At 44.4% G+C, this 71,476-nt stretch overlaps 3 protein-coding genes across 7 annotated transcripts in view; 1 reads left to right on the forward strand and 2 right to left on the reverse strand.

Moving 5' to 3' along the window:
- The first annotated feature begins 7,234 nt into the window (after nt 1–7,234).
- LOC306824262 (protein NLRC3-like) lies at nt 7,235–19,626 on the forward strand. The gene is made up of 12 exons (XM_079344340.1): nt 7,235–7,287; nt 10,249–10,388; nt 10,573–10,662; nt 10,760–10,846; nt 11,427–11,534; nt 12,350–12,404; nt 13,284–13,500; nt 13,686–15,483; nt 15,572–15,745; nt 16,279–16,440; nt 16,562–16,608; nt 16,848–19,626. Exons 2-12 carry the CDS (start codon nt 10,300–10,302, stop codon nt 17,378–17,380), a joined length of 3,360 nt encoding a protein of 1,119 aa, XP_079200466.1. The 5' UTR covers nt 7,235–7,287; nt 10,249–10,299; the 3' UTR covers nt 17,381–19,626.
- A 262-nt stretch (nt 19,627–19,888) lies between these two features.
- Nucleotides 19,889–50,158, reverse strand: LOC306824505 (uncharacterized protein). Of its 2 annotated transcripts, none has more exons than XM_079344684.1 (11): nt 50,057–50,158; nt 27,471–27,768; nt 25,877–26,242; nt 25,218–25,571; nt 25,109–25,126; nt 24,250–24,313; nt 24,118–24,161; nt 23,021–23,171; nt 22,817–22,930; nt 21,214–21,281; nt 19,889–20,652 (listed from the first exon to the last, which is right to left on the reverse strand). In XM_079344684.1, exons 2-11 carry the CDS (start codon nt 27,741–27,743, stop codon nt 20,629–20,631), a joined length of 1,476 nt encoding a protein of 491 aa, XP_079200810.1. In that variant the 5' UTR covers nt 27,744–27,768; nt 50,057–50,158; the 3' UTR covers nt 19,889–20,628. The 2 variants fall into 2 exon arrangements, with proteins under 2 accessions (XP_079200810.1, XP_079200809.1); XM_079344683.1 differs by lacking the exon at nt 50,057–50,158 and adding an exon at nt 28,740–29,148 and having other exon boundaries at nt 27,471–27,836.
- Nucleotides 50,159–69,920: 19,762 nt separating this feature from the next.
- sim1a (SIM bHLH transcription factor 1a) overlaps nt 69,921–71,476 on the reverse strand; it is a 14,366-nt gene continuing 12,810 nt past the window's right edge. For all 4 annotated transcript variants that reach the window (XM_079342986.1, XM_079342985.1, XM_079342987.1 and 1 more), the window contains 2 exons: nt 71,329–71,476; nt 69,921–70,750 (listed from right to left, as the gene is read on the reverse strand). The exon at nt 71,329–71,476 is cut by the window's right edge and continues 264 nt beyond it. In XM_079342986.1, the coding sequence (XP_079199112.1) occupies nt 70,038–70,750; nt 71,329–71,476 (861 nt within the window). In that variant the 3' untranslated portion in view covers nt 69,921–70,037. The remainder of the gene's footprint in view (nt 70,751–71,328) is intronic.

Here is a 71,476-nt window from a genome sequence, read left to right on the forward strand (position 1 = left end):
AGATCTTTCCTGCTGCACACCCAGAGAAGACCTTTACCATCCAACATGCTTTCACTGCAAGCCAGTTGGCACTTTCCGACCACACTTATCCCGTACAAACCCTCCAGCGAAAATACAAGCATCTAAGAGACATTCCGCTACCATCCATGGAAAAGGCATCACCTCTACTGCTCATTGGCTCAGATCACATCCACCTCATTACTCCTACAGCTCCAATCCAGTTAGGCCCTTCTGGATCCCCTGCAGCTGTCAAAACTCTGTTAGGATGGACACTCCAAGGTCCCATCAGAGAAGTTCAGTTGCGCAATTCCTCAGCGTCTACCCAATGCTTGTTCTTGTCCATCGGATCCCCTGCAGAAGAGTTGCGCTACCATGTTGAAAAACTTTGGAAACTTGACACCCTTCCTGTACACAGTGAGAAAGTTGTCATCAGGTCAAGGCAAGACAAACAAGCCATGGAGCTTCTTGAAACAGCCACAAGAAGAATTCTAGTTAATGGTGTTCAACACTATGCCACTCCTCTTCTCAGGTTAGCAAACTCACCTCTTCTGAATATACCTCAAACAGCAGTAATGTCAAGACTCCGTAACACAGAATCTCGACTATTCAAGGATCCAAACAAAGCAAGCTCATACTGTGAGCAAATTTCAAAGCTAGAGGAAACTGGATATGTGGTGAAGCTGACCCCTGACGAAGTCTACAACACCAAAGAAGCTTGCTTGGACACTGACTCTTTCCTGATGGCTCTTCGAAGATTCACCTCCCGAAGAGGAACGCCAAACGAGATCTTGTGATCAAGGAACCAACTTCAGAGGAGGAAACAAGGAATTACAGGAAACCTTCAACAACCTCTGTCCCACTCTCCAATCAGCACTAGCTAAAGGGAAAATTGACTTCCGTTTCAATCCACCTCATGCCCCCCACTTTGGTGGAGTTTGGGAACGTGAAATACGTTCAGTCAAGAATGCTCTAAAGACGACCATTGGTGCACAGATGGTCACTGAAGAGGTTCTGAGAACAGTCCTAATTGAAATAGAAGGAATCCTTAATTCTAAACCACTTGGCTATGTATCTTCAGATATCGCAGATGTTGATCCAGTCACCCCCAACCTTCTTGTTATGGGACGACATGATGCATCACTCCCTCTGGTATCCTATCCAGATTCTGAACTCCTCAGTCGACGGCGTTGGCGCCATACACAGATACTGTCCGATCATTTCTGGAAACATTTCACTAAATCCTACCTACCATCACTACAACCACGGCAGAAATGGAAAAGGGACAAACCAGAGTTGAAGTTGAACTCTGTCGTTATGATCCTTGATCCCCAACTACCAAGAGCTCTTTGGCCAGTAGGAGAAGTGACCCGGCTTATCCCAAGTAAAGATGAACTCATTAGGGCAGCTGAAGTTCTAGTAAAAGGAAAGACCTATATCAGACCAGTTGCAAAACTAATCCCACTTCCTGCCCTTCCTGAGGACGTTGTTTAGTGATCTTTTTTTTAAATTTATATTTCTCTCTAGAAATATGGGGCGATTGTAGCAAAGATCACTAGTTCCCCACAGGTTTCCTCCTTATTATTATACTGCACCTCACTTCAGAACACTTCCTGGTTTCTCCCTCCTCCCTGATTGCATGTGGATGCACTCTGTCACTAATTAATTCAATTGCATTCACCTGTTCACGGCTTATTTAAGATGGCACTCCCCATCACTCACGTTTGGATCTTCACATGGGGTGGCAGTTCAGAGCTGGTAAGGTGTTCTTTTTCCTCATTACTGTTTTTAGTTATCTAGTCTACTTTAATTTTGCTTAAGTACTTTATTTCCTTTTAAAAGAAATTCTAAGTTGAACAGTCCTGTTTTAATTATTCTAATATTGTTTTATTTTGTCTTTCAGAGCTGCACCAACATTTCATGTGTGTTTTTTCTCCTGTGGTCATTATAATTTAACAAAATAAACCCTTTTGAACCTGCTACGGTCTCCAACTCGTGCATTCTGGCAGATGCCCATGGTGACAGCCCCTCTCCCCCTGAACCCCCTTCAAAACACTGACCTTTGTTACCTTACCGTTGTCTGATGTCACTTTGGGATCCCTAACCACTTCCTGTTTCTGTGCTTCATATCCTAACCTTCACTCTCCAAGAAGGGCCTTTTTTATTTTGAGATAAAAGTAGGGTTGAATTCACAAATTTCAACATAAAAGCCTGATTATTTTCTTTTAAATATGAAATAATGGGAGTGCTAATAGCCTAGCGGTTATGACACACGCCCCATGTACGGAGACTACGGTCCTCATTGCAGCTGCTATGGGTTAGAATCTGAATGGTCACTCTTCATATCTTATATTATGCTTGAATTTCCCTCGGAATCAATAAAGTATCTATCTATCCATCCATCGACCTATTTTAAGGCACATTGTAAAATACAGAGATCATTTTTAGAAATGCTTTTGTTAACTTACACTGGGAATCCATGATGTGCCATGATGTCACTCTTTATGGACACAGAGTTTAGTGAAGGAGAGTCTTTTCTGCCCAGTGCTGAAGAAACAACAGATTTAGAAAAAAGAGATGGCTTCATTATTAAATGAAGCCATGAGAAGCTTCAGTTTAAATGCATTTATAGTGTCATCTTTCTCTCTCTCTATACTTCTGTTAATTTATAGTCCTGTTTGTAACTTTAGTCAACTTTGTAACTCACTTACATTTAGCCTTTTTATTATATTTTTCTTTTTTAATAGCACGTTTAGCTGCCCCCTCTTTAATTCACATAAATAAAATGTTCCTCTTATGGCATCTTTTTTTCCACAATTACTAATTAATCACGTTTTTTAATCCTATTGATACAACTCTTTATCACCCTGTCACATCTCATGGTAATGCTAGATGTAATTACTGGATCACTGTACAACACACATTAAGGATTTCCTGCGTATTTCAGTCCAGGGCTGTTTTGTCTCAGTCCGTCTCAGGCCAACCTAGACTCCAACCAGGAAGCACTTAGTTCATATGACCCCTAATTATATATCATAATGTCGCAGTAACGCATTAGAGGGAGCGTTTTTATACCAAAGAAAACGACCAGAAGCTTCTTTAGTAATAAAGTCATAAAGGTCGAATAACGTTAATAACTTGATCGGCCTCTCTCTCTCTCTCTGTCTCTCTCTCTCCGTCTCTCTCTCTCTCTCTCTCTCTCTCTCTCTCTCTCTCTCTCTCTCTCTCTCTCTCTCTCTCATGCAAACTGAACTAACTTCAGTAATAAAACATTTCACTACTGAACTACAAAATCAGATATTCCAGTTTGATCAATAGACCGGCAGTTTAATATAGTAGAAACTATGACGTATGAAAACACCGTTTCCTCAGGCCTACCTGTGAGTGGCTGCCTTTATATTTTTATATCTATTTTACATCTGGTCTGCGCAGATGTCTCGACAGTTAGGTTAATATTTACTCATGTCTAAATAACACACTGAGAAATTAATGAGAAAGTAATTTAGAAAACAGACTTTGAGAGTAGATATTTGTGACATTACCTTTTTGGCCCCTGGCACGTCGACTGCAGCCTGCAAAGAGAGAGAGAGAGAAGTGAAAGTAGAAAGTGCTTCAAACAGGAATGACTGTTCTTCCCTCCGTTTTTTCAAATGGCGGGTGATTCCCAAAGGACGTGGAGTGAGGAGGTTACATTACAGCCTGCCTTTCAAAATAAGAGCTGCCGACACAGGCTATACACTGCTTTAACAGGTAACTCAAATAACATAATAAAATAGCTTACATTATTATTATTATTATTATTATTGCTTTGGTGCTGAAGAAACAACGAGAGAGAATGAATGTCTGAATCAGGGCAATATGAAAGAATGAATGAAACCTTTAATGGAGCTCAGCGCAAGTTCAGACAGGAAGACTGGTGTTATTCTTTCATTCATTCTTAAACCACACCCCCTACTACTACCTGTTTCTCTCTCAGGCAAGCAGGTGATCATGGGCGTGTATCATCCTGGAATTAACCAACCAGACTCTGCCACGAACTGTCTCTACCAATCAATGGCTTGCTGTCAGTAGTTTAAAAAACTCTCTCTCTTCCAGTCATCCTGTAGCTGCAGGCATACGCCGCAACCCTCCTCCACCCCAGTCACCTCCTTCCAGCTCAGCAGGCTGAGGCCAGGCCCCGGCTGAAACCCACTCCTCTTCTCAGCCTCCATCCTTTTCACCACCACCAGTGTCTAGACTCCACAGGGGGGCCTCCTATCCCGCGTCGGCCTCACCACCCCTCGGAGCTCATGAAGTCGTCATGACGGAGTCTCGCCCCCAAAAGACTTTGCACATTTCATTGTAATAAATAATTGTTCATTCTTAATTAAGTCTCTCCTGATTGAACTGCCCATTATGGGAACTTGAACCAAAAGGATGAAACCAAAGGAGACAGGACAGCACATCAAATAAAATCATAAAGAAGATATTAAAACACAACACTAGATTTCAAGTTTCTATAAAGTGTCAACTTCATCCTGTATGATCAGAGTTTATTAAGCAGCTGAATGCTGCGTGGTACAAAGACCATGACGCCTGCTTCACCTGCTTCACCTGCTTCACCTGCACCATGAAGTCAAGAGTTCATTCTCTGACCAAAGTTGGTGCAGAGGCTCTGCTGTGGTGTTGTTGGCTCTATTCAGGGTGCACTGCTCCACCAGATACGAAATACGGCATCTTTTTTTTTTTCTAATCCAGGGCTGTTCAGTCCGTCCCTCCAACCAGGAAGCACTTAGCTCATATGACCTCTAATTATATATCATAATGTCGCAGTAACGCATTAGAGGGAGCGTTTTTATACCAAAGCAAACGACCAGAAGCTTCTTTAGTAATAAAGTCATAAAGGTCGAATAACATTAATAACTTGATCGGCCTCTCTCTCTCTCTGTCTCTCTCTCTCTCTCTCTCTCTCTTTCTCTCTGTCTCTCTCTCTCTCTCTCTCTCTCTCTCTCTGTCTCTCTCTCTCTCTCTCTCTCTGTCTCTCTCTCTCTCTGTCTCTCTCTCTCTCTCTCTCTCTCTCTCTCTGTCTTTCTCTCTGTCTCTCTCTCTCTCTCTCTGTCTTTCTCTCTGTCTCTCTCTCTTTCTCCCTGTCTCTCTCTCTCTCTCTCTCCATGCAAACTGAACCAACTTCAGTAATAAAACATTTCACTACTGAACTACAAAATGAGATATTCCAGTTTGATCAATAGACCGGCAGTTTAATATAGTAGAAACTATGACGTATGAAAACACTGTTTCCTCAGGCCTACCTGTGTGTGGCTGCCTTTATATTTTTATATCTATTTTACATCTGGTCTGCGCAGATGTCTCGACAGTTAGGTTAATATTTACTCATGTCTAAATAACACACTGACAAATTAATGAGAAACTAATTTAGAAAACAGACTTTGAGAGTAGATATTTGTCACATTACCTTTTTGGCCCCTGGCACGTCGACTGCAGCCTGCAAAGAGAGAGAGAGAGAAGTGAAAGTAGAAAGTGCTTCAAACAGGAATGACTGTTCTTCCCTCCGTTTTTTCAAATGGCGGGTGATTCCCAAAGGACGTGGAGTGAGGAGGTTACATTACAGCCTGCCTTTCAAAATAAGAGCTGCCGACACAGGCTATACACTGCTTTAACAGGTAACTCAAATAACATAATAAAATAGCTTACATTATTATTATTATTATTATTATTGCTTTGGATTTTAAACACATAATATGTAAAATCAGCCGATGATGGAGTCATTTTGCAGAACATAAAATTTTTAAGGCGAACGTGTGATACATTAATTATGGCAGTTATCCATATTAATGATTTAACAAAAAGTCTATATCTATATATTTGTATTTTAAAGAGGAACACAAAATACAAATGTCAGTGTAAATCTTTTGTTGACTCAAACACACTCGATAACTCAAGTTATTCTTCAGTCCTTTTAAAATGTTACATTTAGTCCATATGAAAAAAGAGAAGAAAAAAGAAAGGAGTTCGGTTTGATAAATGGTAAATGTAAAAATATATGTTGGGGATGTCAAGTATAGTGAAGATCCTACACCTCTTCGGACATATCGTGGTCATATTCATATTGATTTGGCTATTGTTATTGTTGTTTTTTGGGCCAACAAACTTTAAACCAGAAGCTGAACATTAGCAAATGTTGCAGTAGTAAACCTGTAAGGGGACCAGGGGCCCATCTGACAGCACTCACTCTTGCTGTCCTGCTATGTGTGGCTTAAATTCTTTAACCAACGCTTTCACTGAAAGTCACCAAAGAAAAATGAAAAGGGATTTTCTGTCTGGTACTGAAAAAAGAAAGAAAGAGGAAAACAAGTAAATCCTGAGGAAGTGGCAGGCAAAATGATGATGCACGCTGGCTGGAGGGGCCCCAATGAATTGTTTCCTATAGGGCCCCAACAGACTCTAGATTCACCACTGGGCTCAAGTTGTCTGAGCTCGACATCCCGTGAAGGGAAAACCCTGACCTGCATTAAACACAGCAGAGCTTTAGGCTCCTTTTATTTATTTTACAAACATATTCTACAACACACATTCAAATAGTCACATTAATTATGTATAAAACAGCCAGTTATGTTTAACATGTCATCATATTTTCATCAATAAAAATGAATTAGTTTAATTCACATCATTTTAAAAAGAAACAGCTGAACAATCAAACACATACGGCCTTTTAAAACAAGTTAGAAAACGTAAATGTCTGTCACAACGTAACATACTTTTTTTTTTTAAACAGAAAGGTTAGACCGTTTAAAATGTTGACAGGTTATTTTTAAATCTCTGCTTCTCCTTCACCTGATGTTTCTGGAGGTGCATACCGCCACCTACTGTACAAGAGTGTGTATCACCATGTCTCTTACCTTCCTTGAGATTTTAAATTCTACCTGCATCTGTTTCTTCTTCTTAAGGTAAGAATCCAAGGTCCAAATCTAGTCTAGGCATTATTTTTTTTAACTTCTCCTTTTGTTCCTGCACTTCTCATTTCATCAACCTTCCTTTGGATTCAGTTAAACCAGCGTCTTTTCCTTTCTTCCTCCTTCTGCTTCTTTTGCATAAAAAACAAAACAAACATAATCTCACCTCATAATCTCATATCAGATTTACCTGCTGCTTCAGGGACTTTCCAGGGTTTGGGAGGTGAAAGAGGCGTTAGACATAGTTCGCATGGACCGCCCTTCTTTCACTTCTGCTTCTGTGTGTAGGACGAATGACTCATCAGCACCGCAGAAGAAGAGTCTTTAAAGTAAGGCACAGGTAAGAAACGGGATCAGATATATCTCTGTTTGTTGTTCAGTCGAGAAGTGCTCTCTTACCCACTTTTATCAACCTCTTCTCTTATAAAAACTGTTCATTTGAAAGCGGAAGTGCAGCGTTAGTGGTCATTTAATCGTTGCTAAATAGGCTACTTCCTTGATGGACGGTAACAGATGATTCAACATATTCCTACAAATAAAACGGCAGATTAAAGTGACAATACAAACCTTCCTGAACAGAGTCAAATGTTATAACAACAGTCTTTGTAATTATAGGCTGCTCCTTTTTAAAGTGTGATGTGGCGAGATCAACAGTTAATGAAGAGCAGAATTCACCTTCTGTAGCATTAATGTTATTTATGATGAGCAGCTGTGACAGATCACATATTCAAAACAGTGTGGAGTTCTGTTGGTCAATGTCTAACTCTTCTCAGAGAGATAAATGTCAACGTCAAAGTCATAAAGTCAACATCTGTATTGATAGTCTGTTCCTGTCAGCAGCAGCAGCAGCAGGAGGAGCTAAATGTGAGAATAAAAGGTAAAAGTACCTGAGAAAGAAAAGAGTCAAATGCTGAACAACAACAACCCGTGCAAACTCAGCCAAACACAATACAACATGAAGGTTTCCAAAACAAAGGAAAAATAAGGGCTTATCTTTGTTTTTAAGTAAAGGAGAAGTTAGACAAGCACAACTTGTCGAACAGGAAATAAAAATGTAAACAATTTTTTTTCAAGAGACGAGAGGATTAACAAAAGAGGTTTTATATTCAGAAGTTCACAGCATAAACGGACACACTCGCAGGTATGTTACATGACGTTTATATGATTAACTATCAGACGGCAGGCTGTAATGTAACAGAACTTTATTGGTCTTTAGTTAAGTGGAGGAATATTCAGATCTTTATATTTAATCTGAGCATACCAGAGTTTTTCTGGTGTGGAGCTGATATGTGTGGAGCAGTGTCACTGTAACAAACAGGAAACTGTCCTGAGTCTTTTTAGAGAAACTTGTTTTTTTAGCTGATCTAAGCAATAGGAAAGGAAAGAGCAGCAAGAATTGCAAGAGTAAGTACTTCTTTCAATTTCCATATTACTGTGCTGCAGAACTTAAAGAAGCAACTCTGAAACCTTGTGTTTATAATGGGTACTGCAGTCTTGATAAATATTAAAATATTAAAGCGCTGTCTCCCCCCCTTCAGTGTTTAGCCAGCTCTGCATGTGGTGGACACTGTAGCTTCAGTGTTTAGCCAGCTCTGCATGTGGTGGACACTGTAGCTTCAGTGTTTAGCCAGCTCTGCATGTGGTGGACACTGTAGCTTCAGTGTTTAGCCAGCTCTGCATGTGGTGGACACTGTAGCTTCAGTGTTTAGCCAGCTCTGCATGTGGTGGACACTGTAGCTTCAGTGTTTAGCCAGCTCTGCATGTGGTGGACACTGTAGCTTCAGTGTTTAGCCAGCTCTGCATGGGTCTGTAAAGCTTTCTGCGTTCTAACCTCTCTCCATGTTTCATCTCCAACATTGATCCTAGTTTGAGCAGCTTTCTGCTGCTGGAGCTTATTAGAAACATGCAGAGGCTTTTTAGCTCGGGTACAATCACTTCTATCTGAAGCAGTTCCACTGCCCGCTTCCATCGCTGCAACACCTGTTCACCTGATAACTGCTCTCATATCTGGCAAACCCAGGGGCGTCCAAAGCCCCGCCTACCTTCTCTGGTCCAATCAAATCCAGAGCATTCAGGAGCAGAATCTAAAGTTAGAAGGAGGACATACTGGCTGCTGCATTGTTGTCAGAGAAGCTTCAACACAGCAGGTTTCCTTCATGATCACAGAGGAGGAGAGCGTCATCATCTCACTCTCTACACAGCTCACTGATTGAACCTTTAAAACCTTTATCCAGCTCAAAATACATGGCTTTTAATCAACCAATCAATCCGTTGTTCATCTCGCAAACGGAGAAGCTTTATGTTACTAACTACTGGTAAAGAAGTTAAGGTCAGCTCTAACTTTGTCACGTTATCTTTCACTGCTCATTTTGTCCAACTCAGAGTCCAATCGTTAAAGAGTTCAAAGAAGCGGTAAAATCTCCACTCGCAATGGCTCAATGTTTGAAGTAGTTTGCAGCTACTTTTGTTTTTTACATGACATTTATGAGATTGAGAATTTCTTCATTATTAACTCTACATAACTCAAAGGAAACGATGATTTTGTTTAAAGGCCGGTTTCTGTATAGGCATATTTGTATCTATTTCTTTTCATGTTTTTATCATGGCTCAAACCGTGGTGATATTTTTCAGGCATTTTTTATTCATAAGATCACATTTCTAATTTAACCTCGTAACAGAGGACAGCTAAAGATCTAATTTTATCCTCATGTTCACCTTTCATGTCGTCAGTCTGTGAAACCTATAAAAAATCTTTGTATGATGTGCATCTCAAATATCTATGGCGTCAGTATAAACTCAGATTTCAGCCTCTGCATGCGACGGTTCATTTCAGCTGCTGTCTCTTTAAGGCCCCCCAATCCCACATGCCCACATTCCTCTGATTGGCCACCTCTCTGGAAGCCTTCAGAACGCTGCAGGGCTGCCAGGGGAGGGCTCCTGTCTGTGCTGATAGAAGACAGTCAGAGGTTTCACCAGCTAATGTAGAGGCTTAAAGACGTCTCGTGGCGTGATTTGCAGAACAAGCTGTTGAGCAGACTCATCCTGGGAACACTCCAACCTACGTTTACCTCATGATCTGAAACTTTGCCCTCATTTAGTTTGGACATCCAGCATTGTAAATATATGTGAGTTTGATGGGGATCAGAAGAATAGGTCAACTTTAACCTTAAAGGCAAAATGCCCCACCTTAAACCTTATATAGGCATTAAAAGTACAGGAGGATCAGATTTTTTGTCAGCAAACTTTTTAAAAATGTACAGGACAAGATCAGCAGAAATAAATAGCCCGGTTTTGTCCACAGGTCATCACAAGCTAATGTTCCTCGCTGAAGCTTTAAAGTAAACATTCGACCATGAGTAAATCTGAACAGGAAGGTGAGAGGGTCCCGTCCTCCAACACCACTCAGCGTGAGGAAGATGACATCCCGATTTCACATGAGAGGTAAGATAAAGAAGTCCAGAAGTCGATGAATTAACTTTCTTTCGGGCCAAGTAACCATTAGAAGGTGTGCAGGTTTTGCCCCTTTTAAAGAGCTTCATTACTCAGCCTGCCCTAGAAGTCACTGCTTGCCTCTCTCCCCTTCTCTCTCTCTCACTTTCTTTTGTAAATGCAACACTTCTTTCAGGACTTGGCAAGAAACCGAAGATTCTCCTTTTCCAAGTGGTGTGTCCTTAAGGAGCGACATGTCCATTGGGGAGCCCATTTATTTCAAGGGGTACAATTCAATTGCAGAGTCCACAGAAGTTTTCAAGCACTTTTTTTTTAATTTTTTTTTTTATTGTCTTTATATCTCTTAATGCTCCACATTAAAGGTCCACACGGAAAGGAAGTTCTTCTGTACTCACCAATTTGTCAATAAAGAGCAACATGTCCATTGGGGAGCCCATTTATTTTAAAAGGTAAGATAATTTTAGAGTAAGTCTCTTAAACTGGATGGATTTTATTTCTTTAGTTTAATTTATAAAAAAAATTATTTTAGGACTGAGCAGGAAAGAAACGATTCTCCTGTTCCAAGTGGTGTGTCCATAAAGAGCGACATGTCGATGGGAGAGCCTGTTTGTTTCAAGAGGTATGATCAGTCTCTCAAAGTGTTGGCACAAATGGATTTTTATTTCTTGATTTTTTTATGTACTGTGTAGTTTTTAGTGTATTGTTTGGACCTTAATTTGCTTGTCCTAATGTAACAGGGTCATATGCTATTCTTGTATTTTACAGCTGCAACACTTGAATTTCCCCACTGGGGATTGATAAAGGATTGTCTAATCTTATTTTATATTTTATAATAATGCGTTTTATTTTAGGGCGGAACAGGAAAGAAAAGATTCTCCTGTTCCAAGTGGTGTGTCCATAAAGAGCGACATGTCGATGGGAGAGCCTGTTTGTTTCAAGAGGTATGATGTAATTTTAGAGTAAGTCTAAAAGTTTTTGCACAAATGGATTTTATTTCTTGTGCTTTGTTAATAATATATTTTATTTTAGGACTGAGCAGGAAAGAAAAGATTCTCCTGTTCCAAGTGGTGTGTCCATAAAGAGCGACATGTCGATGGGAGAGCCTGTTTGTTTCAAGAGGTATGATGTAATTTTAGAGTAAGTCTAAACGTTTTTGCACAAATGGATTTTATTTCTTGTGCTTTGTTAATAATATATTTTATTTTAGGACTGAGCAGGAAAGAAAAGATTCTCCTGTTCCAAGTGGTGTGTCCATAAAGAGCGACATGTCGATTGGAGAGCCCATTTTTTTTAATCGTTCAAAGTGAGTCAACAGACATTTTTGACACAAATTCTCTTTTAACGTAAGAATGTGCAACTTTTTGATCCAGTAGATGTCATCCTTGAGCTCCAGCATTAAACCAAAACAAACCATCCTGAAGCCTCCGCTGTCCTGCAGAGACACGCCTCCACCCCCTCCCCTCGCGTTCACACAACAGTTATTAATGGGACAAACCATAATTAGGCAAAATTAAGGCAATTTCCCTGCCTATGGCGTGTTAGTAGGCTAGTGATTGCAAGATAATGTTAGCGCGCTTTCGTTAGCATGTAGCTTTATATTGTATAAATTGACAAAGAATGAGCGTGATCTAAAAACTCTTCATCCAAATAATGAGTGAGCATGATCTTCTTCTCTCTAGTCCTTTACTAAAACAGCGGGAGGGGAGGAGCCGGCCGTCCATATAAACCTGCTCTAAACACGGCTATGTTCTAATGATGCATTTAAAGAGGATATACTTAATGTATGATTTAATTAGTAAAATGTAGCAAATTCTTCCTTTTAAGGTTATAAATATTATATAACACCAATCAAACACATATTTCCTTGGTTGTTTTAATCTTGAAGCCCAATGTTTTAGTTATAAAAGCACTTCTTTGTTTATCTTTTGTAATGATTCAAATTTTTTTCACAGAGTTCACAAAGAGGCTTTCAGCGAAAGTAAAACAGACTTGGGCTCCATATTCAAGGTGTGTACTGTAATGTAGTTACCATTTAACATTTGGAAAACAGAAAAAATATACTGTAGTTTGCCTAAAAGACATGTAAAGGTCTTCTACAACATTTAGTCAAAGGTTGTTTTTTTTAATTTAGTGGAGTTTTGAGTTGATCACACAGCCCCCCTTAAGCTTAAATGTTTAAATAATAAAAACTTTAATATGTCTCTTATGTCATTGATAAACAGAATTAATAATAATGGGCCCAACACTGATCCCTGTGGGACACCACACCATAATGCCCAAGCAATTAGAGCCAAACTCTTTATTTTCACAAAGTGCTTCCAAAATAGCTTTTGACCCTCTTAAGACAACCCACTATCTTTCTAGTTTATTGACTAACATTTTATAGTTAATTGCATCAAATGCTTTTTTTAGGTCAATAAATACACCAACTGCGTGTTTCTTATCTTCGAGGGAATTAGTTTTTACTTTCACGAGTTCTGCTAGAGTAAGTGATGTTGACCTTTTTTTAAGAATCCATACTGATTGTCAGAAAGTAAGTTGTATTTCTCTATGAAATGTTCCAGTATGCTAATTAAAAGTCATTTTATGGTTTTGGAAAATTGTGGGAAAAGCAAAACAGGTCTGTAATTTGAGAATTGATGTGTGTCTCCAGTTTTATTTAACGGTATGACCTTTGCTACTTTCATTAGATTTGGAAATTGTTAAGTTCTCTGCAGAGCACCTCTTGAAACAGACTCGAGCACAGTGCCAGAGTACAGTTTGTGTTCACACTGATCAAATGATTTGGACTTTGGGGTAAAGCGTTCTCGGATCCGGGCCCGGGTTCAAAATATAGAACCTCTCTTATTCTAAATGGAAAGTCATATAAATATTATTTAATTTCAGGTTCTGGAGGAAAACATTGCTGCTTTTGTGAAGGTTGAGCTTAAGAAGTTTGAAAAGGCTCTGAGCGCAGATTACCCAGAATTCTCAGGGGATCAAAATAGAGAAGGAGAGATGACTGATGAGCTGAGCTGGAGCAGCAGAGAGGCACTTCTGAAGATCACACAGGAGTTGTTGAGGACAATGAAGCTGGAGGACTTGGCCACTTCTCTGCAGAACAGTAAGAGGCCTTTAATTACTGCTGAAAATAAACAAGAGTAAAACATGTCAACAAAGCGGATCATATGGTTTCATTAATTAATTCCACAAATGTTCGTTAAACAGTCTAGTGTTAACCTTTGAAACTTGAAGGATAAAACCATAAATGTTCGCACATTCACAATTGTGCTGTCTTTTACCTTGTAGGAATTCTTGCTCCAGTTTGCCGTAGTAACCTTAAATCCAGCCTGAAACAAAAGTTTCAAAACGTGTTTGATGGTATTTATGAGGAAGGCTATCCAACTCCTCTGAATGAGATGTACACAGAGCTCCACATCACTGCAGGAGGGACGTCAGAGGTCAATTATGAACATGAAATCAGACAGGTTGAAAAAACATCCAGGAAAGGATACAGACCGGAGACAGCTATTCAGTGCAAAGACATCTTTAAGGCTTCACCTGGACCAGATAAACGGATCAGAACCGTGCTGACTAAAGGTGTAGCTGGCATTGGCAAAACAGTCTTAACACAGAAATATACTCTGGACTGGGCTGAAGGCAAAGCAAACCAAGAGATGCAGTTCACCTTTCCATTCACGTTTAGAGAGCTGAATGTGCTGAAGGAGAAGAAGTTCAGTTTTTTGGAACTTGTTGAACACTTCTTCTCTGAAGTCAAAGAATCAGGAATCTGCAAGTTTCAAGAGTTCCAGGTTTTGTTCATCTTTGACGGTCTGGATGAGTGCCGACTTCCTCTGGACTTCACCAACAACCAGATCCTGACTGATGTCAAAGCGTCCGCCTCGGTTGACGTGCTGCTGACAAGCCTCATCAGGGGGGCAATGCTTCCGTCTGCACACATCTGGATAACAACACGACCTGCAGCAGCCAATCAGATCCCCCCTAAGTTTATTGACACAGTAACAGTGGTCAGAGGATTCACAGACCAACAAAAGGACGAGTATTTCCAAAAGAGATTCAGAGATGAGGAGCAGGCCAGCAGAATCATCGCTCACATCAAGACATCCCGAAGTCTCCACATCATGTGCCACATCCCGGTCTTCTGCTGGATCACTGCTACAGTTCTGGAGGACGTGTTGAAAACTAGAGAGGGGCCAACTCTCCCAAAGACTTTCACTGAGTTGTTCAGCCACTTCCTGGTGGTGCAGTCCAAAATGAATAGAATCAAGTATGATGGAGGGGCTGAGGAAGATGCCAACTGGAGTCCTGAGAGTAAGGACATGATCATGTCTCTGGGAAAACTTGCTTTTAAGCAGCTGCAGGAAGGCAACCTGATCTTCTATGAATCAGACCTGACAGAGTGTGGCATGGACGTCAGAGAAGCTTCGGTGTACTCGGGAGTGTTCACACAGATCTTTAAAGAGGAGCGCAGACTGTACAAGAATAAAGTGTTCTGCTTTGTGCATCTGAGTGTTCAAGAGTTCCTGGCTGCTCTTCATGTCCACCTGACATTCTTCAACTCTGGAGTCAATCTGTTGTCAGAAGAAAAACCAAGATCTCTGTGGTCCAAATTGGTGGGTGTCAGTCCTGAAGCCTTTTACAAGAGTGCTGTGGACAAGGCCATACAGAGTCCAAAAGGACACCTGGATTTGTTCCTCCGCTTCCTTCTAGGTCTCTCTGTGCAAACGAATCAGTCTATCCTTAAAGGCCTGGTGACGGAGAGAGGGGACAGTTTACAACTCAATCTGCAAACAGCCCAGTACATCAAGAAGAGGATGAATGAAAATGTTTCCCAGGAGAGAAGCATTAATCTGCTTCACTGTCTGAATGAAGTGAAGGACTCTTCTCTGGTGGAGGAGATCCAACAGTCTTTGAGTTCAGGAAGTCTGTCCGCAGATAAACTGTCTCCTGCTGAGTGGTCAGCTCTTGTCTTCATTTTACTGTCATCAGAAGACAATCTGGACGTGTTTGACCTGAAGAAATATTCTGCATCAGAGGACGCTCTTCTGAGGCTGCTGCCAGTTGTGAACGCCTCCACTAAAGCTCTGTAGGTCAAACAACACATGTTGAATCAACTGGAAAGTACTACTTTAAATAGTCTCACAGTCTCCATTTTGCTTCTGATTCTTCTTTAGGCTGAGTGGATGCAGTCTGTCAGAGAGAAGCTGTGAAGCTTTGTCTTCAGTGCTCAGCTCCCCTTCCACTAATCTGAGAGAACTGGACATGAGTAACAACGACTTGCACGATTCAGGGGTGAAGTTGCTCTGCGGTGGACTCGAGAGTCCACACTGTACACTGGAGGTTCTCAGGTCAGTAGTGTTCAACTGATGACTATAAACGTGTATAAACGATATTGTTTCATCTCTCTCACATTGTCATGCTTCTACATGTATGCTGATGACACAGTGCTATATTGTTTTACTGATACTTAACATAGTGCGGTCAAGTCTTTGAACAATCTACTTTATATATCTCTTCTGACCTGAGGAACAACCTGGTATCCCCCCAGGTGGACAAAGACAAGTTAAGGTTTATTCTACTTACTTTTAGGGCTTTCACACTTGCAGAAAACTCCTGGAAAAACTCTTGATATTTGCCAGAGGAGCTGCATGTGTGAACCCAAACAGACCCTTTGTTTCATCAGACTTTAACCAGAGTTTGTCCTGCCAGACTTCAAGTATTTCATGAGTATTTCACGGCTCATGACCGAACATGCCTGTTGAGCTCTTCGTAGAACTGACTTTGACAAAAAGATACTTCCAACAGCAGTTCTAACAATAAAAGAAACGCACTCTAGTGTGTGGGGGGGAAATAAACCTTGTAAATGTGCCTGTGTTCCTAGACTGTCCGGCTGCCTGATCACACAGAAAGGCTGTGGTTTCCTGGCCAAAGCTCTGGGGTACGGTCACTGCCATCTGAAAGAGCTGGACCTGAGCTACAACGATCCAGGAAAGTCAGGAGTGAAGCAGCTTTCTTCCGGCCTGCTGAAACCGCAGACTCTAAGGTATAGTCAGATAAGTGTGTCTGTAGTTTGCTTAAGCTAGTCATGAAGTTGCATCCAAACCATTCAGGAGTAACATCCTTTGTTGTTTAAAAGAGCTGACGTGTTTTTCTTTTTGCATCAGGGTGGACCATGGAGGCCCACAGTCAATGAAACCTGGTCTAAGAAAGTGTAAGTTTTGTTGTTTAAAATGAAGGCTGTAGAGTAAAACGTAAAAATGTTCAATTGACAAAATATCAAGAGAAGGGTTGGCTAGTTGTGTACCAAGGACAGACAATCTCTCAGCTGTCTCTTTGAATGATTCCACATTCAGCCACCTATTATGCAAAAAATACTTTGATTTTGTCTTATCTGGAATTGTTACATTTTCACATAACTGCTCCTGACTTTAATTTTCCCATCTTCTTTAGACTCTTGTGAGCTCACACTGGACATGAACACAGCAAACAGAAAGATCGTAGTATCAGAAAACAACAGGAAGCTGTCAGTGGTCAAAGAGAAGCAGCTGTATCCTGAAGATCCACAGAGATTTTCATACTGGAAGCAGCTGCTTTGTACAAACCGTCTGACTGGTCGTTGTTACTGGGAGGTCGAGTGGACGGGAAACGTCTATATCGCAGTGACGTACGAAGGCATTAAAAGGAAGGGGGAGGGAGACGACAGCTGTTTGGGAAGGAATGATCAGTCCTGGAGTCTGAGCTGCTCTGATGAAGGTTACTCCGTGCTGCTCAGAAACATAAGAAGAACAATTCCCGTCCCTGTCTCAAACAGAGTGGGGGTGTACCTGGACTGGCCTGCTGGCACTCTGTCCTTCTACAAAATCTCCTCTGATGAAATGACCCATCTCCACACCATTGACACCACCTTCAGGGAGCCGGTCTGTCCTGCCTTCAGACTCAAGATGGACCCATTTAACGCATCAGTGTTTTTGTGTCAAATATAGACATTGGGCCCAGTCTTACACCAGCCAATGGAAGGTGTATGTTTCTGCTTTTTTAAAGACGCAGGACTTGGGTAAAAGATGGTCCTGTGTGGATATTTCAGGACGCACTTTGGCCATTCTGCTTGTTATGATCCTACTCTTCCACATTTGCTCCTGTTATATATCTGAGTTGTTGATGGGACAGGGCAATGGAAAACAGCAACATTGACATTGTGGGGTTACTGGTGACCCCAAAAGGTGAGGATGTGGTTTTACCTTTCCACGCTAAGCGTCCACATTGAGTAAACAGTAAATAGTTCTTGACACCATATCTGGTGTGTGTCTTAAAATGAGATTTTATTGTTGAATCATTATTTTGAAGCAGCATGTAAGTGATTGGAACATTGAGGTTCCTGGTTGTAAATGGGGCAATGATGACACAGTTTTTCCTGCTTTGTAAGTATTTGTTTTGCAGTTATATGGACTGAACAGTGTACAGAGAAGGAAAGTTGGGAATGAGAAGCAGGAATAAGGGCCACAGGTCGAACTGAAAACTGGGTCGTATGATTGGAGGACTTTAGTTTCCGTACACAAGGACCCGATCTTATGACCAGACCATATCGCCCTTTTCCTGCTTTCTAAAAGAGACTTTTTTTTTCAGACATTCAGTAGCATAAACAAATGCAGGATCAGAGTAGGGATCCCTAAAATTAAAGATAACTCAATGATTTTAAAACTTCTTAATCAAAGATATTAATCAAACTTTAAAAGTTTAAGATTCTGAACACTTTAAAAAATAAAGGAAAAAATACAAATAAATATGCAAAAAATACAAATAAATATGTGAAAAAAAATAAAGCTATAAAAAATATGTAAAAAAACGAGCTATGTTCTTCAGGTAGTGGTGATAAACCTTCAACACACTGTAACATGTTTTCCCATGAAAACCTTGCATTATTCACAAAAACAGGCTGGGAAATGTAGTTTCACTTTGCAGAATGTTAGTTGGCGTTAACTTGAATGTTGTCAGCCATGTTTTTCAAGTAAGCCACTCAGGAGCGTAGAGCGTAGTAAATATTAATGGACAGAGCTGGAGTGACATCAGCCAGTGGTTCCTGCATGTGAGCTATGCATCAAGTATGAATAACACGCATCGTTTTCAAACGCTCAAAACGGAGCCATTTTAAAATATTCACCCCCATGTGCCCATGAGGAAAATAACTAATCAGACCTATATTCGTGTTTTTTTGTATCAGGCTGTAAAGATGTTTATTTATGCTGTAAAAACTGCTTTTTTGGCTGGGGTGTGTTTGTGACTTCCTGTGTTCCTGGAGCTCCAACCTCTAGTGGACACTCGAGGAACTGCACGATTTTAAACTTTGATATCGGCTTTATTTTTTGCGTGCTCATGAGGAATCCTGGAGGACCCTCAGCACCTGCTTCATGCAGAGTTCAGACCTTTACCAACAGTGAGGAGGTTCACTTCTGATAATGAGCAGTTGGGTAGCTGAATGCATTGTTGCCATAACACTAATACCTTTAACTGTTGGACTTTGTGACTCATATCTCACTCACCAGTAAACGTAATGACACGAATGGGGGTTCTGTTTGAAACCTTTATATATGTTTCTTTGTGTAGTTTTTATGATGTGTATTGCCCACATGGACTTCTCAGGGAAGGGAAAGATTTCCCAGTCCAATCCAGAAACTTGTTCAGAGTGCATTTGCTGTTTTAGCCCTTTAAACAGTCAAATAGAGATTTAGGAAGAACTTTAAAACAACAAGCTTTAGAGAAAATAAATCCTCATGTCACTTTCTAAAATGTGCATTCATAATGCTAAAAGACAAGTTTGCAGTAGTCCTCGTCACACCCATGGTAGTCTAGTCTGTGGCTTATAGAGCCCTGAGCGTGAATAAAGTCTGCTGTTTACAAAACATCGCTTATATGGGGAACGGTAGACGACAAGGTCAGGACAAAATACACCTCAGATCAGGAAGGTTCTTGTTAAACTCCCTTTAAACGTGTACTTTACTGAGCCTTATACTCTAATTAAATAGCCCCAAAACATCTTAGATATACCCATCATGGTCCAGGGATGTGCACTGTAATTATGCGCCATAAATCTTTAAAAAACATGGTCAATCTTCTTTTCTTGATCTCTGAGAGGCTTTATGTCCACTCTGATGTGGAAAAAGTGTATGTACTCTGTTTTATAATAGACAATTGATGGAATAAAAGGCATTAAATGTACTCTTTCAAAACCTTATTTGATGTACTTTTCTGTTTCTTGTGGATTTCTGGACAACAGAACAAGTCATTCACAGTTTGGCCGTTTTTTGATCCAGTAGGTGTCATCCTTGAGCTCTAGCAGGAAACCAAAACAAACTGCTGTTTGGCCACGCCTCCTCCATACTGAAGCCTCCACACCACCAACCATACTTTACTTGCATTGGCATGGAGGAGTTTAGTTTAAGCGGTGGACAAAATTGTCCTTCAGTCGAGCAGCAATTGCCCGTGTCCCGTGTTGTGTTACCATGCTAATGTTAGCGCTCTTTAGTTAGCTGGTAGCTTCATGTAAACTGACACAGAATGATCTAAAAACTCTTCATCCAAATAATCAGTGAGTATTTTCTTCTTCTTGACTAAAGTAGCTTTTATACACAAGGGGAGGAGCCGTCCATGTAAACACAGCTCTGACAACAACACAGCCAGCAGGACTCCAGCTTCTCCCTCACTGTACACAGTCAGGACTCTGAGACATTTTTACACAGGAAATACTGGATTTTAATCACTTTATGTGTTTCATGTGGCACATTCCTATAATACCTCCTATGTAGACAACATATATGTAACACAATGAACAATTTGGCTTTGTAAGTAAACTACATTTGTCTTTTAGCAAAGAAAGTTCATTAATATGTTTAGAGAAGAGCATTTTTTAAGATTTGTTTTGGGCTTCTTGTGCCTTTGTTACATAGATAGGACAGTGGATAGAGACAGAAATCAGGAAGAGATAGTGGGGATTGATATGCAGGAAAGGAGCCACAGGCCGGACACGAACCCAGGCCACCCACGTTTAGGACTATAGCCTCCATACATGGGGACGTGCACACTAACCACTGCACCACCAGTGCCCCAAGAAGAGTAGTTTTAATGTAAGTATCAATTTGACAAAGAGAGTAGTTCCTACATGTTCTTTGTATTTTTGGTGGTCATTCGTTGAAAAACATTCCTCCTCAGCTCCATCAGCGCAGCACCTTTCCAGTCCTCAGAAGATGGCTGATTTGATGAACTAGAAGGGGAATAGAAGCATTTTACACAAATCATTTAAAACAAATGCCATAATACTTAAAAAATATTATAGGTGTCCCTAGTTTGTCTATAAACCGCCCAATGATGAGAAAAGACTTCTGCCTGCTCCACTTTTCAGAAAATGTGTGCTCAAACAGGCCGTTTGGATATTTTTCTTTCATGACATCACAAAGGGCAGTAGCCCCTCCCCCAGGTGGGTGACACTCCCACAGCTAGGTGTTTGTTCTGCCCTCTGAGTCTGCCTTCTCACTGTAAACAATAGGACATGGAGCCAGAAAGAAACAAAACACGTTTTGAGGAGCTCTGACACTTATTTACACTGAAGAAGAGGAGGAGAATATAGGTGGACAATAACTATGCTCCTGTTATTTTTCTTTTTTATATTCTCTCAATTATTTGCCATGTTTTTTTCTGAATGTCTTGGTACCTGTTTCTGTTGTTGCTGTATCCCTTAAATGTCAGTCCTCTAAAACAACATCATATCTTCCTGCTAACCCATGACCATTGCTTTAATGATATTATTAAAAACATTTCAAGTCACCTGTCTGAAGGAGAAGCTGGCCACCTTGCAGTCACACGGCAGATTGAGAAGTTGTGCCTGGAAGCGATCTGAGACAGAAGGCAAATAATTAGAACTCAAACAAAGGGAAATACAAAACCCACATATCCTGAAATTAACTCTTCATCATGGCAAAACCAAAGACTGTGATTGTAAACGGACAAAGCCTGAGTGATGTCAGCCATCTGTTCCTGCAGGGGCCTCTGGAGGCTCATGGGCAGCAGCCGCCATGATGGAAATGCTGTCTCAGCCTAACTTCCAGTCAACCCTATCCCTACCCTACAGGCTGAGAGCCGGAGATGAGGTGGGTTTTAAGCCTGCTGACAAACTGTTACATCGCTGTGCCAGCGATGACAATCACTAATCTGACCTATTTAATTTATTTGTATCATGCTGTAAACATGTTAAGTTGTGTTGTAAGAACAGCTTTATAGCCTGTTGTGTGTATGTGACTTCCTGTGTTCCTGGAGCCAACCTGAGGCAGACACTTGACAAACTGCAGGATGTGGCACTTCTACATTGGCTTAACTGTTGTGTATTGTGTATATTAAGATAAGATATTTTTATTGTCATTGTACAAGTGCAATGAAATATTGTTAAAGCAAGCCTATAGATGCCAAATAAAACATATACAAATATACAAAATACTATAACCAAATTTACAAATAATAATGATAATAATGATAATAATAATAATAATAATAATAATAATACAATGGATAAATAAAGCAGTATAACTAGGAAGTATGCAGTATAATATGCAATAACTTAAAATAATATACAATAAGACTGGAGGTTGTTGCTACAATCGAAATGTCGTACTTGCAGGGAAACAGTATAATAAATTGTATGGATGCTTTAGGCTTTGGTACAGAAGTTATCAGGTGAACAGGTGTTGCAGCGATGGAAGCGGGCAGTGGAACTGCTTCAGATAGAAGTGATTGTACCCGAGCTAAAAAGCCTCTGCATGTTTCTAATAAGCTCCAGCAGCAGAAAGCTGCTCAAACTAGGATCAATGTTGGAGATGCTTTTGAAACATGGAGAGAGGTTAGAACGCAGAAAGCTTTACAGACCCATGCAGAGCTGGCTAAACACTGAAGCTACAGTGTCCACCACATGCAGAGCTGGCTAAACACTGAAGCTACAGTGTCCACCACATGCAGAGTTGGCTAAAAACTGAAGTTACAGTGTCCACCACATGCAGAGCTGGCTAATCACTGAAGCTACAGTGTGCACCACATGCAGAGCTGGCTAAACACTGAAGCTACAGTGTCCACCACATGCAGAGTTGGCTAAAAACTGAAGTTACAGTGTCCACCACATGCAGAGCTGGCTAAACACTGCAGCTACAGTGTCCACCACATGCAGAGCTGGCTAAACACTGAAGCTACAGTGTCCACCACATGCAGAGCTGGCTAATCACTGAAGCTACAGTGTCCACCACATGCAGAGCTGGCTAAACACTGAAGCTACAGTATGCACCACACGCAGAGCTGGCTAAACACTGAAGCTACAGTATCCACCACATGCTGACCTGTGTGAGCATGTGTTGAACATATAAAAATACACATTTTGTTTGGATTACCTGAGAGGATCTGAAGTTTTGTGATGACCGCCACAAAGTCGTCGTATTCGATCCCGTTTCCGGTTCGATGGTCGCGCCACAGAGTCCTGAAGGGTCTTTCATCTATGTTAAAATCTGCATAAAGAAGATAAAGGATTTCCACTGGCTCAGTTCATGTTCATGTTATTATGTTGTTCCTGTCATATAAAAGCTGTAGTGTGTTACCGCGGGCAGACAGAGCTTTCTGCAGCTGGGTTTGAGTCACAGATGGAGGATTCCTACTCTCGTAGCTCTCCACGTACTCCCTCCTGACCGCAGCTACGTAGTGCTCCATTTTGAAAACCTCCACTGCATCCAGGTCTTCAGTTTTATCTGCCTGAAAGTCCTGGTTAAAGAGCTTTGTTTATAATGGCTGCAATTGTGTCTAACAAAGTAAATGAAGGTTGCTGCTGATGTAGGTAAGACACAAATAAAGCCTGTAAGGACATTTAGTTCCTGTGATCCTCTTTTCTGACCTTACAGTTTTATTTATCCCCTCATTACCTGCTCCCTCCAAAAGAAGATAAATGTCTTGATGAAGCGATAGGACTAGTATTGCCCATCCATCCATTGATTTTCTTCTGCTTGCGGTATCTGAGGTTGTGTCGGTGAAGGTTTTGTTAGGTGAACCAAATCAACCCAGACTCCCAACAACCCAGTTTTGTTTTCCTCCTGGGGGAGTCCAAGGTGTTCCCTGGCCAGATGGGATATATAATCTCTCCAGCATAGTCTGCAATCAGTTGGGCGTGCCTGGAAAACCCCTAAAGAGAGGCATCCAGAACAGATCTTAATCAGATGATTCACCTCTGTTGACACGAGGGTGCAGCCTGAATCCTGAGCTGCTCACCCTATCTCTAAGGATGTACCAAGAAATCATTCGGAAGTGAGGGTTGGACGAAAAAAAAATGGCAAACAGTAAATTAACTTATCCCATTCATGAACAATCACACGCCAACAATGAAATAACTTGGGTTTTGGTGTCTTGCCCAATGACGCTTCAGACATGTACAGCTGCAGAAGATGGGGATTGAAACCTTGACTTCTCCGGTTCAGAAACAACTAACTGCCGCCTCAATGATAGCGGCTCCAACTAGCTGCCCCAGTTAATCGAGAGCTTTGCCTTCAGACTCCCTCTTCAACACAACGGTTTGGTACAACGCTCCCATTACTCCCACCTCATGCTCCATCTTACCCAAAGCCACGAACAAGACCGTGAGATACTTCATCTCCTTCACTTGGTTAAAGAGGCAGAGGTCGAGCAGATGTGTTCAAGTGAAGGATACATCCATGAGGGTCACCAGGAGGTGAGCCGTCCTGAGAGACAGGGCTAAATTAGGGGAAGCAGAAATGATCAGTCGTGTTCAAACTTTCTCAGAGATTACAAACAATTTAGAATTAAAGAGGAATTAACCAACATCGTCCTCGAACAGAATATCCACCAGAAATCAGTTTAGTAACGACATCCTCAGCAGTCAGCGTCTGTTGGAAACAAGGACACGAGAATTTATTGCTTCACACAACATGCAATAAGCTGGTAAATCCAATTATGAAGCAAAAATGATAACTCCAATACATTTAACCAAAAAATATGTGTTTTTTTCTTCTGAAAAACAGTGTTGTGTGCTTCAAGCAGAACACAGTCCTAAAACTTTTCAACCACTCCAACCATCAATCTCATAAACTTGAAAACCTTGGCTTCATTATTTTTTTAAAAGCACAAAAAGTTTTTTTCGGACACTTGTCGATACACAGTGCCGGAGCGTGTCCAGGCTTTTATTTTTACTGTGGGGCAACTGGAGCACTGACTCGTGCAGCGTCAGCATAAAGTTTGTGGGTACGCTCATGAGAATAAAATCTTGCTTTTTTTATCCCTTTCTATCTCCACTATGTATATGAACCTGTGAGTAACACAATTTGGAAATATGTATAAAGTCTGATTTTAAACTACTGAAGTAAAATTACAAGTTAGATGTTGTGGAACAGTTTTTGAAAAAAGCAAAGTATGTTTTACACGTGAAAGTACAAACCGTGCAAACAGAACAGTTAGTTTTCTTAAAATCAGACCCCACATCATTTTTATATTGTAAAAAAAACCTCTTCATGCAGAGCCCCTCATCACAGCTTCCCAGCCTCAAACATGGCCGCTTGTGTTTGTTGAGACAGGCAACCACAACAGATCAATATCTATAAATATTATATCTTTAGATGTGTTTCTCAATAAAAACAAAACTTTGAACTCCACATTTTTTTTAAATACTTGGCAGAGTGACATACGTCGGGCCTGCTGTCCTCCTGTAAAGACAAGAAGACAAAGTCAGAAAATTGTTTCTTTTGATTTTCATCTCTCGTAATTATCTGGCCATTAGAAACATCAAGTTCTTACTGATATGCACATCTCCTCTGGGAACGCCTTACACTGCAGCTCCTCTGGCCAGGAAACGCCAAAGCTGCGCATCAAACCTTCGCAGCTTTGTTTCGCTCTCTCACAGAAGGACCTGCAGGGCTTCTGCACTTCCCCCGCCTCACACTTGGGGGCGTACACCGTACACACAAAGAGGCGGATGTCCACTGAGCACCATTTTTGCACAAAGGAGTTGAAGAAGGACATCTTCATCACCGCGTCTCTTTGGCTGGCGTGTCCCAGGAGGTTCGGCGTGATGGTCAGGTTGTAGGACAGACCCTGACACATCGGGATGGTGATGGGCTCACAGATCCCCCCGTTGCTGCCCACTCCATACTGAAACAAGCCACAGGTGCACACTGTCACTCAAAGTGTTCATTTTCTTTCGCCTGGTTGAGTGTCCTGTAATAAATGTGTGTGTTGCCTTTTAATGTGAACTCAGTAATTTAAAACACAAGCTAAAAAAAAAAGTGGTCATAATAAGTTAAAAAAGCAATGCTTCCTTCATGTCTGATCACATGAGGACCAGAGAATCAATGAACAAAGACACTGATGTTCAAATTGCCAAACAAACCTTCAAAATCGTCATCCAACAAATCAAGTCATGACATTACAGTGGAGTACAAACAGAGCAGACTTACACGTTCACAAGACTCGGTTGTAAATCTTTCACACTTGAGTTGTTCAGACCAAGTGAATCCGAACCTGTTCATCAGAGGTTCGCAGCTGGAGCGCGCCTGCTCGCAGAGCGTCCTGCAGGGAGGCTGAGGTCTTCCCGTCTGGCACTCAGGCGTAAAAACGGAGCACAAGAAAGGCTTCAGATGCGGGGAGCACTCCACCTGCACAAGCGCTGCAAACGTTTGTATCCCCAGTTCTACGTCCTTCTGATTTTCATGGCCGAGAAGGTTCGGCAGGACGGTCTCGGTGTAAGGCAGGCCGATGCAGAGAGGCACCGAGATTTTCTGACACACTCCAGGAGGTATTGTTGGCAACACGAAGACTGGTCTCTGGAAAAGAACAAACACAGATAAACACAAGTAATTCAAGCCTGATGTTTGTCACAAGAACAGACAGACAAAGAGCAGACAAGTGCCACAAGTATACCTACAGGATATATAGCCTACTTTATTGTCTGACTTTGACTTTGGGCAATCGTTTTGAAATGAAAACTTTTTCAAGCAGTTAAACTGGAAGGTAAGTGGAATCGCAGAGTAGGAATGGGAAGACATTCAGAGCATTTTACCTCATAAAAACTGGCACAAAATGTTTTGGTGAAGCTGCCAGTTTCAGAAAGATCCAGAGCTGGTTTTTGTAGCCCTTAAATTTCAATGTGAGAAAGTGTTTCTGTACTGCAGTGATTCTCAGAGACGCCAAACAAATTTGAAATCTCACTTAATCTTTTTAGATTTATACTTGCCGTACACATTTGAGCCACACGAGGCGCCATAACTCGACCACACTCCACCCTAATAGTTGAGTCATTGAGAGTCTGAAGTTAGCGACGAGAAATAGATGCTTGGCTAATTAAAAAAGAAAGAACCAGCTAAAAAACAGACTGCAGCTAATTCTCGCCAAGCTACCGCCTGCGAAGGAAGCTAGCATACGAGTGGGCGTGAACCAGAGCCCGCTTTGCAAATAATAGTCAAAAAGCTAAAGAGCAGACTGCAGCTAATGTTCAACAAAATATGGTTAACAAATTGGGTCGCGATGGTTTGTCATTTTTTAAAAACCAGAAGAAAAGTTTGAGAAGCACTACTGTACTGTGACCATCATTTTAAAACTTCAAATCGGGACTCTTTAAAATCGTAAAATCAAAACAACATGCTAAATTCTGCTGTCAGAACAGACCTTTAAATATAAAGTGTGTGTGGGACTTCTGGGTCTACTGGAGCCAGCTCCTAGTGGACACTCTGGGAACTGCAGTTTTTTTTATTTCTTTCACCTCAGTGTTGGCTTCATTTTCCAACACCAGAGGTTGCTGCATGTTGATGAGTTACAAAGGCTGGCACATCACTTCTGCAAAATACTTTGATTCAAGAAAACATCCGAATATAGTAAAGGAAACTGGAAATAGTTCCCCAAGTCTCAGTTAAATACAACAGTCTGTGACCGTGATGATTTTACATTTAGGAAGGTGTAAAAGTTAAATCTTTTAAAGGTCTTTGGTTTATGCTGAGTGTATGAACATAAATCCACCCGATGTTTTCTTCACAGAGTCAAAAGGAGGCAACTTACTCGTTGGCAGCTTTCAGTGGTAAACTTGTCACACTGGAGAGACTCAGGCCACTCGAAACCAAATTTGTTCATCAGAGATTCGCAGCCAGAGCGAGCCTGCTCGCAGGTCGTCCTGCAGGGGGGTCGAGGTCTTCCAGACTCACATTCAGGGGTGTAGATGGAGCACAGGAAGGGCTTCAGTTGAGGGGAGCATTCCACTTTCACCAGAGGGTAAAACTGATGAACTTCCAGGCCTGCTTCCTCCTGATTTCTGTGGCCAATAGCGTTGGGCATGATGGTCTCAGAGTAGGGAAGGTCTCTGCAGAGGGAGACAGTAATCGGCTCACATGTTGCAGCAGCTTCTGGAGCAGCTTGGTTCTCTGGACCCTGTTTGAACGGAGACATATTTCAGTTCTGACTCAGTAAATTAAAAAGATTCTTGCTTCTGTATTTCCCAACAACCCCAAATGAATCCTTTTTTTTTTTAACGAGTTATGTCGATGGTCTTACGGGACACTAAACGTCTGTATGAACCAAATGGTTGGTCAACAACAACAACAACAAAAAAAGTGGCGGACTCCCAATTTTGATGTTCACTCTGTTAAATTGAACTAACAAAGCAGAACACACCAAGAAAGATATTGGTTTCGAATGGTTTATCAGAATAAGCAGATCAAAATGATTGAGCATAGACAGGGATGAAGGTTAGGGAGGTTAAACGTCGAGGGGTGTGGGATGAAGGGATGAGGGTGGGGGTCCAGGGATGATTGGAATAAGAATGAAGGTCTGCTGTCAGCTGATGCCTGTACGACGTGACGAAACCAGAGAGGTCCAGACTCTCGGTGGCGGTTGCGGTCTTTATTAGTCCCCAGTGGAACGTGAGAGTAGCACAAGAGCGTTATGGCGTGCTTACATACAGGACGTCAAGTGTGAAACAGAAATTGTAAGTGTTTGAGGCGGGGGTCTATGATCCTGGATCTGTGTGCACAGAGTTTGTCATCAACATGTTGTCTCCTGAAACGAAAGAACTTTTCTGGACAATGCAAACAAACCAAAAAAAAAGATTCATTTTTCTGTGCGTTGTTTTTGTAGAAATGTAAAATGACCTGCCGGAGCAGATCGAGGAAACTAACACATCTCAGACCCTTTTAAAATCCACGACTGTAAAATCACTTTTTATTGACTTTATTGTCTTGTCTTGTTTGTTTTATGACATACACTATAGTATTGAATCAACTGATGCTTGTTGGCTGTTTAATAGTAAATATAGGTGTTGTTATTCTCACTCACCTCAACACAGTTATTCTCAGGTAGAGACTCACACCGCAGCTTCAGTGGCCAACTCAAACTCTTGGCTCTGAAGGCCGATTGACAGTCAGTCTTGACCTTGTTGCAGAGAGCTCGACACGGTTTCATCCGGCTGTCGTCGTCTGAGCCGCACTCAGGCACCACAACACGACACATGAGGATGGCGATGTGCGGAGAACACGCAGTCGCCACCATGCGACCGACATCCTGCAGGTTGTAGCCTGTAACTCCGGTCGGACTGGCCGTAGTGGTGTATCCCAAACCTTGACAAAAGCTGGATGTCACTGGTTTGCAGCTCCCTCTAAAGCCATGTGCATGCTGAAGAGACAGCAGCAAACTCAAAACCACCAAAAGGAAACGCTTCATGACTCTCAGCAGTCTCACAACCTGCCGTGTGCTGTTTCGAAAAAGCTTCTGGAGGTTTGAATCCTGTCTGTCTTTGTTGCCCTGCTGAGGAGGTGGAGCAGGAGTCCACGAATGGAGTTCCTCCAAACATGGCACTGATTTAGGACCATTACAAAGGTCGCAAATCAACAAGATGCTCAACACAAATCGAGAGCCAAGCTGGTCCCAGAGCAGCAGCCTGGCTGTATAGGAGAAAGACTTCCCAGAAAGTCGACATCTGGATGTGATTGTGCTCTCTGTGTAAGAAGGAGGCTGGGGGGGTAAGAATAAGTTGCACAAAAAGTTGGCTCAATAAACTCGAGTTGTGCATGGAAAATATTTAACAATTAAGTAGAACACAAAGTCAAAGTCTTAAATCAGTTTCCTGTATTCCTTCTTTTAAACTATGACTTCAGTTTCAGAGTTAAAGAGCGACCTGCTAAGAAATACTAAATACACGGTCGCACACGAGGGAGTGCAGAAGGTCACCTGAGGTAGGACTTCACTCAATAAGAAGACAGGATAGAAAGTGGTGGACTGCTATATGATGCTGTTATAAGAATATGTGTCTTCATATCAATGTGTCTGCTTCAATAGATTCACAACAACATCAACAAAAGAGTGGAGAAGAACGTGCAGGAGAACAGACAAAAATAACTCAGCTGTTTAATGACATGCTCGGAGATCGGACACGTTCAGTCTGTCGGTTGTGCAACAGTCTCAGGGAATGAATGTCACCACTCTTCTGGTTACATCCTGCTGAGTTCTCACATCAGGTTACTCAGACTTGTTGCAGAGAAAATATGAGTTTGAAGGCCCCGCCCCACACGGCCCGTTTTGGACACCCCTGGGTTTGCCAGATATGAGAGCAGTTATCAGGTGAACAGGTGTTGCAGCGATGGAAGCGGGCAGTGGAACTGCTTCAGATAGAAGTGATTGTACCCAACTTGGATTATCGAATCCAGATACATTGTTTATCAGTATAAACCCTTTAAAGGGTCCGCGCCCTGTGGATAGACACTTTCCATATGCCGGTTCTTTCACGCTCTGGTGAACTTTAAATGCTTCTCTGCAGGGAGTTCGGAGAAGAGACTGTGTGCCGGGTGGAGTCCTGCATCATGTGTAATGCCTTGCTCTTGCAGCAGGTGGTGCTAATGTCCTGTACTTGTTGCCATGTTGATCCAGTGTTGTTAAACCAAAGCAGCATGCTTCATGTAAGGATGCTTTCAACCGTTGCTCTGAAGTCGTTCTTAGAAAAACAAAGAAATAACATTATTTTCTTGTACTTTCTGACTTCCTCTCTGATGCCCAAACACCCCGGAGATGGAGGCAGTGATGTGGATCAGTGAGGTTTCAAACAGGGATCTTGATTCTGGACAGGTTTGGATCTCCAGAAATGAATCATGAGCTCCTGTTCTTTGTGCAACCTCGTCATACTGAGATATTTCATCTTTGGTTTGCAGTCTTTTGCAGCAGCCGACCCGTCGCATTTAAAATGAGCGGCAAATTTAAAATTGGCCATTTTGTTTGTTCACAGTTTCAGCGTTTGATATTTTGTCTTTGTGCTGTTTTAAACACTTCAGTGTCTCATGTGCGGGGGGGGGGGTGGGGGGGGGGGGGTTCAGCATGTGTTTGTGCTCTGTGGTCATTTCTTGTCGCCACACTAGGTGGCGTACTGACTTCGGCGTTGGGAAGTAGAGGAAGGTGTAATCACAGACGAGGTGAGCGGCACACAGTTTTTGACAGCTGCAGTTGAAGTGTATCATGAATGGAATATTTTGTTGATGTAAATGACCTGAAGAGTTGTTGTGAATGTCTGATTTGGATAAACCCGTTTTGAGTGTCACAGCACGTGGTTGACGGAGTCATTGCCACGCTACACGGACACGTCGTGTCAGTTCAGCACGGTAGGCTGTCAGCCTCTACGTGGCTTTAAATGTTCTGACCGACAGACTTAAACTTACTGTAGCGCTTTAATTCACGAGCAGCCAGCGTGGATCCTGCTGCTGCTTTCTGCTGCATCACATTTTTGGTTGTTTAAAGTTCTGAGCTCACCTCGGGTGCAGCGTTCAGTTCCTCCTCTTGATAACTTTTCAAAGGTCAGAGTTCATTTATCTCTGGATCAAAAGGAGACAACCGAGCAAACATAAAAAAAAAAAAAAATAAAAATAAAAAAGTCCTCTCTAAATGAGTCCGACCTTCTTAAATGTTCTGCACTCGTCTTAATTAATGGAGGTCGTCTGCTCGGAGTAATGGCTCCGTGCCGTGTCGCTGACAGCCTCAATGATGTAGAACAGGGTTTATTAATTACTGCTCGCCGGGTGCTGATGATGTCACAGGGAGGTCGGGTCAGGAGGTGACCGATCACTGGAGGACAGGTCGTTCATGAGGAAAAAACTCGCTGCTTGGTTTGTAATGGCACGCTGATATTTAGAAGATGCAGCCATGAGATTTTGATGCACAACTTTTACTTTTAACACGACAGTATAATCCTTGAATAACACTGAACTGTCCCTTTAAAAGACCTCTTAAAGGTGAACCGGCCGTCTCTCATTTCTACTCTGATAATAAAAAGTAGAACAAACAAACCAACGGAACAAAATCCTGATGTTTTAAGAATCCATATCGGAGCTCGGACGTCTGTGGCTCGGTTGGTAGAGTCGATTGTTGCTTAGTTGGGGGTTCGATCCCCAGCCACCTGCAGCTACATGGACGACGTGCCCTTGGGCAATGAATTGCTTTGTCTGTAGCGTGCATGAATGGGATGAGTTACTTGTGATGGACGCTTTACACAGCAGCCTCTACAATCAGAGTGTGAATAAGGATGTGTGACCCAAAGCACTTTGACTGGACAGAAGACTAAGAAAGAAATACACAAGCTCAAGTCTATTTACCATTTTACCAAGTCTATAACCTGTGACCCTCAAGTCTAACTCGAGGCTCTCCAACCTTTCTTCATCTGAGAGCTTCTTTGAAAAAGTGAAAGTGGACAAAAGCTACCTGCATCACATCGCTTGCATTCATTCACACATCAGCTGAATGAAGCTACTGTTTGTACACGTGTGAAATTACAACAAGCCAACGAGCCACAGACTCAGCTCTGTTACTGAGAACTCAAATCAAGGCCCAAGAAAAGTGCTTTAATCAGAAACAGGAAAACACAGAGTATAAAGAGAAAGACGAGCAGTTAGTGTGGGGAAGATGGCCGACATGATAAATGCAGGTTTTTGGCCCCCCTGTTAAACCATGCCTGGGGCCCCAACAGACTCTCGAATCACTGCGGACTAACAGAGGTGACACAGGATCAGCAGTGTGTGTGTGTGTGTGTCTGACTGTGTGTGTGTGTGTGTGTGTGTGAGCGTGCATGTCTGACTGTGTGTGTGTGTGTGTGTGAGCGTGCATGTCTGACTGTGTGTGTGTGTGTGTGTGTAAGCGTGCATGTCTGACTGTGTGTGTGTGTGTGTGTGTGTGAGCGTACATGTCTGACTGTGTGTGTGTGTGTGTGTGTGTGTGAGCGTACATGTCTGACTGTGTGTGTGTGTGTGTGTGTGTATGGGTGTGTATGTCTGACTGTGTGTGTGTGTGTGTGTGTGAGCGTGTATGTCTGACTCTGTGTGTGTGTGTGTGTGTGTGTGTGTGTGTGTGAGCGTGTATGTCTGATTGTGTGTGTGTGTGTGTGTGTGTGAGCATACATGTCTGATTGTGTGTGTGTGTGTGTGTGTGAGCATACATGTCTGATTGTGTGTGTGTGTGTGTGTGTGAGCATACATGTCTGACTGTGTGTGTGTGTGTGTGTGTGTGTGTGATGATGGCTGAGCTGAAGTTACGACACTTTTGCGGGGGGGGAAATCCATCTGAAAAAAGCTTGTGATGACAGGAAGTCTCTGCTGAAAGAAAAAAAAAAGTCACACGTTTCTCAACATGTTGCACACTTGTTTTTCTTTGATTAAACTTTTTTTTTTTTTTTAATTCTAGTGGCTTTGATAACAGAGAGGCCAGTGTTTACCAACAAGTGAGGGTGAAATGTCCCACCTTTCAAGGTAAATATGTACTCTCCCACACGTCTCTGTCCCAGAGGGAGATAAAGACGGGGAAGAGAGGCTGATAATGACTCAGAGAGCGAGCGGGGGGGGGGGGGGGGGGGGGGGGGGGGGGGGGGGCAGGTTTGGGGTGTAAACAGCGGTTGAATGCACGGACAGTGTGAGCACAGCTGATAGTGTTTAAGTCCCTCCCTTCTCCTGCAGTGCTGTGTGCTGCCTCTGGCTGTGTTTTACTCCATAATGAGACTTATTTCACATGAAAACGCTCACGTGCTTTACATTCCCATCTGTTTGCTTCTCACCCACAAGCTGGACCACATGTGGTCACTTTTTATGGGATTTTGATGCTTTAAATCTTACGTCCCTACATGTTCATATTCTTTGCATTGTGCTACTCGTGAAGCCACTCGAGCACCCCGGTGTTTTCACTCGTGTCCAAACCAAGAGAAGCTTTTGAATGCACTCGGAGACTCTTTGAAGGAAAGCCGTCTCGCTGATCTCCAGGACATTCATCTCAGACACACAGAGATTCACATGCAGCAGCTCGCTCTGACGCCTCCTCTTCAAAACTGTTTTCAATCTTAAAAATGGTTGAAACTGAAAAAAAACCCTGTAAATATGAACGTTTGAAGCCTGACTGTCGTCCCCCGTCTGTCCCTGCAGGGGGCGCTGCAGCTCATCTGCAGCAGTCTCCTTGCTGGAAATGCTGTCTCAGCCTAACTTTGAGTTTTTGAGCTGAGGCGGGTTTTAAGCCTCCTGACAAACCGTTACACGGCGCCCACCTGTCAGTGAGCTCAGCTACACGCTCACTATATATGACACGTATCATTTTCAAAACAGAGCCGTGTTTAAAACACAGTGTGTGTCCGTGATGTTTACCTGGTTTATTTATGCTGTGTGTGTTTGTGACTTCCTGTCGTCAGCCTGAAGCTTTTTTCACTTCCTATATCAGCTTCATTTTTTAAGACCCGACATTGCCGCTCGCTTACAGCTCGCCAAAAACCAAAAGATTCCCGACCACGTGTTCGTCTTCAAAGAACCATAACATGCAAAATGAACATCATGCTGTTTCTCTTTTATATTTGTTTTTGGGGCTTTTTGCCTTCATTTGACTCTGTACAGAGCATGCATTCAGGAGAGAGTGAGGAAAGACCTGCAGCAAAGGAGCCACAGGTCCGACTGCTTGGAGGACTACAGAGACCACATGGGGCGTACCCAACCAGGTGCTCCCACATCCTGTTTTAAAGAAGACTTCAGATTAGAGCTTGTGACCGTGAAGTCATCAGGAAAGCGTTTGATCTGACATGTTGTTTAAAGTAATAACAGCATTAATAGTTCATCCCGATTAATTTTTGCACTCACGCTCAGCTCCGCCATCGTCCACGCAGCCACCTGTGACTGGAGGGTTTATGACATCATCCCGTCTCTCCTCAAACTTCTGCATGTGACTCAAACATGTGAGGAGTGACGAGGTCAAACACAAACTGTGTTCTGCTGCTGCGATAAATATCTCTAAACGCCTCGTCTTCACATTACCCCTCGTTACAGCTGACAACTGATTGGTTAATACTACGCAGGCTTCAAATGGACTTGGACTAATTGGAGAGCAGGTGAAGTCCGGTCCGGCGTGAATCCGGGGCAGGTACTAAAACGGTCGTGAGCTCTGATGTGGCAAAGAGCCAACAAACCATCTGGCATCTTCTGGAAAGACAGTTCATCTTCATCCCCCGCCCCCGAAGCTCTATCATCTTCCCCGTTTCTCCATTATTTTAACGCTGTAAATGTCAATATCAAGGAGGCTGATTTAACACACACACACACACACACACACACACACACACACACACACACACACACACACACAATCAGCTTAACATTCTCCTGCTCCGTCTCTCACCCCACTTGTAGTGTAGGGTTGATATCTGATTATGTCGGGTCACTCCTCCAGATGGACCCACGTTCAGACACCCACCCGCCCCGCCCCCTTCGCCACACCTGACCTCTGACATCCTGCGGTGTTGCCGTGGAAACCTGTTCCATGGAGATGAGGAGGGCAGTGATGGAGAGTTGGGGAGAGGCTGTGAGGGGAAGAGCAGGGAGGGAGGGAGCTATCTGTGTTTGATATTCCAGGCCAATCTCATGGCTGGTTAAGCTCCATGAATAGAAAGTGAATCCCACACACACACACACACACACACACACACACACACCTCGTTCCTCTTTGTCTCCTCTCTGTGTCTTTTCTTGCCTCTCTCCTTCTCCTCGCTCTGTTTTCTTTCTCTGCTCTGGTGCCAGACAGATGGTTCAGAAAACAAACATTTGTGTGAAGTTCGGAGAGCGGCCCGTAGCTAATAAATAAACTGGAGGAAGCAGGAGACTTTGCAGAAGAGACAGGTCCTTTGTGAGGACAGACGCACTCACTCACCACATGTATACATAATGATACTGGCTGCTTGCCATTTTCTTTACACTGGCACACTCCCAATCTCTGAACAATAAAGGTTACATGTACCATTACTGGACATCTGGATGACGCTGAAGCAGAAGAACCCAACGAGACGTTCTGGTCTGGACATCTTTCCAATCATCTAAACTAAATCTGAACGCACCAACACGAGTGCATCATGTCAGACGTGTGTTATTATTCGAGCAGAATGAAGAGTGAAGAGCTCAAATATCTCCAGCAACACTTGGAGTATGAAGAGCCTGATGAAGGCCGCGAGCCGAAAATGCATCAGTTTAATAAAGTTGATCTTCATGTTACGCTTCATGCTAAGCTAAGCTTCATGCTACGAGTGTTCTGACATGTTTCAAGGAGGCCAACAGTTTCTTTAAATCTGTCTGCTACAAAAAACATTCTGTAAGGAGGCTTCAACAGACTGAATGAAGTTCTGTGGACTCGTTACGATTCAGGATTCTTCATCTGGTTCGGTTTCACACTGCACTTTGTCACATTGTGTAACCGTAGCCTGAACTACGACCCAGAGAGTAAACAGCAGGACCATGGAAGAGTGACACTTTGTAGCGTGGCGAGTATTTCGACCTATAAAGTGTAAGTGGACGATCCGACCAGGAATATGTGTGAGCACACGTTTACCTGCCAGGAGGACTGAAGCCTGGCGTTGTTAGCGATGCTAACGTTAGCCACGCTCGACAAACCTATTTGACATTGTTTACAGACGGCCCAAATTCAACCCATAATGCACTTCTTATTAGTTCACTCCACGTCAATTGTACGATTGGAACCTGAATAACCACTTTATGTGCTTCTGACTCTCCCTGCAACTACATTTACCTTCAGGTACAAAGAAAGTCAACCAAACCTGAACCTGAGCTTCCATCTCACCTACAGCCAACTGAACTCTGGACACATGGAGAAAAAGTCGGACACATGCTGCAGTCAAGAATCTTTTTAATGTCGTATAATTATGCAAATTGAGATGAATTAAAACCCTTAGAGGACCACGATGCGATTGTTTTTGTTCTGATGTGTGACATGCATTACCCTTAAAAAACCTTCTTTCATGTAGCGCCGGGACTTTCATGTGTGGCCGGTCTTTTCCAGAACTCTGAAATTAATTTGGTTTACTCGCAAATGTTAGGGAGGCACAGTGGAGCATTAAAGGACTGTAACCAGCTATCATATGTGATCAATTACACCCCAGCTTCACTGCCCACACCCCCAACACACACACACACACACACACACACCAAATATATACACTTTACATACATATGGTGTGTGCACAGCTGCGGAAAAGAGTTTTGCAAAGAAAAAAAAAAAAAAAAAAACTTCAAAAATGTCGACACAAAAAAGTTTCCTTTTTAAATGAGCACATGAGCTTTGAACATCGAGAGAAGTGAAAAAACTCCTTGGATAGACTATACACACACACACACACACACACACACACACACACACACACACAAACGAGGAGGCTAACAGTTACAGGAAAGTGTTGACAGCAGTCTCCTCGGTAAATATTGATTTTAGCCAAGCAGGCTCAGTCTAATCTCCCAGCATGCACCGGGCTGACGCTCAGTTATCCAGATGGACGGCTTTGCTGGGAGTTATTTGGTAAACAGTTCTCATATGTTCTGCTATGTTGCAATCCGGACAAATACACGAATAAGTGAAGCCAGCCAGAGGAGCCGACAACTTTTACAAGTCCTGTGAAAAGACGTTTAGACTTGGGATGATGCAAAAGGAGCTAATGTTTGATTTATACACCCAAAAGAAACAGTAACGCTAAGCAGGCTACGATGATGACTGCATGAATAACGTGTCTGTTACAGCTGAAGCCTGCATACTGTGTTTGTTGAATCTGTCCCCTTTCACAGCGCTCAGACCGCTTTCTAGTCTGAGTCTCGTGTCGTTTTCACAGATGCACAAAAACCATCTCCATCATTTCAGGAGGATTTTCTGCTGACCCGTCCGTTCGCTCGTGCAGCTTCTGCTGGACCTACTTTTCTTTTAGGCTGAAGGTGTTTTAACACCTTGCTCTCGTCTGAGTCGTGGACCAGTTTGTTCCACTGTTGGATAATTACCTCTGTCTGGTCTGTGTTCATTTACAGGTGACGCTGCTCTCTGAAGAGCCTCTGCCCTTTTTTTTATTGTAAGAAAAAAACAACAAATAAAACATCTGATTGTAGGCCGACCACAAAGACTCTCTCTCACACACACACACACACACACAAACACACACACATTTAAACAGCAACTGGAGCAGATTTAAAAAGTGGGAAACACTGCACATCAACGTGTAGAGGACGTGTGGATGAAGGCTACCTGTGTGTGTGTGTGTGTGTGTGTGTGTGTGTGTGTGTGACCAAGGGCAGACAGTGTTATTAATTGATCCCATCTGGTGACAATCATGAGTTCATGAAATCTTCCTCATGTGTTTTCAAAGCTGGGGGGGGGGGGGGGGGGGGGGGGGGGGCGTCCTGGTGGCCTAGTGGTTAGTTGGCTTGCTCCATGTGCGGAGGCTGTGGTTCTCTATGTGGGCGGCCCCGGGTCTGAATCCGACCTGTTGCTCCCTTTCCCGCTGATGATGTCAGACTAGCTTCTGTCCTGAAGTCCAAAAAGTTGTGTCGTCTGACGGCTGCGAGCAGGAGTGTGGGAGATCTCGGAGGGTTTAGTGGTGCAAAGGATCCTCAAACAGCATCATGTGTAGAAGCTCTTGCTGCTGTTAACTGTTTAAAGGCCGTCCTGCTTTGAAGAGCCGAGTCTTTGTCTGCAGGATGAGGACGGGGGGCTTAGCAGAGCTGCTTGGTATTCCCCCCGAGGCTTTGTGCCTTTGGCCGCCATATGGGAGAGAGAAAACAGCCGCATAAGTACTTAAGCAAAGTTTATATTTACCCAGGAATCTTCTCAGCTTTGCTTTACTTTAGTGGAAAAACAATAACCAGGCTGAATCGACGCTACCATTATAAGCACTTATGCAAAGTTCATATTAGCAATGGAGATTTCAACCTTGGCAGGAATGTCCATGAGGCAGAAAATAAAGTGTCTGCCGCCGCTTTTCTCTCGGCTCTGAGCACGCCGTGTTGTGAGAGACGACGAGAGAAAAAACCTCATGATTACTGTTTTACTTTGTGAAGAATGTGGAGTCCCTTCTTGTTTTTCTTTCACTTTACCCGAGCGGTAAACATCTCTCTCACTCGAGGCGCTTTAAGAATTAGTCACAAGGAGACGCTCTGTGACGAGATTCAGATTAAAACAGTTTTAATCAGAGAGAGAGAGAGAGAGAGAGAGAGAGAGAGAGAGAGAGAGAGAGAGAGAGGGAGGGAGAGAGAGAGCGAGAGAGAGAGAGAGAGAGAGAGAGAGAGGAATGAGATGAGAGAAAGGAGCAACAGGTCGGATTCAAACCCGTGCACGCTCTGATAACCACGAGGCTGCCGGCGTCCCACGTCTGACTATTTTAAGCTTTACAGACTCATTTACAGTAAGTGAATCAAAACTGTGTCCAACCAGGATCTATTCGAATTTCAACCTGCGTCTCTGGTTCTTTTTCTATATTGTGTCGAACACAAACAGCTGGAACAGGTCGAACACAAAGAGTGACCAACAGTTGGTCTGGTTGTCATGGAAACGTCTTCAAACTGTAGAAGAAATCAGAAATCCAGACCGACATGTTTAATACTTTAACGTAGAGTCACACATCCATCTACATCTACAACGCAGAGCAGCAACACAACACAGAGCAGCAACACAACCAGAGCAGCAACACAACGCAGAGCAGCAACACAACACAGAGCAGCAACACAACACAGAGCAGCAACACAACGCAGAGCAGCAACACAACCAGAGCAGCAACACAACACAGAGAAGCAACACAACGCAGAGCAGCAACACAACACAGAGCAGCAACACAACACAGAGCAGCAACACAACACAGAGCAGCAACACAGAGCAGCAACACAACACAGAGAAGCAACACAGAGCAGCAACACAACACAGAGCAGCAACACAACGCAGAGCAGCAACACAACACAGAGCAGCAACACAACACAGAGCAGCAACACAGAGCAGCAACACAACACAGAGAAGCAACACAGAGCAGCAACACAACACAGAGCAGCAACACAGAGCAGCAACACAACACAGAGAAGCAACACAGAGCAGCAACACAACACAGAGAAGCAACACAACGCAGAGCAGCAACACAACGCAGAGCAGCAACACAACCAGAGCAGCAACACAACACAGAGCAGCAACACAGAGCAGCAACACAACACAGAGCAGCAACACAACCAGAGCAGCAACACAACGCAGAGCAGCAACACAACACAGAGCAGCAACACAACACAGAGCAGCAACACAACGCAGAGCAGCAACACAACCAGAGCAGCAACACAACACAGAGCAGCAACACAGAGCAGCAACACAACACAGAGAAGCAACACAGAGCAGCAACACAACACAGAGAAGCAACACAACGCAGAGCAGCAACACAACGCAGAGCAGCAACACAACCAGAGCAGCAACACAACGCAGAGCAGCAACACAACGCAGAGCAGCAACACAACCAGAGCAGCAACACAACACAGAGCAGCAACACAGAGCAGCAACACAACACAGAGCAGCAACACAATGCAGAGAAGCAACTCAACACAGAGAAGCAACACAACACAGAGCAGCAACACAGAGCAGCAACACAACACAGAGAAGCAACACAACACAGAGCAGCAACACAGAGCAGCAACACAACACAGAGCAGCAACACAATGCAGAGAAGCAACTCAACACAGAGAAGCAACACAACACAGAGCAGCAACACAATGCAGAGAAGCAACACAACACAGAGAAGCAACACAGAGCAGCAACACAACACAGAGAAGCAACAAAACGCAGAGCAGCAACACAACACAGAGCAGCAACACAACACAGAGCAGCAACACAATGCAGAGAAGCAACACAACACAGAGAAGCAACACAGAGCAGCAACACAACACAGAGAAGCAACACAACGCAGAGCAGCAACACAACACAGAGCAGCAACACAACACAGAAGCAACACAACGCAGAGCAGCAACACAACACAGAGAAGCAACAAAACGCAGAGCAGCAACACAACACAGAGCAGCAACACAACACAGAGAAGTAACACAACACACAGCAGCAACACAACACAGAGAAGCAACACAGAGCAGCAACACAACACAGAGCAGCAACACAACACAGAGCAGCAACACAACACAGAGAAGCAACACAACACACAGCAGCAACACAACACAGAGAAGCAACACACAGCAGTAACACAACACAGAGAAGCAACACAGAGCAGCAACACAACACAGAGCAGCAACACAACGCAGAGCAGCAACACAACACAGAGCAGCAACACAACACAGAGAAGCAACACAACACAGAGAAGCAACACAACACAGAGAAGCAACACAACACAGAGAAGCAACACAGAGCAGAGCAGCAACACAACACAAAGCAGCAACACAACACAGAGAAGCAACACAGAGCAGCAACACAACACAGAGAAGCAACACAGAGCAGCAACACAACGCAGAGCAGCAACACAACACAGCGCAGCAACACAACGCAGAGCAGCAACACAACACAGAGCAGCAACACAACGCAGAGCAGCAACACAACGCAGAGCAGCAACACAACGCAGAGCAGCAACACAGAGCAGAGCAGCAACACAACACAGAGAAGCAACACAACACAGAGCAGCACAGCCCGGTTTATATTTTCTGTCGCTCACGTAGACGGACACGCGCAGCGTGTTAGCTTGTTTCAGCGCAGCGTGTTAGCTTGTTTCAGCGCAGCGTGTTAGCTTGTTTCAGCGCAGTGTGTTAGCTTGTTTTACACAGTGGAGAGAACGTAATAACCACTTCCATGATTGAAATGTTGACCTCTGATTTTTGTCAACACAGGACAAGAATTCTGTTCAGCTTCCAGGTCGGTTATGATGAAAATGAAGATTTAAATATTTAATGACTGCAGCGTGAGCCTGAGATCTTGAACAGAATATCCAGCGGTGTTATGCATCTGTGGTTCTTGTAGAAACAACCAAATGCTGCTTTGAGTTTTTTATTCTCATGTCGAAAATACAAAATAAAAGTCTTAAACAAACACAGACACATGCGGCTAAAAGACACACGTCCATCCTTAAAGCTTTAACTTCAGATTATTAATAATGGAATTAAGTGATTATGATTGCGTTTAACTCTGTGTGTGTGTGTGTGTGTGTGTGTGTGTGTGTGTGTGTGTGTGCTCTCACACACTCGGGCTCAGCCGGGCTTCAGACATCACTGGTAATGTAGAGGAATAATTGCTGTGAGCTGCGGGGAGATTTAAGAGTCTGGGTCCTGCTGCTGCACGACTTTATGGCGGGAGTGTGAAGTGTTATCATTAGTAATGTGATTAACACCTTCTCCACGGGGGCAGCGCTTCGTGTGTGTGTGTGTGTGTGTGTGTGTGTGTTGTGTGTGTAAGAGAGAAAAGAGACAATTATGCGTTGGCTTTGCAGGGGGAGGGGGGGGGGGCGGTATCTTTTGTCATTCTAACTGAAGCCTGTAATATCTAAGAACGATGGTGTGCTGCGTTTGTTACACAGGGGCTACCTCTTCCACAGTGCTATAATTACCTTGTTAATATATTAGCCGCCAGCATTGATTACCTGACTAATCCGATCACAGAGCCCACAATTGATCCTTCTGCAAGCAGCGCGACAATAAGCACTTTGAGCAAAGAGACGCTCAATAGCACATGCACAATTGGCTCTCTCACAGCTTAATTGGCTAAAATAAGCCAAACATTTTGGTTTCCCTCTCAACGGCCGGATCAATGGAGGGAATGAGGCTTGAATTCAGATGACTCTCTTAGCAAGCAGAGCTGAGTTTTCTCTCTGTCTCGTCTCCTTTTTCTTATTTGGTTTTTAAAGATTCGTCTCTCCACACTCGTCCTTCGCATTAGACAGAGGGGGAATGGTTTTCCCTGCAAAAACTCGCCACAGTTGGATCCTTTGTTGCGCTTTGGATGGATTTCTTCCTGCAGCATTAAAGAGTAAGAGTAAAGATTCTGATTGTTTTCGGGCCTTTAAATGAACACTGCTGAGGAAATACGAGCACTAAAGGATTTGTCTGTATCTAAAAGAAATAATGGCTGTCAAACCAGAGAAGAGAAAGCATAACAAGCTGTTGTTCTCAAATCATAATTACCTCATTACCTCTCCTTACATCGAGGTGTTAGAGTTCACAAAGCCCCGCCCCCTTATAATGAGCTCATGCATGTCTGCTACAGATCTGAAGAATGTGCAACATTTTTACACATCAATATCTCAATATTATATTTCGATGTTCCATGTGTTCTTGCAGAGGGCGCTGGAGTCCCCGTGTGTTCTTGCAGAGGGCGCTGGAGTCCCCGTGTGTTCCTGCAGGGGGCGCTGGAGTCCCCTGTGTGTTCCTGCAGGGGGTGCTGGAGTCCCCTGTGTGTTCCTGCAGGGGGCGCTGGAGTCCCCTGTGTGTTCCTGCAGGGGGCGCTGGAGTCCCCGTGTGTTCCTGCAGGGGGCGCTGGAGTCCCCGTGTGTTCCTGCAGGGGGTGCTGGAGTCCCCTGTGTGTTCCTGCAGGGGGCGCTGGAGTCCCCGTGTGTTCCTGTAGGGGGCGCTGGAGTCCCCCGTGTGTCCCTGTAGGGGGCGCTGGAGTCCCCGTGTGTCCCTGCAGGGGGCGCTGGAGTCCCCCGTGTGTCCCTGCAGGGGGCGCTGGAGTCCCCCGTGTGTCCCTGCAGGGGGCGCTGGAGTCCCTTGTGTGTTCCTGCAGGGGGCGCTGGAGTCCCATGGATGGCGGTCTCCGTGCTGGAAATGCTGTCTCAGGCTAACTTTGAGTCAAGCTAACGACAGGCTGAGAGCTGAGGCGGGTTTTAAGCCTCCTGACAAACCGTTACACGGCGCCCACCTGTCAATCAGCTCAGCTACACGCCTTATTGTGAATAACTCTGATCCTTCATCCAATCAGAACTGCTGAGTCATCCAAACACTCCCCCCTGTACAGTGTGTGTGGATGGAGACATGAGCTAATCACACCTATTTGGTTTTTTGAAGCAGGCTGTAAACATGTTCATGTCTGCTGTAAAAACAGGCTGTTTGAATGGGTGTGTATGTGACTTCCTGAATAAGCAGCTGGAGCAACTTGGGGAAGCTGGGGATCAAACCCTTGACCTTTCAGCTGAGAGATGACCGACTTTACCAACTGAGCCACAGCGGCCAAAGGAGTCCAACGAATAAATGAGCTGAGCGTCGTTTGGCCAATCTGAGAACAACGACTGCAATCTGCAATGTAAGCAACAACGCAGCAGCCTGCAGGTGACTCACCTGACTCTTAAAGGGGTCGAGTCCTTAATTTTCTCCTTTTGTATTTTTCATGTTGCACCTCTTCTGTGTGTGTGTGTGTGTGTGTTTCCCTCTGAGGCCCACCTAAAGGCCAGCTGGTGGCTGACAGCAGCTGAGGACCATAAATCAGAGGTGGAGGCAGAATTCCTTACGCAGCGTTGGTATTCACTTTGTCAGCCATGAAATAAAGATGTAGCGGAGCCGGAGGTCAAAGCACACAGATCCCCCCCGCCTCCCGCCCCCCCAAAAAGCAACAACAACCTCACATCCAGCCTCTAAAATCTTTATCCTCCCTCAGTGTCCGTCTCTCCGCAGGTAGCTGCTCTCATCACCTCGTCGTTTGTGTGGTCCTCCTCGTCAGGATGTGATTTATGATCACGTCTGACTGTTATGGGTTTCTGGCGGTGAAGAGTTGTTGGAAGGTGAAAGTGCTCGTTGTCGACGCTTCACCTCCAAGAATAAAATTGCAATCTTTGTAAACATGTTATTTCTTTCTGTCTTTGCAGACTGTTTCAGTAGGATCTGTGCGCACCGCTTTCTGTGTGCGTCAGGAGCCGATCTATCAATGCTGCTTCCACTGTGCATGTTGCCGTCTTGTCCTAGCGCCTGCCTGCGGAGTAAAGTGTTTTTTTAAAATGATCTCCTGTGATCTTAGGAACCTGACTGTGCTTTTGAAACAGACCCTGTGGGATAGGGTGGGCGCCGTCAGACTCACCGCCGCTTTGCTTTGCAAAGAGGGGGGAGGGGGCGTCTATTTTTCGATGCAATCAAGCTGAACAGATCAGATCGACTCATTTATTTCGATGATCCCTCAAATGCAAATTCACTTTGTGGAAAAGACGTAGATTAGTAGATCGTACACAAGATGGTCAGTCAACACGGACAGTATCAGTAACCTGTACACGCATCACCACTTGACTCTGTAGGGTTCTCATGCTTGCTGTTATCGATGTAGCGCCCTCTGCAGGTGACAGCCAGAAAGACCACTCCTTTAGTGTCTTTAGGTCCTGCTAGAAATAATAAAAATAACTCAGGTGCTCTGAAAAAAGAGCAAAGAAAATCCATCATCTGTAGCAGTTTGTAAGCCTGTAAAAACTTTGACCAACGTCTGCCACGAGGTACCAACCTGATGAACCAATCACACGCTGTCCTTCTGCTCGTTCTCTACCTCTCAAAGCTCGTCACCGATGACGGAGTTTATACTGAGAGTTTACTTTCCGCTGAATGAGACATGAGACGACGTCGTTTCTACACGATGAAGAGATGAGCTGAGGTGCGCTACTGGAGCAACGTTGCTCGTGTGTGTAAGTGAGGGGGCGTGGCTTTAGAGGGAGCAAAGAGCGGGGAGGGGGCGTGGCTTTAGAGGGAGCAAAGAGGGGGGAGGGGGCGTGGCTTTAAAGGGAGCAAAGAGGGGAAGGGGGCGTGGCTTTAGAGGGAGCACAGGGGGGGCGGGTGCGTGGCTTTAGAGGGAGCAAAGAGGGGGGAGGGGGCGTGGCTTTAGAGGGAGCACAGAGGGGGGCGGGTGCGTGGCTTTAGAGGGAGCAAAGAGGGGGGAGGGGGCGTGGCTGTAGAGGGAGCAAAGAGGGGGGAGGGGGCGTGGCTTTAGAGGGAGCACAGAGGGGGAGGGGGCGTGGCTTTAGAGGGAGCACAGAGGGGGGAGGGGACGTGGCTTTAGAGGGAGCACAGAGGGGGAGGGGCGTGGCTTTAGAGGGAGCACAGAGGGAATGCTACTTTTAAAATCATGCTAGTATCAAAAATTACCAACCCTGCTTTTAATCGGCCAGCCTTTAGTCTTAATCATCTGCCTTTTACACAGTTTAAAGATGTAAAACCTGGAGGCTGTCCAATAACATTCTTCACAAAATGTTTATTTATTCCTGTTGAAAATCCTTACAATTTTCCAAGAAAGCCTGAATGATGTTTTCATGGATCTGAGTTTAAACTAAAACCAAAACAAATCCTTTTTTTAATCAAGCAAACGGTCCGCACGCCACAATTGTTACTTCACGTCAGCTTGTCTGACGATATCCAGACACACACACACACAAACACACACACACACACACACACACAGTCTAACATCTGAAAGAGCTCATTGTTGCAGCACACCTGCCCGGCCTCCGTCATGACGGCATCTCATGTTGGATTTCTGCGTTAATCCGCGTCCTGCTTGTTCCTGCATTAGTCTGCATGTCATGGTGACATGTAGGCCGCGTCTGTCCCGCCAACCAGCACGATTGTGTTCACACGGCATGGATATGTCAACCTAAATAACACATGTAGAGCACACAGCCACCTCCAGGAGCCAACAACTGAAGCACACACGAGGTGACAACGTCGCTCCATGTATGAGGACGCAGGAGGCAAAGGTCAGGAGGGTCCGGTTACTTTTATTCTGTGTTTACGACGCCATCCGGCTTCTCGAGACTGAGAGTTCACCGATTATAATAAACACCAGAATTAAGCACACAAGGAAGTAAAAGTTATTAAATGTCCACTATTGAAGGTGTGTTTGAACTAAAGTGAAAATATGTTTTGTTTGTGCTGAAAACTGTTTTTTTTTAAATAAGATGACGATTTAATTTTATTCTTTAAATTTCACCTCAAAGTTTAAAACGTTCCCTTCTCCTTCTTCTGTTCTCGTGCCTGATCAGGTTTTACGATCTTTAAATGATTTCTGTTAGAATTCATTTTTATTGAAGCTAAACTATAACTTTTTTTTGGTGCCTTGATTGGTCAGGACAGCTGAAGGAAACAGGAAGTGTTGGGAGGAAAGAGAGCGGGGGATGATACACAGCGAAGGGGCCGAGGTCGGATTTGAACCCAAGGTCACTGAGGCCTGCGTACATGGAGCACGCAACATAACCACTATCAGCGAGCGATTTAAAGGTCACTTTTAATAGTGAGCAACAGATCAAAGTGAGTGAGTTTAGCTGCTGCTTCATGTTAAATTCAGTATTAATGCTGTAAGATGAAAAACAACGGATTGGTTTTAATTTCATTTAAAGTTCAAAGTGTTTTTTACTTTGTCATCTTTGAACTTCAATTTAACTGAAAATAGCCTCAGATAACTTATAAGAACATATTAAGCTACTCCACTGACTCAAGCAGCTGTGAAAATGAAGCCTGCAAAAAAAATAAAAAAATAAAATGAATTGCAGTACCTCGAGTGGCCACTTGAGGCCGTCTCCAAAAGCCTCAGAACCCCCAATTTTTAAAAAAAAGACATTTTTACAGTTGACATAAACGTGCTCGCTGCCTGGTTAAACAAACACATTTGGTCTAGAGCTCACGTCTCTATCCGCACACGATGCAAACTCACCCATCGATAATTCTCCATTATGACTGGTACGACTGCAAGCCGACGTTGAAACGTTTGAAAGGAGGCTTAAGGTCTACCTCCGGACTGAAGAAAATTTTGAGACAGCGTTTAAAACGCCAACCTTGGGCGTAAACATAACGCTTCAGAAACAAACGGAGACAAAGAAGGGACACAAGAAACAAGGTGAAAGGAAGTTAATTCATGATTTAACTAAACTTGAATATATAAGTCTGATCGGTCATGAAAGCGATGTACGGAGGAGTTTAGTGTTGTGATGTTCAAACAAAAAGCAAACGACGCTTTAGTCTTACTCAAAGACAAAACATTTATGACACGAGCCATGCATTTGCTTGTTTATGATGTTTTCTTTATCTGTGGTGTGATGAGCCTTCAGGGCCTCTTTAAAAACACACACAGTTTCTTTAAAAACACAAAAATGATACTTCTTCCTTACTATCAGTGTTTATAATTTAGTGTTTAGTGTTTAGTGTTTATAATTTAAACAACTATTTAGTTTGTAGTCTTGTGCCTGTGTTTTAAAACCTCCTCGTAGCTCTCATCAGTCCCTCCCTGGTTCCTCCTGTCCTCCCTTTATCGCCCTTCTTCTCCTGGTGTCAGCGGTCGGAGGGGGGGGGGGGGGGGGGGGGGGGGGGGGGGGGGTCAGGGTTAAAGGCTAAGAGGATAGGTCCGTGTTTGTCTAGTTGTATTGTCATGGCCTTGGTCTGTTTGACCTGAAACGTGCTGTGAAACTCTTCATAATGTGCCCTTGTGTGTGTGTGTGTGTGTGTGTGTGTGTGTGTGTGTGTGTGTGTGTGTGTGTGTGTGTGTGTGTGTGTGTGTGTGTGTGAAGCCGTTTTCACACACGCACTCCTGATGATTTTCTCCTGAAGATTTAAAAAAGGAAGGTTGCCCCTGAAGTCTTCCTCTCAGTGGGAGACGATCTGTCTGTGGGACAGTAGAGGAGGGTCGCCGGAGACTGTACGCTGAACACGGGTTGTGCAAACGTCGTCTCAGCCTCTCATCATATTCACGTCGACTCAGAAAATCCACGCAGAAACTTCAGTTCAAAGTGTGAGTGAGAAAATTCATCTGCGTGTGTTCACACATGAAGCCCGTGAATTTAGAGGACGTTTTGTGCAGGTGTAAAGAAAAAAAACGTCCCCGACAAAAAGAACGACACGACTGTCTGAGTCATTAGAAGAAACCAAAGGAAGAAGAAAAAAAACAGCCATCCGGCCGTTGAGCGCCTGTAATGATCTGCGGATTCTGGTCTCTGGTAGGTGGACTCGGTTCCGTCTGAAGGTTTTAACTCGGGTCGTAAAACCTGAGGTGGATATTTCCCTTTCAAAGATCCTTTGAAGAGGGCCTGTCGTGGAGCTTATCCTGTTAAGCCATGGAACAGCCTCGCCCACCCAGGACGGCTACAGACTGTACCGAGCTGTCATCAGTGGAAAACATCCGCTCCGTGCTGGCCTGCTGACGGGGGAAACTTCCACATTAAGGGTATTTACACAGCAGCCCCATCCATGTGGTGGATCACTGGCAGATTATCCATGTTGAAGGTATCATGTCACAGGAGGTGATTTCCCCCTTTGTGAGACAGCAATAGAAGATGAGACAGAGGCCGAAAACAAAGACTCAAGTCTGAAAAGCAGAGGACGCTAAAATGGTCATTACACCGCACAAAAGTGTGAGAAAGTTCTTCAAGGCACGGTCAACGTGGAGCTTTGTAGTTCGGCCCTCGAGCGCTAAAAAGGGGAAATATTAGTCGCCGCTTGTAAACACAACCTTCAAACTGGGCTCGTCTGACCCGACTGCGCACGCTCACTGCAGCAGCGAGTGTGACTCACATCGTCTCCACGCTGGCACAAGCTAACCGATGATGTTCTGCACCTGCCTGTCCAACGGGAAGCAGGCCAACTCTGCGTACCCGGGTGAAAGCCAACTCAAGCTTTATCTTCTTACGGCTTTGGCTCACTGTGGTTACGTTTCCTCTTCTTTGCTGCTACGTCCAGGCGTTTAAACTCTACGTCTACATCGTGAACATGCAAATCTGAGCGACTGTTCCGATTTGAACCTGCACACACAATGGATGCTGAAAATGTTGGAGACGTTGCTCCATCATAAAAAATGTACTTTCTAATTTCATATTCTTTATTAATGGTAGTTTGCACTCTGTTATTTCAGAGACATATTTCTCACAAGCAGGACCTGTGGATATGCATTAATGGAGAGTGGCACAGCTAATGCCTTGCTCAAGGCACCTTGCATCTCTGTTTGTGCTCGAGAGGTGGTCCTGGCACCTCTCCAGCTACCAGACCAACATCCATATTTTGATCCGCATCAAGACTTGAACCAGCGACCCTCCAAGACTGAGCTACTGCCGCCTAATATATAAACATGCATAGCTAGTTTGTTGCCAATACACAGCTAATGTTAGCATTTAGCCACTACTGTTAGCATTTAGCCACTAATGTTAGCATTTAGCCACTTCCGAGATAACACCGACACGTGAGAATCATTGAAACGACAGGAAACTATCTGATATAAACGCTCATCTTCAAAACATTTCTATAAGTAAGCCTGAAGAAACAAATGGAAGGATCCATACCTAAATAACAAAGTAGCATCACTCTACATGTAACACACACACACACACACACACACACACACACACACTACAGTTAAACAATGGGCAACAGTACCGTGCACGCAGACGAGGAGGCAGACGGATCAGCAACAGGTAAGAAGTTTAAACCCTGCAGAGGGTCAAAGGTCGACGACAAGAGTGAGCGCTGTAAGTCTGTCTGAAGTGCTGTGTGTGATTACTGATGAGAAGCAGCTGTGAGCACAGGTGAGCTGAAGGTGATGAGGTGGGCGTGGCCAGCAGGGAGGGGGCGGAGCAGGAGGAGGAGGAGTCCTGAGCATGAGCAGGTGATCAGCTGAGCGGTGCATACGTTGCTGTTACGCTGAACTTCAAATCAGAGATGAGATTAAAAGGAAACTGGATCTTGTGGCTTGTGGATTAAAGGGGGCGGGTTCACACCAAAACAACAATATGAAGTAAATGCTGTTGACCACCTTTCCTTGAGCAGCGGTGGTCGCGTAATGAGGATCCATCCATTTCCTTCCCTTTATAAAGGGGTCAGGTTACAAAAATCAAGCCAGACTTCCCTCTCCCCAGCAGCGTTTTCCAGCTCCACCTGTGGGATTACGAGGCGTTCCCAGACCAGATGGGACATAAAATGTTCTACTGATGAATCAATATTGCCGTCGCTGGCCTCCTCACTTTAAATATTGTCAGAATACGCCGGAGAAGCGTTCATTTCTCGCCATTAGTGCAGAAAAAGATCGTCGACAGAGGAGTGAAATATGTGTGAGACCATCTACAGCATGCACATTGGCAGGATGAGTACGTGTCCGTCTCGCTGCTCGTCTCATGGAAATTTAAGATGTGTGGAAATGTCCTGAGTGGGGAATGCAGATGATAAAACGCCTGTGACAGTTTTATTGTGATCTGGGAGCATCCTTAGCCAAGACATCAGTCAGCCCGCCTCGACAGGCTCTCACAGCTGCTGATATTTAGACGACAATTCACGACTGCCGCACCACCGGGGAGATCTGATCTGACGGGCCGGGTTACCACGGGGGGGGGGGGTTTAGATAGACATAAATAACCGAGTTTAATGAGGCTTATGATTTTTATATCTCCAAGCTTTTAACTCTACATCTGTGCAGCCATGGTGCGCCTGTAACAACACCGCTCGGTTTACTGGTAGCCATACGGGACTGTACACGCTCTTAATGAATTTGCACGACGCACCCAGTTGGACAACGCCGACCTTGTCGGGTTTCTGGCGATAACTTGAGAGTCTGGCTGTCGTTCAGCCTCTGCTTAAGGTCTTACTCATGTCTTGTTGAGTCGACATGTTTCCACCAGTAAATCCTCTCCAGAATATTCTCTTGAACAGCAGCATTAGCTTTAGCCTGTCTTGTGGATTTCTGACGGATTACTGAAGAAAAACTTTTAAAAAAAAAGACCTTTAGTTTCTGCCTCGTTTCTGTTTTCATGTTGTTTCTCTCTGTGCAATATAAATCAATCAATAAATAAGTCATTTTACAGCTGCTGGGATGTCACATGAAAATGAAAAACAAACTTTGTCATTGTTGTTTATTTAGTTACACACATGCTAATCGCTTACCAGGCAGCTCATTAGAAAGTATCACAGATTCAGGCGGAGCGGGTCAAAATCTCTGACTGTAAGTTATCAATGGACAGTCTGAGTGAGGTCACCCGTCTGTTCCTGCAGGGGGCGCTCAATAGCGGTCTCCATGCTGGGTGAACTTTGAGTCAACCTCACCCGAGCTGGAGCTGAGGCGGGTTTTTAGCCCCCTGACAAACCGTCACACGGCGCCCACCTGTGTTTTCTTTTAACCTGTTCATGTCTGCTGTAAACACAGGCTTTTTGAATGAGTGTGTATGTGACTTCCTGTGCTTCTGCTTCCAGCCTCTAGTGGACACTCCAGGAAGTGCAGGATTTTGCATTTCAGCATCGGCTTTATTTTTCTGACTCTGGAGGTTGCAGCTCGGTCAAAACGTGTCAAAGCAGGACGCTGAGTGAGTTATAAATAAGTAACAGAATAACACGCTATAAAGGCCGTGCATTCATGGGTCCACCTTCCACCGCTCCGTGCACAGTGGCTGTGGTTCTTGAAGCAGGTGGACTGGGTTTGATTCCCACCTGTGGCTCCTCTTCTGCATGTCTAACGTTAACGTGTTGTTTCATTCAAATAGGAGTAAAATGTTGTTTCTGTGATAGAGGAGCTGGAAGCATGCCGTGATTCGTACGTCACCCTGACGTCTTTGAATAAATCCAGACATGGGGACCCGGCCTCCTCTGGGTTTAACCTGTTCAGAGGAGAATAGCTCCAGCGTGTAAACACAGCACTGATACAATGATAGATGGCTGGGAGCCTGACAGAGCCGGAGAAATGCAATCTCACCAGGCCTGGAATAGACACACAGTGGCACTAAATTAGTGCTTCCTTTCTCCACCTCACCGTCCGCACACCACGCGTGTCAATCCCCTCACCCTGCGGCATGTCCTGCCCTCCGCTACCAAAGGCCACGGAGTCGTAACCGGGCTCGACCACCAGATATCGGCTTCCACTTCCTGCTCCAACACGACAAAATATGAAAAATAGACGTGTGTTTGGCTCGCTGAGATGCCGATCAGTCAGAAACTGAAGCTCGAAGCGGAGCTTCAGTTTCTGATTGAGAACTGAGAGCAGGACGAGGTTGAGAAACGGTGAAAGGAGTAAATGCGTGCAGTCGACGGAGGAGCGTGATCGATGCAGTTTGGAGCAGAGCCTGAATTAGACGGAGGGTGTCTGCGTCTGAGAGCACGCAGAGTAATGTGTGGAGGACTGAGCATGAACAAACACGTCTGGATTCATGTGTTTGGATTAATTCAATTAATATACTTTAAGTTTTAATTCATGATTTGATTGATTTTAACATTTTAAGTTGTTACTCATTACTTTTACCCTATTTTTTTTACTCTCTACACTTCCTGTTTTAATCTGTATCTTGAATCTTGGCACCAGTGCACATGAGGGTTCTCGGTGTGTTTTCTGAGGATTTAAATAAACAAAATGTTGATGATGAAATATTCTATTTATAGCACGGGAACATCATGATAAACACATATGAATATTTTTGCTAACTCTTTAATTATTGTTTTGATGCATATTTTTTCTACACTATTATTTTTTATCTATTTTAAGTTTTTGCACTTTGTGATTTTCTTCTGTTGTTCTGCTTTGCTGCTGTAACACTGTAAATTTCTCCACTTGTGAGATGAATAAAAGATTATTTTATCTTATCTTAAATACATAAGAAGGAATGCAGACAAATATTAAAACAGTCATATGTTGTATTATTTTTTAATATCTCTACTTGGAGACAGGACAGTAGACGGAGCCAGGGGAGTGTTACATACAGGTCGGATTCAGACCCAGGACCACAGCCTACACATGAGTCGTGCACAATAATCATAAGACACCGGCGCTGTTATCTAGAAATGAGCCGTCTCATCAGCTCTTCTGATCCATCATAGAATCATCGTGATCATCTTTCTGCTCTCCCTTCAAATATCATTCTGTGTGCAGCGTCTCCATGCTCTGCTCCACCTCCAAATACACAACAAGTCTATTTTCAACATGGACCCAGCTGGACAGAGCAGATCAACCTGCGCAGGAAGTCAGACAAGAGAACGACAATTTCAAAATAAAACACAGTTTTGAATGTATTTAAGTCCCACTCAGAAAGACAAAGCGTTACGTTAACTGCACACGCTTTCACTTCTCCTCTGATCTTGTGAACCTGTGATTCCTTCACCTTCACCTTCACCTTCCCATCATGTCCCCGACTTTACAGAGTCATCATCATCCTCATCACTTCATCATCCGTCTGCTCTCTGTAAAGTCATCAGCCACAACCAGTGGACTCAATAAAGGGACTTTTAGACTTTTTTAGACTTTTTATTTTATTGTCCCCCGAGGGGAAATTCTTTTTCACTGGTGTACAGTTTTAAGGGCAGCGCACCGACAGAGGGTGAACACAGGGAGATACATGTGGGACAACAGGACATACATGTGGGACAACAGGACATACATGTGGGACAACAGGACATACAGTGACAGGACATACAGTTCATATGGTTATGGGGGGACCGGGGATTGGGACTGAGGTGGATTTTTATTGAGGGCTGAGATGACTGCAGGCACCAGGCTTCTGCCGTATCGTGCCCTCCTGCACAACAGGGACCTGTACCTGCGTCCAGAGGGCATGATGGAGAGGGAAACTATCCTGCAGTCGACCATCAATCCCAATCTGTCCCGAAGAGTCCAAGTGACCAAGATCTTCAGTCAGAACAAACATCTCATTCTTACCTTGAATCATCACATCCGTCTGTCTGAGTCTTTAAGGACTTAAAGTCAGAAATACGAACGACAGAACAAAGCCAACAAAAGAGCAGAGTACTACTCAACTTCAGCTTCTATTTTATTTCTTCCTCTTTGACCTGCTTGTTGTAAACAGAACGATGAGCACGGTCTGTTCGGCTGCTTTTTGTAACACGTCACGAGAAAAGACTTGTTATGAATTGATGCGACACAAATAAAGATTGATTGATGGATTGCAGGGCGATTTGTAACAGGACAGAAAAAAAACTAAAATGCTATAATGGTCGAATATAAAAGGTACAGAACTGTGATCCCTGACCGCTGATCTTTGCAGCTTCTATCCCACACACGATAAAGTGCTGAGGATGAACGTTTCCTCCCACTCGCTTGCTGGGAATTTTCCTGAATATTTCCTGCTGCGTTGTCGCGTCAGCTCACTCCAGCTTCTCTTCACCCATCGCTGAAAGGCAACTCGTTGCTGGCGGGACAAATTCAGGATGAGTTTCCTTCATGTGTGAATCACTGTGAATATTTACAGCGGCGCCTTCAAACATTAAAACACAACTTTACGAGCAGGAACTTTAAGGATTTTATTAACGGATATTTCCCAGCACTGACGGTGGCCTGTTTATCAGACTCTCCATTATAACAGTCCTCATGTGGACTCAGTCTCAGTCAGACAGCCGCCTCTCTGAGTGTGGAGAAGTGTCAGTGACAGCGGGGATGTCAAGGAGCTGTGGAGAGGCAGCTATGAGGGTGTGAGATCTGTTGTTGATTGTTGAAGGGCGCGACGCGGCGTCGAGCCCTTCGCTTGGAGATAAGTGAGGTGTCAACGACAGATGATGTCTCTATCCACCGCCAAGATCGTCACCCAGGACTGGAACGTGCGGGGCGGAGAGCAGAGCCTGGCGTTTCAATGTCAGCGTCCGCACGCACACACACACACACACACACACACACACACACACACACACACAGCTGTGAGGGAGCCCAGCGGACGCTGATTTCCTCCTTCCATTTATTATCTCTGAAAGTTAACAGTTTTCAAATATCTTCTTTGCACACCAGCTGCGTGCCTTCCATGCTTGTTGGGTGTCACCACATTTACATGCAAGCACATGTGGAAACGTTTGTTATTTTAAAATCAAACAGGTGTATCTGTGTGTGTGTGTGTGTGTGTGTGTGTGTGTGTGTGTGCGGGTCAATCCTGTGACTCCTGGCTCCTAACCCCTTCACAGCCGCAGTCATGCAGACAGGCAGTCTGTGAGTCCCGAGTCAGACCTCAGTGACCTTTTTAACACCTCCAGGACCCCCGCAAGCATCCGGACAAAAGACACTTTTTACAGTGTGCAGGAGCACGATCCCATCAAGTGAGCGACGGAGCAATCTGGGAAGAGCCATCTGTCAGTGTGCTCCTACATTTAGCAGCGCTGCAGACGATTTAAAACATTCTCCTGTATCGCTGCAAAACTATCCTTCCATTTTCTACCACTTATCCGGGCGGCGGGCGGCGGGTGCAGCGGTCTAAGCAGAGACACTTCCTCCAGCGCTTCCGGTGGGACCCCGAGGCGTTCCCAGGCCAGCCGGGAGACACAGTCTCACGGCAAACCCAAAGACTCTGTTTATGATACGACTGGAGATATCCCGTATCACGTAAAGGTTTGCAACTGTCTCAGAGTAAAGGCCAAATGGACGCCATCATTTGGTGCAAAGCTGGTTTAACCCCCTAATGACGGGATTTAACCCTGATGATGAACTATGAAAGTGTTTCTCCTTCTTGCTCATTCAGAGCCATGGTGCACAAAACTGTTCGGGGTGAGCTGCACGTGTGAACGAGTTGAAACTTCTCTGCACGACGTCAGGTTGAGCTGATGAGACACCACAGCAGAAAGCTGTGAGAGTGAGTTTTATACCCTGCGACAGACATTGGACCACAGACGGCGTACGATTCACCAGCACGTAACAGAACTGCTGGTTCCTCTCTGCTCTTCTGTTGATTGAAGCCAGACTTTGTCACCATCGTGTCATGAAGCGGCCTCTGTAGCTTCTTCTGCTTTGTTCTCGTTTCCATCACGCCTTCCCTCCGTCACACGCCAAACGTCTCACGTGAGCCGTTTTCACACGTGCACTTGTAAACAATCCGAGAGAACCTGCTGCTGAAATCCTCCCGACCCGGTCGATGACTCATGCACCTCTCAGGGGGGGGGGGGGCGTCACTGTCAGGCTGGAGGGCGGCGGGGACGTGACGTAACAACAACATCGTGGCGTGGAGGATGAAGCAACATGCATAATATTGTTCTTTATGAGCATATTTATAATCAAAGCTGCAGTACGTGTAATCATTCAACGGTATCAATAAAAGAGTGTAGAAGAAGGTTCTGGAGAACAGACAGCAGTTTAATTACGTGCACACAGATCGGGTCGTGCAGCGACCGCAGGGAATAAATGTCACCGCCGCTTCCCACTCGCTCGATGAATTCTCCGGATGACATCCTGCTACGTCGGACGAGAAACTCCGGACTAAAGTCTGAGTGTCTGTTTGCGTTCACATATGCAGCTCCTGCAGGGAATATCAGGAGCGCAGTCTCTCTCAGGAAGCTTTAGAGTGAAGACAGCTTCTCACTTACACGTAAACACAAACTCGCTACATTTCTCCCCCCGACAAAACTTCCCAATTATGTGAGAAAAAAATCAGTTTCATTAGATTTGGTGTCTTCTTTATAAAACTGTGAGCTGAGTGGAAGAAGGTGACTTCCCCGTGTGAGGCCCCGCCCCCCTGCGGTGTGTGGTTTTAGAGCGTTGCAGGTCGTGCAGGGGCTGCGTCCTCTTGTTAGCACAATGAGGAGCAGTCAGGGACAGTGTTTGTGCAGGTGGAAGCCCCTGCTGTCAGAGCACACATAAATCTGCCAGCACAACGAGCGTGTGTGTGTGTGTGTGTGTGTGTGTGTGTGTGTGTGTGTGTGTGTGTGTCAGGACAGCACACTGACCACAGTGTGTGTGAGGGACTGACTCCTCTCGTTAACCTGCAGGTTAACTCGTCACCTGATTGATGTCCCCGCCTCCTTTACTCTGACATCACAGCTTCACGTGCTGTGTGGAGTTCTTCATCATCGACGTTGTCTTTTGTCAGGTGAGTCAGAGCGTCTCATAATCTGGACACCAAAACTCAAAGGTCTAAGAGCTGTCAAATGTCCTGAAATAAAGATGTAGGACAGAGCGCTCGCACGTGTCCTCGGATCACACGTGGTCATTCAGGTTCAAGTCACAGCCAATCACAGCTTGTGAAATAAAGGTGTCAGACCTGGTGTATTTTTTTAAAGTAAGATACTAAGACATGTAGGAAGGGTCGGGATAACAAGATAAAACTGAAGCTCGTTTGTCTTTTCTTGTAAGCACATAATTCTACTATTTGTAGGAATATTCTTCCTATTGTACATGTGGACTGAAATAAATGACTACTATCACTACTAATACAACAGGTTGAGCACTCCTCCACACTAAGACAAAAGTGCAAAACTGCAGCAAAAAGCTGGCTGGGAAAAAAGAAAAGGTGGACAGAAAATGCTGCAACCTTCGAAAGCCAGATTCAGTTCCTAATCGGAGTTAGAGCTCGGGATGTTCCTGGTGATTACAGTTACAGCAGCTCACCTCGGACGCAAAGATTTCCCACAACTTCTGTCCACCTTTCTCTTCCTCCACTCTTAACGTGTTTCAAAGCGGAGGACGCGAAAAGAAGAATTGTTAAAGCATGTTTACGAGTTTGCAGCTTCTGGTTTGGTTGCTTGCAAGGCCGCTCCTTTTGGATGTTTGCAGCGGTCACTTCATTAAACGAGCCTAAAGGCCTGTGATGATATTAAACATGACGGGTTTGATCAAAGCGTCAAGGCGAGAAAAGGCCTGCCTTAAAACCTTTTATGACGACTTTACACCAAACATCTGAGATCACAGAAAGCCTCTATAAAAATACTCTGGATTCATGACGTGCACACATTGCAAAGACTTGTTGCTCACTTTTTTGTTGAGCTGCAGATTTGTGAGTGTGTGCTGCGAACAGATGAAGGAAGTGAGTGGCTGCTGGCTCTGTCTCCATGAGAACCACCTGCTTCAGAGGATGTTAAAGTGTAATCCGCCGTGCCTCACAAAGAGTAATCTCCAGCGCTCTAATCTCTAACCTTAATCACCGGGGACAATGTGGGGCGAGCGAGAGAAAAGGGACACAGTCTCTCTTTTAACAAGCAGCGCCAATCGGTGCGCGCAATTAATCTCCAATTCAGCCACACAAAACAGCCAATTTGTATGTTAAAGAAGGATGCCGGAGGAGGCAGAAAGGGCCATTTGTAGTCGCACATCAAGGCCTGGATGTATGAGGTCTCCTTCACCGGCAATCTGGCGTCGGGTGAATGGTGGAGGTTTGATGGCGAGCCATGTGGCGGGACGCAGAGGAGAGTGTGGGATGGGTACATGTGGAGGTCAGAGGTCTGTGTAAGGGATGAGGCTCAATGGCTGCTCCTTTGTTCCCCATTATCTGCTTAAACACACAACTTGCTGTGGTCACACACTCTAACATGGTGGTCCGGAGGCAGACAGATGGCCGAGAGACAGAGAGAGAGAGAGAGAGAGAGAGAGAGAGAGAGAGAGAGCCCTGAAATGTGACAACATAGTTTATCTGAATTAACCGTCACCTCGAACTGATTGACTGAACGGGTCGAGTGGTTTGTTTTTAGACGTGAGAATTCTCAATTTCGGATCATTCAGATCTACTGTGATGAACTATCGTTTAACGCCTGATGAGGACAAAATATTGTTGTCCTGATCACGTGTAGACCCGGGTCCACACTGCTCGATAGTCTGCCTGATCTCCACCCTCTCTGATAAAGATCTGGGGTCGCAGTCATAAAGTTTCCTGAACACGAAGAGTCGCTCCTCGGGACCAAACTCGAAGTTGGGATTAAAGATGAACGCTGTTCACAAAGCGTCTTCAGAGAGCCGCTCAGGTGGGAAAGTGGAGCGGAGGAGAGAGGAGGACTTTTAACAGGATGAAGTTTTTTGCATCACAAGTTGGGTTGAACAGTCGCTGACTTTTTTAAATCCAAAGAGAGACATGTTGAGTTTCTCCACAGGCCCATCCAATCACGAGTTAAGACTCTTTACATGATGACGTAACGATCAGCATGAGGGGATGTGATTTTAAAAACATGTGTGAGCTCAGAGCATGAGCGAGCGAAGGGACACTTCACCCTTTAAAACATGAATCTGTTTTGACATCGGGTCATATATGGAGTCAGAGGTGAAGTTGGTGCCTTCTTGACTGAGAAAAGTTTCTTTTTGACTCATGTGGATGAAAGACAACAACTCCCAGAATGCACTGCACTGCAGGCTAAACCCGGTTTACAGTTTACAGTCTTTGTTTAAAAGTAAATTTAACATAAGAGTGGAGATATCACACGTTCATTTCATGGTGTTTATAATGACACAACGTCCGACTGCATTCTTTGATTCACTGTTTTTCTCCGGTTTTTTTTTTGGGGGGGGATCAACCAATCACAGCTTCTCAAAGAACGTGTGATACCTCGCAACCCCGCCTCCTCACTCATCACACGTGAGGAGCATGTTTGTGACTATTCGATGCTTCTTAAGGTCATCTGAACAGATTGTTTTTTCGTGGTGAGCCATGTTTTAAGAGTGGAGTAAAACTTTATTGACAACACGCCCACTGACAGTGGACGTACCCAGATCTGATTCAGAGACGTTAAAGCGACTCATTTATCGATGTAAACAGAGGAACAGTTTCTCCTTCGGATGTTTCCTGCAGGTCAAAATCAGACAGAAACGTTGAAGCTTGAATCCTCGATCAGAAGGATTTTAATCAGGTTGGAGAAACGTTGCACATATGACGCTTCCTGTCTTTAATCGACGCTTTGATCGGACCAATCACAGATAAGGCTCTTTGCCTGGTACAAAAAAACCCCCAGACACACACATGCAGCATGACGGAGGAGGAGAAGGAGGAGGTGTTGTGTTTCAGGATTCACAGGAATTAGTGGTGAAAGGTTGTGAAAATAACACCAGGGCCCAAGCTGTGCGTGAAATTGTGAACAGAGGGATTAATAGGACTGTAAAAAGAGCATTAAAGCCTGGCCCCGCCCCCAAACCACTTCAAAAAGGTGTGTGTGTGTGTGTGTGTGTGTGTGTGTGTGTGTGTGTGAGAGTAAGATGGATAGAGAACCTCTCCTCTTACTCTCCGGTGACGTTAATGAGAAAAACAGAGAGAAGCATCAGAGTGACAGCGCTGTCTGACAAATCGTCTGATACCATCGACACTTTGATTCAAGATGAAATGTTTCTTTTTTTTTAGTCCTTATTCCAAAAACAAACAAAAATAGGAGTCATGGTGTGTGTGTGTGTGTGTGTGTGTGTGGGGGGGGGGGGGGGTTCAAGCCAATCCAGAAAAACGCAACAAAAGCAACGATTCAGGAATGAGAGATAAATATCTTCTGAAGCTTCGTCACGAGGGGAGAGATGATGAGAAATGAACATCTGAGTGAAGGTTGGACAGAAACTGAACGTCGGATGGTCCTCCATGTTTTTATTTTTACATCGCTGCTGGAGGAGCGTCAGGTCACAAATATACAGGTAAAAGCCAGTAAATTAGAATATTTTGAAAAACTTGATTTATTTCAGTAATTGCATTCAAAAGGTGTAACTTGTACATTATATTTATTCATTGCACACAGACTGATGCATTCAAATGTTTATTTCATTTAATTTTGATGATTTGAAGTGGCAACAAATGAAAATCCAAAATTCGTGTGTCACAAAATTAGAATATTACTTAAGGCTGATACAAAAAAGGGATTTTTAGAAATGTTGGCCAACTGAAAAGTATGAAAATGAAAAATGTGAGCATGTACAATACTCAATACTTGGTTGGAGCTCCTTTTGCCTCAATTTTCTGTGTTAATGCGGCGTGGCATGGAGTCCATGAGTTTCTGGCACTGCTCAGGTGTTATGAGAGCCCAGGTTGCTCTGATAGTGGCCTTCAACTCTTCTGCGTTTTTGGGTCTGGCATTCTGCATCTTCCTTTTCACAATACCCCACAGATTTTCTATGGGGCTAAGGTCAGGGGAGTTGGCTGGCCAATTTAGAACAGAAATACCATGGTCCGTAAACCAGGCACGGGTGTGCAGGCGCCAAGTCCTGTTGGAACTTGAAATCTCCATCTCCATAGAGCAGGTCAGCAGCAGGAAGCATGAAGTGCTCTAAAACTTGCTGGTATACGGCTGCGTTGACCCTGGATCTCAGGAAACAGAGTGGACCGACACCAGCAGATGACATGGCACCCCAAACCATCACTGATGGTGGAAACTTTACACTAGACTTCAGGCAACGTGGATCCTGTGCCTCTCCTGTCCTCCTCCAGACTCTGGGACCTCGATTTCCAAAGGAAATGCAAAATTTGCTTTCGTCAGAAAACATGACTTTGGACCACTCAGCAGCAGTCCAGCTCTTTTTTTCCTTAGCCCAGGTGAGACGCTTTTCGCGCTGTTTCTTGGTCAACAGTGGCTTGACACGAGGTATGCGGCAGTTGAAACCCATGTCTTTCAAGCGTCTCTTGGTGGTGGATCTTGAAGCACTGACTCCAGCAGCTGTCCACTCCTTGTGAATCTCCCCCACATTTTTGAATGGGTTTTTTTTCACAATCTTGACCAGGGCGCGGTGATCCCTATTGCTTGTACACTTTTTCTGACCACGGTTTTTCCTTCCCTTTGCCTCTCCATTAATGTGTTTGGACACAGAGCTCTGAGAACAGCCAGCCTCTTCAGCAATAACCTTTTGTGTCTTTCTCTCCTTGTGCAATGTGTCGATGGTCGCCTTTTGGACAGCTGTCAAATCTGAAGTCTTCCCCATGTTTGTGTAGGCTTCAGAACTGGACTGAGAGACCATTTAAAGCCCTTTGCAGGTGTTTTGAGTTAATCAGCTGATTAGTTTGTGGCACCAGGTATCTTCAAAATGTAACCCTAACACAATATTCTAATTTTGTGACACACGGAATTTTGGATTTTCATTTGTTGCCACTTCAAATCATCAAAATTAAATGAAATAAACATTTGAATGCATCAGTCTGTGTGCAATGAATAAATATAATGTACAAGTTACACCTTTTGAATGCAATTACTGAAATAAATCAAGTTTTTCAAAATATTCTAATTCACTGGCTTTTACCTGTAAGCACTGGGGTGACCGAGCGTTCGCTGTTGCTGCTCCGCGGCTCTGGAATAGGCTGCCTTTTTAAATCCAGTCTGTTTAGTTCATATGGCTTTTAAGACCCAGTAGCATGGTGCTACTTTTATCTTATTCTACTTTGCTGTATTTTATTACTTTTATTCAACTTTTTTATTGGATTTTATTTTTTCTTGTCTATTTTCATCTGATTACGATGAAGTCCAGAGAGTGAAAGAGGAACCTCTCTGCAGCAACAGTCTTTGCATGTCTCTGTTTTAAAGTCTGTTTTTAGTGGCTTTAGACAGACGATGAAACATAATCACACAAAGGAGGATCTTGCAGATGAATGAGATGTATAAATTAATCTGAATGTAAATAACATAAAGTCTGGACTCTGCATCCTCTGAGGTTTTGCAGTCAAGTCAACAACGCCATGTTTGTGTTGTTTAACCTTTTTTTTTTCCTCCTGGCAGGCGCATCACGCTCCGCTGTGTTTACTGCGCTGACATTCTCTGACATTTCAACATATGGACACACACACACACACACACACACACACACACACACACACACACACACACACACACACACACACACACACACACACATCTCAAATGGGATGGAAAAACGCCCGGTGTGGACGCAGAATCGAGATAATCCCAAAAACTAACAGTGAAGTCTGTTGTCTGCTTTTCAGGGATCAATAGCACAGACACGTTGCTCTTTCCACAGCTGAGCTCCAGGTACGCAGACGGAGCAGAAACACCAGATCTGAGTCTGAATCTGTCTGCACAGACACACACACGGCCTTTCCATTGATCACACACTCTACCTGTAGTCGACGCTGAGCGGTTACAGATCAGAAGTGTTTTTACAACGATGTAGAGTCAGTGTTTGTTTCTCTAATCTCTTACACAGAAAAGTCTTTAAGGTGGTGAATTAAAGCTTCTGATTTATTCCTTCCAGTGTCATGAATTTCAAACTGAATGGACTCGTCTTTAACTCCTCTGAGCACTTTTACAACACAGGTCACACCTTCACGTTCGATCCTCCAATCGGAGGGTTTCATCCAAAGCGACACTGAGGGCAGAGGCCGATGTGTAAAATGACCATGAGAGGTAACTGATCCGTTTGTACACATTCATACGTCGCTGATGCAGCAGTGGGAGATGGCGGATTCGACCCGGTGAGCCACAGCTGCGTCAAGCAACACAGCTCCAGTTCAAAGAAACGCAATATGTCTTTTGTCTGCAACTGAACGACGTGTTGGAAAACTGTGCTGCAAAAAGCCAAAATAAATGAATCACACTAAAAATAAAGACGGCTCCGAGCGGTCAGGAGCAGATCGAGCCGTGATTGGCCCTCGTGCCACCCTGTGGACAGATAACGTGGGATCTTTAGAATCGGTCTTGTGATTCAAAAATCAGTCCGAGTGCAACTGATGTCAGCGCTGAAGTCCTGCAGAAAACAATGAAGCACTTGAGGACTGACTGTTTCTGAAGCTGTTAGAGGAAAGACGGGGGAGGAAATAAAAATCCCGTTAAATGTTTATTCATGCATCTTCTGCACGCTGCGGTGACAGAGCCAGGCTTCTAAACCTCGTTTGTTTATGGTCATGGTTAAATGAGAACAGTATTTTCTGAGAGTCTCAGGGTGGAGGAGCGGGTTTCACAGGGGTCACCAGAGTTCACTGGGGAAGTATGTGTCCATCACCCCCCTCCTGACAGCTCCGCTCTTACTTTCCACTGAGCTGTTAGCGAGTGCTGCCTGCGTCTGTGTAATCCGCTCCTGCTGGGGAGAGTTTGCATTTTAAGACATCATCTTTTAAAGTTTCCTGAGATCAGTCTGCTGTTTTATGCTTGTTAGGCGAGTGTGTGCCGGAGCTGAAAACACATCTGTAAATGATTTGTCAGTGAGGTGTCAGGGATGTAAGGACATGACTGTGGAGCCGCCGAGAGAGGCTTGAAAAACAAATGAGTGCTCAGGTTAACCTCATGGAGCCTCCATTAGACATGCACCGCCACCTCCAGCCGCACCGAGGCTGCAGGAGGGGGGGGGGGGGGGGTTATGTATCGCTCTCAGGAAACAGACGAGTTAATCCAATTAGAACAAATGATCGTTGATACCAGGAGGGGATGACGAACATCCTCCACGCTCCAAGTGTTCAAGAGCCACAGCTCCCCGTTTGTTGTGTTACTGAAGCTATTCTTCATCCTTTATAATGTTATCAAAGATGTGAATGATGTAAGGACCTTTTCAAATAATCTTTTGACCTGTTCTGTCTTTAAGATGTCTCTCACCAAACTCCTGAAAAACGTCCTGAAAACTCCAGGTTTAGCTGCATGTGTGAACGCAGACCCGCAAATATTCCTCTCTGAGTTTTTCCTGCCAAACCGCTGAATTCATTTTTGCACGTGAACTCAGGGTGAGCTGCTTGTGTGAACGCAGATGTAAAGCTGTAAACGAGCAGGTGAGGATGTTTATGATCAGTGTGAAGAAAAGGCTTCAGTATGTTTTCTGTTCACCTGATTTCTAGCGTCTGGCTCTCTCAGTCATCCAGCACGTTGTTCTTTTTGCTTCATGTACATCCTCCTGCGACCACCTCCACCTTCCACCTTCCACCTCCACCTCATGTCCGACAGGAATCGTCTCCTGCTGTGAAGGTCAGAAAGATTTTGAGAGGCAGCCTGCCTGAAATGTTCATGAGTTAATGTTTTTTTTTAAATCAACTTTAAACATTATCATCTGTAGGAAACTTAGTTACATCGATCCATAAAGCTAAATATTAAAGGACACTTTTGAGCTCCAGCATGAAAGCAAAACAAACTGCTGTTAGGCCACGCCTCCTCCATACTGAAGCCTCCGCCCTCCTTTAGAAACACACCTCCGACCTCCCTCCACTCGAGTTCACGCAAAGGAGTTATCGATAAGATCATAATTAAGAACCATTTACCTGAAGTTGTTAGCATGCTAATGTTAGCGCTCTTTAGTTAGCTGGTAGCTTCAATCACCTGTGTCCTGCGTTATTGTGTTAGCATGCTAATGTTAGCGCTCTTTAGTTAGCTGGTAGCTTCATGTAAACTGACACAGAATGATCCAAAAACTCTTCATCCAAATAATCAGTGAGTATGTTCTTCTTCTTCTTCTTGACTCAAACAGCTTTTATACACGAGGGGAGGAGCCATGTAAACACAGCTCTGACAACAACACAGCCAGCAGGACTCCATCTTCTCCCTCACTGTAGACAGTCAGGACTCACACACACATTTTGTCACGATCAGGGGTAGAAAAACAAGCAGATAGACAACAAAAATAGTATTTATTAAACAAAAGGCAAAACTTACTCAAAAACAAAAGGCCTTGAGTTAATCTCCCTTCGAGCCTCAGCAATGGCTGCCTCCCTTTCCTTATCACAGCAGACCATTTTCAAGGCATTTTTAATGCACATGAAGTTATATGTAACCTCACGCAGTTCAAATGAAAAAAATCCCGCTGGGTCCATAAATGTCGGATCATTCTGTCACGATCAGGGGTAGAAAAACAAGGAGGAGGACCCAATTGCAGATAGACAAACAAAAATAGTATTTATTAAACAAAAGGCAAAACTTACTCAAAAACAAAAAACCACGAGGAGCAAAACAAAGTAATCCACAGGAGCAGGGAGACAAACCACACCGACAAAAGACAACTGCCATAGACAAGGGGTAATCAGACGCAGGTGAGACAAATGAGATAGGTGAGGACAATCAGGACAATCACACAGGAGGGAAACACAAGGAACAAAGAACACAAGAGCAGAACACTGAGGACAAGTACAAAGTAAAACCCAACACTGACACCACCACCTAAACCAGATACTACAAAATAAAACAGGAAACACTAAAGACTAGACTTAAAATAACACAGGAAATAAACTTACAGGAGGACACAGGGAAACACACTGAAGATGAAAGTAAACACAAGACGAGGAAACATTAAAACACACAAGCTAAACAATCAACACAGGAGGGAAACCAGAGAGGCAGGGAAACACAGCAACACGGAAAAACACGAGAGAATAAATAAAACACGAAACCAAACCATGACACATGTACACAGGAGACACTGGACACACTGGACACACTGGATTCATGAGATATTGATGAGTAACTTTTTCCTTTAACAATGATCAACATGCATACTAACATGCTGATGTTTAGCACGGTCACTGTCTTAATTCATTTCATACAGCGCCGCAGTAGCCAACAAACAGGAAGATGATCTGTCATCACACGGGCTGCTAAAACGTTACATTATCTGCACTTTGGGTTCAGCTTTAAATCCTGAATCCTCTTTGTTGAGCTCCTCTTGAACTCCAAATTAAAACAGATGTGTTATTATGACTTACCAGAGCCCCTCCCAGCCTGCTGTGTCCTTACTGGTTCCTCAGCAACATGTATGTACAGAGTTTCATCAGCCTCAACGATTAAGAGGGAAAAAACCTTCCTGAGAGGGAAAACAAAGAGCTGACATGAGGAGCAGCGAGCAGCATGACAGCTTTTTAATGTGACGGTAAGAGGGGAAGCAGAGGCCTGGCAGAGTGGAGCAGCTAAAGCAAACATTGAGCGCTCATCAGCCCGGAGAGGAGAGCGACCCTCATCTCTGACCTCCACACGTCCACAAATCTGCAGGATTTAATTGGAGTTTCAGCCGCTCTGCTTCCTGCCCGCGCTCTTTATTTGACTGTGCAGTAACTCCACTAACCTGTGCAAATTACAACAAGACAAAAAAAGATTTCCTGAAGTGACGTTAAAGAGGCTTTACTGCACCAACAAAAATCATTTCATGTTCTAAAGGAGGGTGTAATTACGTGCAGCCTGCAGGCGACACACCGACTACACGCCAATTTATTCTGTTTCTTGGAGGAACAATCGTGACGCATGGAAAGGTATCGACAAGCATCATCTGACCTCGTTATTCTCCTCATTTGACCGGTGAAGACTTTCCTTTTCACTGTTTCTCAGCCAATGAGAGCCTGACTTGAAAGGAGGGGCCCGCCCATGTTGTGACGTGTCGACGCCTGGCCAATGATTGACGTTTCTTCTAGCCAATGAAATCCTGACCACGTGAGCATTTTAACACATCGTGATCTGTGGTGAAAGGTCACCAGGAGTGTTAGTGCACGATTCGATGGTTTTTTGGAGGAATTTCATCACATTCGGAAACAGCTGGATCTTCATGTTCAACAGAGACTTTACATGTCTGTGTCCAAACATTTTATGTCCTCTGCTTATGTCTGCACGTGCTCCAGGACTCGTGAGAGGAGAGGATGAAGGGAAACTTGATATCTCTGCAAAACGGTTTTTATTTTGTCTCCTTTTAGAATAATAATCAGTCAAAAACACACTCAATAGACACACGTTTGATTGCAGCTATATTTCAAAAAAATCATAAAGAAACATCTGCTCAATAAATACAGGTTTGTGCCAATGTGCTTCAATGTGGCAGGACTTTCTTTTCTGGGCTTTATTTACAGATCACCATAAATAACTTTGAGCACATTTCAGGCTTTGACAAAAAAAACAAAAAACAAATCCAAACTTGTATAAATATAGTTTCATCTAAAGGACCGAAGAGGACATGGAGAGGAAAATCCAAGAGAAAAGCTTGAATCCTGTTGTACAAACATGCCCACAGAACAGTTAGTAACAGTTGCTTCAGGGATCCGTCACAATGAGCAGAGTCAAGCTGCCGTGCGTGGCGTTCAAACTGGTCAGATTGCATATGGTCACCGCTGTCACACTTCCTACAGTCAGTCAAACGTCTGCTGAGTCCTGGGGTCGATGTTTTTCTGTAGATTATTAATCAGGTCATTTTATTGTCTTGCTGATCACATTTTTCCCTCCACCGTGACCCTGAAGCAGCGGACGTCGACGCCGCGTCCTCCCTGTACAGTCATATTTATCGTGTTCGCACACAGCCGTCGTTTATCAGCCGTCTTCTTCGCTGCGTTTACGTCCCTGCAAGATACAAAAACTGAGACGGAGAACAAAGAACAACGATGGCTTTGCATATAAGTTGGTGATGTTTAATTAATCAGCATCACTGCAAAGTGCGCCACACCCCCCCCCCCCCCCATCCACACACACACACACACACACACACACACACACACGACCCTGTCAATTCCCCTGAATCCAAAAGCATCAAAAAACACTAATCTGTTATAGTGCAAACGGTGAAACACTGACGACACAACTGGAGCCATTTTGAAGCCAGCTCTGTTTCCATCATACTGATCAATTCTCAGCGACGTCTGGTTTTTTTTGTTGTTCGCACTCGAGTTCCCTCAAACACTCGTTAAAGTCACTGTCTTCCTGTTTCCATCATGTTCAGCAAAGTCTGCACCGTGCAGCTCTTTGAGTCACCATCAGTTCTCATTACGTGGAGGCTAACTGTGCGCTAGCTGAGCCTGCAGTAATGTTGCACTTCCCACATCTGCTGGTCACTTGTCTCTCATTGAGGAGTGTTTAAAAAAATCTTCACCGTTTATCCCTGTCTTCTGTAAATGCATGTTTCTGACCTCATGAAGGGGATCAGCTGTTAAAAAGTCAAACCTTTGACTTTGAGGAAGACGTGTTAAAAACATGAGTCCTCTGCACATGAACACATGAGGTGTCAGTGATTCGTCGACTCCGGAGGCTTCTTTACGTATGCCCGTGTGAAGGAGCCCATCGGATTATTTTAAAGACAAAATAAGATTAATTTAAAATATTTACTCCCAGTTGTTCCTTCCATCCTGCTGGTGAATTTTGAAGCGTGACTGCCGGATGAGCTGATTGAGAAGGCAGCGGGATAGATCCAAGAAAACTGGATGTAATGACATTTATATCCAGTAACCGGCACGCGGTCATAAACTGCCTGCATGCGCCTGAATGATCTCTGTGCACGTAACCAAACCGCCTCATTATCTTCCTCCCCGCTCTTTGATTTCTACTGTGAGCGTGTCGGACTAAAAGTAGAATTGATTTAATTAAGCCTCGGACCCTTGGACCCCCCCCCCCCCCTGCAGGATAGGCCTCCCACTGTGAGGTGCATGTGGAGACAAGAATCTCAAGCGGATTTTCGGGGCAGTCTACCTAAAATTGTGTCGCTGTTTTCAGAACTGCGTGTGTGAAAATGTTCGGACCTTTCTGGTCTGCTGCTGCCTCGATCAGTCAGCTCGTCGTTGTTGTTATTGTGTGTTTCACTAATGTTGTGATGGATCCAAAAGAACTGGACTGTAACCCCAAAAGTCTGACGCTATCCTACAGAGCAGCCAGGTACCGTCGACATTCATTTATCCTTAAAGAACCCTGAGGGAATAATCTGGAAAAATGAAGTTCCTGTCATTCTTTTGGCTGAGAACGGATCAGTATGATGAAGAAAGAAGCTAACTTCTGGAGATGGCTTCGTGTCGTTACGGAGCCGACCAGCTAGGCGGCGTGAAATAGTCCCGTGACGCGTTTGAGATGAGCGTTAGCTGCCGTTGGTGATGATGACAGAGGTGCCTTTGTGTCCGGAGGTCTGCTCCGCCGGCATGCGGAGGTGAGGGGTCATATCGTAGTGGGTGGGGCCTGTGCTGGCAGAGGAGCAGTAGCCCCGGAGGTTCTCCGGGTCGTAGAGGTGCTCCAGGGTGTAGCCTGTCAGGGAGTAGGCTGAGTGTTTGTCCAAGTAGGGCCGCGGGTGGGTGTAGGAGGGGTAGAGCGCTGGTGCTGGGGTTGGGGAAGCTGAGCACGCGTCCGCTCGACCGTACGGGGGGTGTAAAGGCAAAGAAAGAGGGGACAGGTCCGTCTGGAGGTAGTCTTTGGGCTTGTTGAGGCGCTCAGACCCCGGACTGCTGAGCCTAGAGATGGGGAGCGGGCTCGGCGCAGGGCTGCTCACCTGACTTAAACCTCTGCACGCAACGCGCTGCAGTGGGAGAGACCCTTGAGTAAACTCTGGAGTTAAACAAGGTCCTTTGGGAAGTCCATTGGTTGGCCCAAACGTGTTTTCCAGAAGTCCCTTACGCGACTGGAGCCGGGTTTCCTCCTCCTTGATCATCTGCTGCGTGGCTCGGATCAGCGTCTCGATCTTGCTGGGTTGCTGGGGGCTGCAGTGGTAGTGGTCGGCCGGGAAACGATCCCCCGAGTCGCTGGCTGAGCCTCCGTCTGGAGAGCTGACGAGGCTGTCCTCGTCCCAGTGGCCGCGGCCTGCACAGGGAACAATCACACAAGGGTTTCAACTTTACCATCACTGCTTCTGACTGCCAAAGGTTTCTGATTATTCTGAAGGAAAAAAACCCATTTGATTGCCCTCCCCCAGACTCCCAGACCCCTGGTTCCCCAGGTTCTCCTGGTTTTGGAGGCGACCTGTCAGACCACATCTACAGACAGAAGACGATCTTTACAGAGGAAACCGGGAAACCATGAAATTCATATATTCTCAGCTTCCTGCCCACACAAACCATCGTTCACACCGAGATGAAATTGGTTGGTAATGGATCTGTAGTGCATGTTTCTAATGAGGGATTTTTGACTGCTGAGTTAGCAGAGCTAGCACGGCCGCTAGTCTGTGGTCCTCCCGGTATGCTAACAGCCACATGCCTGTGCTAAACGTGGTTCGATAAACTAGTTTAACCTGACACAGCCAACATGCAACTTTATCTCCACTGTCTAGATCAAACTACTGTTCCATGCTTCTCCACACGAGATGCTATCTGTTCACTGTGTGATAATCAGAAATCTAGTTTTGTCCCTACAGTGGACACGGTCCTGGTCTTTGTCCTCACCATGGTAGCTGTGGATGGCTGTGATGTGAGGCGTGCTGCTGTCATATCCCTCGTGGTTCTCCAAGGAGCTTTTACTCAACGGTAGGACGGACCGGGCTGTTCCCCACCATGCCTCCCTGCCAGACGGAGGAGCGCCGAGGAAATACCG

Source organism: Symphodus melops (genome assembly GCF_947650265.1).
Source record: "Symphodus melops genome assembly, chromosome: 5".
Classification (NCBI taxonomy): domain Eukaryota; kingdom Metazoa; phylum Chordata; class Actinopteri; order Labriformes; family Labridae; genus Symphodus; species Symphodus melops.

Bases quoted from the DNA above. Each gene is read 5' to 3' on its own strand.
- LOC306824262 (XM_079344340.1), top strand. From the start codon at position 10,300: ATGAGTAAATCTGAACAGGAAGGTGAGAGGGTCCCGTCCTCCAACACC. The intron at 10,663-10,759 runs GTACAATTCAAT...TCCACATTAAAG, and splicing joins GAGCCCATTTATTTCAAGGG to GTCCACACGGAAAGGAAGTT. The intron at 10,847-11,426 runs GTAAGATAATTT...ATTTTATTTTAG, and splicing joins GAGCCCATTTATTTTAAAAG to GACTGAGCAGGAAAGAAAAG.
- LOC306824505 (XM_079344683.1), bottom strand. From the start codon at position 29,123: ATGAAGCGTTTCCTTTTGGTGGTTTTGAGTTTGCTGCTGTCTCTTCAG. The intron at 23,172-24,117 runs GTATCCTTCACT...CAGGACTTTCAG, and splicing joins TCCTGGTGACCCTCATGGAT to GCAGATAAAACTGAAGACCT. The intron at 22,931-23,020 runs GTAACACACTAC...TTCTTTATGCAG, and splicing joins GAAAGCTCTGTCTGCCCGCG to ATTTTAACATAGATGAAAGA.